At 41.4% G+C, this 72089-nt stretch overlaps 2 protein-coding genes across 2 annotated transcripts; both read left to right on the top strand.

Moving 5' to 3' along the window:
* Positions 1-30078: 30078 nt before the first annotated feature.
* LOC129640044 (uncharacterized) lies at positions 30079-33067 on the top strand. Its single transcript, XM_055565300.1, has 4 exons — positions 30079-30222; positions 30278-31046; positions 31796-31994; positions 32968-33067. The coding sequence occupies exons 1-3, from the start codon at positions 30079-30081 to the stop codon at positions 31951-31953; spliced, it is 1071 nt and encodes a 356-aa protein (XP_055421275.1). The 3' UTR covers positions 31954-31994; positions 32968-33067.
* A 6935-nt stretch (positions 33068-40002) lies between these two features.
* On the top strand, positions 40003-46064 carry LOC129640043 (uncharacterized). The gene is made up of 4 exons (XM_055565299.1): positions 40003-40060; positions 43070-43918; positions 44683-44875; positions 45861-46064. Exons 1-3 carry the CDS (start codon positions 40003-40005, stop codon positions 44832-44834), a joined length of 1059 nt encoding a protein of 352 aa, XP_055421274.1. The 3' UTR covers positions 44835-44875; positions 45861-46064.
* The last annotated feature ends 26025 nt before the right edge of the window (positions 46065-72089 follow it).

Raw genomic sequence — 72089 nt, 5'->3', positions numbered from 1 at the left:
CAGGCACTCTATCTATCAGATCTAGTCCCTTAAATCTATTTCTCACTTCCACTGTATAATCATAAGGAATTTGATTTAGGTCATATCTGAATGGTCTAGTGGTTTTCCCTACTTTCTTCAATTTAAGTCTGAACTTAGCAATAAGGAGTTCATGATCTGAGCCACAGTCAGCTCCCGGTCTTGTTTTTGCTGACTATATAGAGCTTCTCCATCTTTGGCTGCAAAGAATATAATCAATCTGATTTTGGTGTTGACCATCTGGTGATGTCCATGTGTAGAGTCTTCTCTTGTGTTGTTGGAAAAGGGTGTTCACTATGACCAGTGCGTTCTTTTGGCAAAACTCTATTAGCCTTTGCCCTGCTTCATTCCGTATTCCAAGGCCAAATTTGCCTGTTACTCCAGGTGTTTCTTGACTTCCTACTTTTGCATTCCAGTCCCCTATAATGAAAAGGACATCTTTTTTGGGTGTTAGTTCTAAAAGGTCTTGTAGGTCTTCATAGAACCATTCAACTTCAGCTTCTTCAGCATTACTGTTTGGGGCATAGACTAGGATTACCTTGTTATTGAATGGTTTGCCTTGGAAACAAACAGAGATCATTTTGTCGTTTTTGAGATTGCATCCAAGTACTGCATTTTGGAGTCTTTTGTTGACCATGATGGCTACTCCATTTCTTCTAAGCAATTCCTGCCCGCAGTAGTAGATATAATGGTCATCTAAGTTAAATTCACCCATTCCAGTCCATCTTAGTTCGCTGATTCCTAGAATGTTGACATTAACCCTTGCCATCTCCTGTTTGACTACTTCCAATTTGCCACGATTCATGCAATATTGCTCTCTACAGCATCGGACCTTGCTTCTATCACCAGTCACATCCACAACTGGGTATTGTTTTTGCTTTGACTCCATCCCCATCCCTTCATTCTTTCTGGAGTTATTTCTCCAGTGATCTCCAGTGGCATATTTGGTACCTACCGACCTGGGGTGTTCCTCTTTCCGTATCCTATCATTTTGCCTTTTCATACTGTTCATGGGGTTCTCCAGGCAAGAATACTTAAGTGGTTTGCCATTCCCTTCTCCAATGGATCACATTCTGTCAGCCCTCTCCACCATGACCCTCCCATCTTGGGTGGCCCCACACGGCATGGCTTAGTTTCATTGAGTCAAACAAGGCTGTGGTCCATGTGATTAGATTGACTAGTTTTCTGTGATTATGGTTTGTGTGTGTGCCCTATGATGGCTCTCGCAACACCCACCATCTTACTTGGATGTTTCTTACCTTGGACATGGGGTATCTCTTCACGGCTGGTCCAGCAAAGCACAGGTGCTGCTCCTTACCTTGAACGTGGGGTTGCTCCTCTCCGACGCTGCCCCTGACCTCGGACGTGGGGTAGCTCCTCTCGGCTGCTCCTTCCATGATTGGCATCAAGAAAAAAAAAGTATTTTCAAAATCAGTCACTGAGTAATCACTTTTTAACTTACATTTTTCACTTTTATGGACTGATGATGCTAAATGATACATTATTCAAACCTTAGTAGTTCTATATTTGTCTCCAGGTGCCATCTGTCTGTTCATTGGCTACACAGGGCTATTTAGAGAGAATTTGTTGGTTGTAGTACTCCAGATTCTAACATGTAATTAATTAAAGTGGTAGTCTGTTTTTTTCCACCAAATATTCTACACTGTTTCAAATTAACAACCTGGGTGGACTTAGGAAATTCTGTAGGATAGCATTTAACACATCCAATTAATACTGGCCAAAGGGTGAATTTACATTCCTTCTATTTTCCCATACAAGAAGATAACATGTTCCCCAGCAGACATACATCCTCAATCATACAGGCAGGAAAAGGAAACGCAGCCACTTCACCTAAAGCCCATTCAAACATTTAGTTTTCATTCAAATATTGACCTTAATTCTATCAACCATTGTATCCTCATATCCTCTCTTTATCTCTGAACCTCGTCAATGATACTTTATTCATCCCATTCCTTGTATGTGCTCAGTTGTGTCTGACTCTTTATGGCCTCATGGACTGTAGCCCACCTGATTCCTCTGTCCATGGAATTTCCTAGGCAAGAATACTGGAGAGGAGTGCCATTTCCTACTCCAGGGGATCTTCCCAGCCCAGTGAGTGAACCCGCATTTCTTGTATCTCTTGCATTGTCAGGCAGATACTTTACCACCAGCACCACCTGGGAAGCCCCCATGCCGTTCCTTAACAATTATTTAAAGATTTCTACTTTGATGGAGCAAGTCTCTTGTCTAGCCCCCTTTTCTTTCTCTATTCTCATGTGAAACACCAATTTTTATTAGCATCTGTGAGACCCATAGGGGGAAGCTGAGATAAATCTGATACAGCTTCTTGGATCATTGCTTGATTTTGTAACAACATGACATGTGGTAACAATGCAAAAGAGTCTCCCTAAATCAAAGCGTTTACCATGATCTGGGTAAGAGATGTATTAAGTGGTTGAACCTCCTGATCATTGTAAAGCCAATTCAGTATAGAATGTATATGCAGTATATCAACCACTTCACCCTAAGAACTCCATTGTGCTTTTAAAAGAGGGGGGAAAGCATTCCCTTTCTCAAGGTAAACAAGCTTTATAGTGGCTTTTATCCAGTCCACAGGCTAGCTATCCCCTCAGGAAGAAATTGCTGAGTGTTTGGATGGTGTAGAGCCATTTGTTCAATAGTAAGCAGTGGGCTCTGAATCAATCCAAACATACTCCTCCATTCTGCAACATTCAACACCAAGGAGACTATTCCTACATCAGTAACTGTCACAATCTGTTTTTCAGGAAGCTAATGATATTGATCCACAGAAGGAGAAAACTCTTAATACCTTACCTACTTGTCTCAGTAGTTTCTCTTATTTACTTCTCCCTGCTATCTGTAATATCTTCTTTGTGACTAGAGGTCAAAGACATGCTATCTGTTGTTTCAGTACAATTCTTCCCTTTGGTAGCAGCTCTAGGCTAGTAATTGTATCTCAGACTGGCTGGTCTCTGAGCTTAGTGTTAAGATCCACCACAACACTATACTTTCATTTTATCCATTACAGATGAAATTAACCAAAGAATTTTATATTTAGTTTGTTTCTCATAATTTTTATTCCCTTGTGTATATAGGGACTGACTGAAGCACAGCTGCTGTCTTGTACAATAGGTGACTCAGTATCCCTTCAAGCATCAAAGATTTGTCATCCATTCTTTCTTTTTCCAAGTAATGCAATTACCATGTTTCAGTGAGTTAAGATCATTCTAGAGAATTCTACTTCTAATTCCAACTCTTCTGGGCACCACCAAGACCACCCCCCAACTTCATGATTTGCTTGAAGGATTCAAAGAACTCATAAAAATCCTTCCACTCATGGTTATGGTTTTTTACAGTGAAAGAACACAGATTAAAATCAGCAAAGGAAAAGGCATATGGAAAAAAGTGTAGGAATAAGTAGGTGCAAGCTTCCAAGTGTCCCTTTCCAGAAGCGTCACATGTGGACACATCTAATTCTACCAGAAATTATGTGTGCCAATCACAGAATCTCACTTGATCCTTGGAGGCTTTTATTAGAGGTGTAATTCTAGTCCATCCTCCAGAGCAAAAACAGGCATTCACAGTGAATCACATTGTTGGGGCAAAGGTAATCGGTTAAATATATACAGCATGGCCCAAGGACTCAGACATATAAAAGCAAACATCATTTTGAATATACCAAGAACTCAGAAATTATTCCCAGGAACCAGTCAAGGGAAAGTCAGAACACAGGTCCTTCTTTGAAATATGCATGGTTGGACAACCAAGGTTTGCCGAGTTTGTGACCCTTTCCTGCCCACAATAAAATTAATATAAGTAACAAAAATTAATCTTTCCAAATTCATACCTAATAAATTAAAATTTTTCTAAGGGCCATCACAGAATAAAATGTCCAAATGAGTTTTTCATTCCAATGATTTTAACAAAAATAATGATTCATTTTCCACCATTTGGTGGAATGATTTCCATTTCCCTTGGGCTAAAAACAAAATCAGCAAACAAAATATAGTTGTCTAATAGAATGGGAAAGAAATGAGATCTCTTCAAGTAAATTGGAGAGATCAAGGATGGGCATGATAAAGGACAGAAACAGCAAGGACCTAACAGAAGCAGAAGAGATTAAGAAGAGGTGACAAGAATACACAGAAGAACTGTACAAAAAAGGTCTTAATCACCTGGATAACCACGATGGTGTGGTCACTCACCTAGAGCCAGATATCCTGGAGTGTGAAGTCAACTGGGTCTTAAGAAGCATTAATACAAACAAAGTTAGTGGAGGTGATGGAATTCCAGCTGAGCTATTTTAAATCCTAAAAGATGATGCTGTTAAATTACTGCACTCATATGTCAGCAAATTAGGAAAATTCAGCAGTGGCCACAGGACAGACAAAGTCAGTTTTCATTCCAATCCCAAAGAAGGGCAATTCCAAAGAATGTTCAAACTACTATACAATTGCCCTCATTTCCCATGTTAGTAAGGTTATGCTAAAACTCCTTCAAGCTAGGCTTCAGCAGTATGTGAACAAGAACTTTCGATGTACAAGCTGGGTTTAGAAAAGGCAGAGGAACCAGAGATCGAATTGCCAACGTCCATCAGATCATATAAAAAAGCAAAGGAATTCCAGAAAAAAACATCTACTTCTGCTTCATTGACTATGCAGAAATCTTTGACTGTGTGGATAACAATGAACTGTGGAAAATGCTTAAAGATAGGGGAATATCAGACCACCCTGCCTGTCTCCTGAGAAATCTGTATACAGGTCAAGCAGCAACAGTTAGAATTTTATGCTCAATAACTGACTGATTCAAAATTGGGAAAAGAGTATGACAAAGCAGGTTGTCATCCTGTTTAACTTCTATGCAGAGTAAATCATGCAAAACGCTGGGCTGGATGAATCACAAGCTGGAATCAAGATCGTGGGGACAAATATCAACAACCTCAGATGATACCACTCTGATACAAGAAAGAGAAGAGAAACTAAAGAGCCTCTTGATAAGGATGAACGAAGAGAGTGAAAAAGCTGGCTTAAAACTCAACATTCAAAAAACTAAGATCATGGCATCTGGTCCCATCACTTAAAGGCAAATAGAAAGGGAAGAAGTGGAAACAGTGACAGATTTTATTTTCTCAGGCTCCAAAATCACTGCAGATGGTGACTGCAGCCATGAAATTAAAAGACACTTGCTCCTTGGAAGAAAAGCTATGACAAACCTAGACAGGTTTGCATATTAAAAACCTGCATATTAAAAAGCAGAGATAGTACTTTGCTGACAAAGATCTGCCCAGTCAAAGCTATGTTTTTTTCCAGTAGTGGTATACAGATGTGAGATTTGGCCCATAAAGAAGGCTGAGAGTCAAAGAATTGATGCTTTCAAACTGTGGGTCTGGAGAAGACTCTTGAGAGTCCCTTGGACAGCATGGAGATCAAACCAGTTATGGAGTTCTCTCTAAATGAGAGCATGTTGGGGACTTCCATGGTGGTCCAGTGGTTAAGGCTCTGTGCTTCCAACACAGGAGGTGTGGGTTCAATCCCTGGTTGGGGAATTAAGATCCCACACACTGCACAGTGAGGCAAAAATAAATAAATAAATAAAAATTAATTAATTAATTAATTAAAGCATGTTCTTAACATGACTCCGAAGAACATTAAGATACATGGAAAATTTTATTTTTCTCACTTTTATCCCAAAGAGCCTATTGCAATTTCAAGCTGTTACCTTGGAGCTTCTTGTATGATGTAGGTTGTGGAAATTAAAAGGCATTCAAAATTTCTGAACCATAAAGAGAAAGGAAACTTCTTTTAAAATTACAACAAAAGTAGAGCCCATAATGGCCCTGTATAATGAAAGTATTGATGCTACTTTGACACCTTACCAATACTATATTAATATTAGAATTTCCTTCTTTAGCTATAAAAATTTCTTGATAATTGTGTGTATTCAATATAAAAAACAATTTAGAGAGCTTTTAATTCTTCACTAACATTTCTTTTTTTTCCTAATAAGTAACATCAATTTTGTAGGGGAATTTTTAATATATGTCAAAGTTAAAAATATAAAATTTCATAAATGCATAAAATTAACATCAGATTTCTTAAAAGAATGGAAAACTTCAGCCTTCTTTCTGATCTTCCAATTTTTAGTCTATGTCCATCAGTGGAATCCAATTCAAAGTATCAAACACTGGCTAGGCTTTCCCTACACAGCTTTCAGGCTATTTTAGGATACAGAATCAAGGAAAGTGAATGAATACCTGGTGACTCAGCTACTTCCAGCTCTTCTCATGAGGTACTAACAATTTATCCCAAGTGACAGAAGTCTGAGACATAGCTTATTCAATATATTATGTCACTTCCCTAACGTATACAAATACACAGACATACACATACACAGTCACAGTGATGGTAGACCCCCTCCATTGGGCTGCTATGGATATAGGTATATTTCTTTTCTGCCTGTGAGTATCCCCTCAAACTCTTTCTACATCCATTTGTTAAGCTTTCCCAGTTGATTAAACAAGAATATCAGTATAATAATCAACTTGACATTAACTTTCTATGGAAATTGAAGCATACTAATCCATCCCCAGAGTCAATAAAATAAAAGAATGAATAAATGAATAAAATATTAGTTGTTATAAAGCAATTATCACACAATAACAATTGGAGTGAAAAAATATTTTAATACACTGGGTTCAAGTGGACAAAAAAGATAATCATTCTAGCTTTCTCATCAGATAAACAAGATCTGTTTCAATCTCTGTTCAGGACTATCTTAGAATGTGAACTAACAGGTGCTTGTGCTTAAGTGGATCTAAAATTCCATGTGCCCAAATCCAGTGCAAGTACTCAATAGCTTCAGTTGACTTGGAAAACAAGATTAATGCATTCTTTTCATGGCACCTTAAATATATCATCAAAAGCATAGCCTTGCACCACAGTTAAGTGATACACACGTGACTCACAATTCTAAAAGTTAATGAATAGGTGGATGATTGAATGAAGGAGAGCAAAATATGTTAGGATGTGAACACTGCAATGACTTTAATAAGGAATCAGAGTCTAAGTAATATGGAAAAGTGAAATTTTCCTTCTATTAAGATTTCCATTCAACTCTTATAGACTACTTCTTCCAAAAAATAGCATAAAAAGTATCATTAGTGAATATATGATTTTAACATATTTATTGAGGTATAATTAATACAGCAAATATTAATTTGTTTTAAATGTATAATTCAATGACTTTTATCAAAGTTACATAGTTAGGCAACATCACCACAATCTATACATTCTATTCTGTTTTAGAACTTCTCTGATACTTCAGAAAATCCTCTGTTCCCATTTGAGGCAATTCCCACCCCCAACTCCTGACTGAAACCTAGGCAACCACCAATGTTTTCTGTCTCCATGGATTTGCTTTTGGGATATATCATATAAATTAAAACACACAATACACAACATTTTGTGACTAGTGTCTTTCACTAAAAATAACATTTCCAAAGTTCACCCATATTAAAGCATTCATTTATCAGTACTAGCTTCTTTTCATCACTGAATAATATTCTACTACACAAATAAATGACATTTTCTTTATCCATCCATCAGTTGATAGACACTGGGTTGTCCACTTTATTCCCAAGTACCTTATGTTATTGTACATATAATTTATCTGAATTTCATTATTCTATTGTTCATTGCGAATGTAAAGAAACAGTTAATTTTTATATATTGATCTTGTATCTTGCAATCTTGCTAAACTGATTTTTTTAACTTTATTTTATATGGGAGTAGAGTTAGGGTTGTGTTAGTTTCAGGTGTACCAGAAAGTGATTTGATTATACATCACATATATCTATTCATTTTCAAATTGTTTTCCCATTTAGGTTATTACAGAATACTGAGCAAAGTTCCCTGTGCTTTATAGTAGGTCCTTAATGGTTACCGATTTTAAATATTGCAATGTGTACATGTACACTGCAAGCTCACAATCTATCCCTTCCCCTACCCTTCCCCCTGCTAACCGTAAGTTCATTCTCTAAGTCTGTGAATCTGTTTCTGGTTTGTAAATAAACTCATTTATATCATTTTTTTTTTAAATTTCACATATAAGCTATATCATATATTTGTCTTTCTTTGTCTGACTTGACCAAATTCATTGATGAGCACTAGTAGCTTTCTGGTATCATCTTTAGGATTTTTCTACGTATAGTATATCATCTGCAAACAGTGACAGTTTTACTTCTTTCCTAATTTGGATTTCCTTTATTTCTTTTTCTTCTCTGATTGCCATATCTAAGACTTCCAAAATTATGTTGAGTAAAAGTAGTGATTGTGGACATATTTCTATTTTTCCTGATCTTAGAGGAAATGCTTTCAGCTTTTCACCACTGATTATGATGTTAGCTGTAGGTTTATCATATATGGCCTTTATTATGTTGAAGTAGGTTCCCTCTATGCCCAATTTCTGAAGAGTTTTTAATCATAAATGAGTGTTGGATTTTGTCAAAAACTTTTTCTACATCTATTGAGATGATCATAGGGTTTTTATCCTTCAATTTATTAATATGGTATATCACACTGATTGATTTGCAGATATTGAAAATCCTTTGCATCCTTGGGATAAATCCCACTTGATCATGGTGTGTGATCCTTTTAATGTATTGTTGGATTTGGTTTGCTAGTATTTTGCTGAGGATTTTTGCTTCTATGTTCCTCAAAGATATTTGCCTCTAATTTTCTTTCTTTGTGGTATCTTTCTCTAGTTTGGGTGATGGTGGCCTCATAAAATGAGTTTAAGAGTGTTCCTTCCTCTGAGATTTTTGGGAAGAGTTTCAGAAGAATAGGTATTCTTTTCTAAATATTTCATAGAATTCACCTGTTAAGCCATCTGGGCCTGGACTTTTGTTTGTTGGATTTTTTTTTATCACAGTTTAAATTTCAGTACTTATGATTGATATGTTCATATTTTCTATTTCTTCCTGGTTCAGTGTTGGGAAATTGTAACTTTCTAAGAATTTGTCCATTTCTTCTGAGTTGTACATTTTATTGGTATAGTGTTGCTTGTAGTAGTCTCTTATGATCCTTTTCATTTCTGTGGGGTTTGTTGCAACTTCTTTTTCATTTAAAACTTTATTGATCTGAGTTTTCACCCTCTTCTTCATGGTGAGTCTGGCTAAAGGTTTATCAATTTTGTGTATCTTTTCAAAGAACCAGCTTTTAGTTTCATTAATATTTTCTATTGTTCTTTCCATTTCTATTAAATTATTTCTATTCTGATCTTTATGATTTCCTTTCTTCTACTAACTTTTGGTTTTGTTTGTTCTTCCTCTAGTTGCTTTATGTGTATTGTTAGGTTGTTCATTTAAGATTTTATTCTTTTTTGAGGTAATATTGCAAAAACTTTCCTTGTATAACTGCTTTTGCCAAGCCCCACAGGTTTTGGATTATCATGCTTTCATTTTCATTGGTCTCTAGCTATTTTTTAAATTTCTTCTTTGATTTCTTCAGTGATCCATTGGTTGTTTAGCAGCATATTGTTTAGCCTCCACATGTTTGTGTTTTTTATAATTTTTTTCCTTATAGTTGATGTCTAATCTTAGCATTGTGGTCAGAAAAGATGATTGATATGAGTTCAATTTTCTTAAATTTACTGAGGCTCACTTTGTGGCCTAGCATGTGATCAATCCCAGAGAATGTTCCATGTGCACTTGAGAAGAATGCATATTATCCAGCTTTTGGATGAAATGTTCTATAGATACCAATTAAGTCTATCTGGTCTAGTGTGCCATTTAAGGCCTGTGTTTCCTTATTGATTTTCTGTCTGGATGATCTGTCCATTGATGAAAGTGGGGTGTTAAAATCCACCACTATTACCGCATTACTGTAGATTTCCCCTTTAAGGTTGTTAGCATTTGCCTTATATATTGAGGGGCTCCTATGTTGGGTGCATATGTATTAACAATTGTTATATCTTCGTGGACTGACTCCTTGATCATTATGTAGTGTCCTTTACCTCTTGTAGCAGTATTTATTTTAAAGTCTATTTTGTCTGATATGAGCATTGCTACTTTAGCTTTCTTTTGATTTCCATTTTCATGGTTTCCATCCCCTCAATTTCAGTCTGTAGTATTCTTTGATCTGAAGTGAGTCTCTTGTGGATAGCATATATACAGGTCTTGTAACCATTCAGCCAGTCTATGTTTTCTGGTTAGAGCAGTAATCATAGATATATATATTCTTATTGCTTTTGCTAATTATTTTAGATTTGTTTTTGTAAGTGTTTTTCTTCCTTTTCTCTTTTGTTCTCTTGTGATTTTATGACTAATGTTAGTGTTGTGCTTGGATTCCTTTTTCTTTTTGTGTATGTTTATTGTATATTTTCACCTTGTGGTTACCATGAAGTTTTTATCTAGCAGTCTATATATAAACAAGATTGTTTAAAATTTCTGGTCTTTTCATTTCAAATGCATTTCCAATAACCTGCCTTTGTGCTCTCCTCTTGTCTCAATTGTTGATTTTGATTTCATATTTGTGTGCACATGATTTCCTACTTTTACTGTATGTTTGCCTTTACCAGTGAGCTTTTCAATTCATAATTTTCCTGTTTCTAGTTGTGGCCTTTCTCTTCCACCTAGAGAAGCTCCTTTAGCATTTGTTGCAAAACTGGTCTGGTGGTGCTAAAATCTCTTAGCTTTTGCTTGTCTGTAAAGTTTTTCATTTCTCTGTCAAATCCGAATAAAAGTGTTGCTGGGTAGAGTATTCTTAGTTGTAGGTTCTTCTTTTTCATCACTTTAAATATATCCTGCCACTTCCTTCTGGCCTGCAGAATTTCTGCTAAGAAGAATCACAGCACGCCAGGCCTCCCTGTCCATCACCAACTCCTGGAGTACACTCAGACTCACGTCCATCGAGTCAGTGATGCCATCCAGCCATCTCATCCTCTGTTGTCCCCTTCTCCTCATGCCCTCAATCCCTCCCAGCATCAGAGTCTTTTCCAATGAGTCAACTCTTCGCATGAGGTGGCCAAAGTACTGGAGTTTCAGCTTCAGCATCATTCCTTCCAAAGAAATCCCAGGGCTGATCTCCTTCAGAATGGACTGGTTGGATCTCCTTGCAGTCCAAGGGACTCTCAAGAGTCTTCTCCAACACCACAGTTCAAAAGCATTAATTCTTCAGCACTCAGCCTTCTTCACAGTCCAACTCTCACATCCATACATGACCACAGGAAAAACCATAGTCTTGACTAGATGGACCTTTGTTGGCAAAGTAATGTCTCTGCTTTTCAATATGCTGTCTAGGTTGGTCATAACTTTCCTTTCAAGGAGTAAGCGTCTTTTAATTTCATGGCTGCAGTCACCATCTGCAGTGATTTTGGAGCACAAAAAAATAAAGTCTGACACTGTTTCCACTGTTTCCCCATCTATTTGCCATGAAGTGATGGGACCAGATGCCATGATCTTCGTTTTCTGAATGTTGAGCTTTAAGCCAACTTTTTCACTCTCCTCTTTCACTTTCATCAGGAGGATTTTTACTTCCTCTTCACTTTCTGCCATAAGGGTGGTGTCATCTGCATATCTGAGGTTATTGATATTTCTCCCGGCAATCTTGATTCCAGCCTGTGTTTCTTCCAGTCCAGCGTTTCTCATGATGTACTCTGCATATAAGTTAAATAAGCAGGGTGACAATATACAGCCTTGACAAACTCCTTTTCCTATTTGGAACCAGTCTGTTGTTCCATGTCCAGTTCTAACTGTTGCTTCCTGACCTGCATACAAATTTCTCAAGAGGCAGGTCAGGTGGTCTCGTATTCCCATCTCTTTCAGAATTTCCCACAGTTTATTGTGATAGACACAGTCAAAGGCTTTGGCATAATCAATAAAGCAGAAATAGATGCTTTTCTGGAACTCTCTTGCTTTTTCCATGATCCAGCGGATGTTGGCAATTTGATCTCTGGTTCCTCTGCCTTTTCTAAAACCAGCTTGAACATCAGGAAGTTCACGGTTCACATATTGCTGAAGCCTGGCTTAGAGAGATTTGAGCATTACTTTACTAGCATGTGAGATGAGTGCAATTGTGCGGTAGTTTGAGCATTCTTTGGCATTGCCTTTCTTTGGGATTGGAATGAAAACTGACGATTTCCAGCCGTGTGGCCACTGCTGAGTTTTCCAAATTTGCTGACATATTGATGGCAGCACTTTCACAGCATCATCTTTCAGGATTTGAAATAGCTCAACTGGAATTCCATCACCTCCACTAGCTTTGTTTGTAGTGATGCTTTCTAAGGCCCACTTGACTTCACATTCCAGGATGTCTGGCTGTAGGTCAGTGATCACACCATCGTGATTATCTGGGTCGTGAAGATCTTTTTTGTACAGTTCTTCTGTGTATTCTTGTCATCTGTTCTTAATATCTTCTGCTTCTGTTAGGTCCATACCATTTCTGTCCTTTATTGAGCCCATCTTTGCATGAAATGTTGCTTTGGTATCTCTGATTTTCTGGAAGAGATCCCTAGTCTTTCCCAATCTGTTGTTTTCCTCTATTTCTTTGCATTGATCGCTGAAGAAGGCTTTCTTATCTCTTCTTGCTATTCTTTGGAACTCTGCATTCAGATGTTTATATCTTTCCTTTTCTCCTTTGCTTTTCGCTTCTCTTCTTTTCACAGCTATTTGTAAGGCCTCCCCAGACAGCCATTTTGCTTTTTTGCATTTCTTTTCCATGGGGATGGTCTTGATCCCTGTCTCCTGTACAATGTCACGAACCTCATTCCATAGTTCATCAGGAACTCTATCTATCAGATCTAGGCCCTTAAATCTATTTCTCACTTCCACTGTATAAGGGATTTGATTTAGGTCATACCTGAATGATCTAGTGATTTTCCCTACTTTCTTCAATTTAAGTCTGAATTTGGCTATAAGGAGTTCATGGTCTGAGGCACAGTCAGCTCCTGGTCTTGTTTTTGCTGACTATATAGAGCTTCTCCATCTTTGGCTGCAAAGAATATAATCAATCTGATTTCGGTGTTGACCATCTGGTGATGTCCATGCGTAGAGTCTTCTCTTGTGTTGTTGGAAGAGGGTGTTTGCTATGACCAGTGCATTTTCTTGGCAAAACTCTATTAGTCTTTGCCCTGCTTCATTCCGTATTCCAAGGCCAAATTTACCTGTTACTCCAGGTGTTTCTTGACTTCCTACTTTAGCATTTCAGTCCCCTATAATGAAAAGGACATCTTTTTTGGGTGTTAGTTCTAAAAGGTCTTGTAGGTCTTTATAGAACCATTCAACTTCAGCTTCTTCAGCGTTACTGGTTGGGGCATAGACTTGGATTACTGTGATATTGAATGGTTTGCCTTGGAAACAAACAGAGATTATTCTGTCGTTTTTGAGATTGCATCCAAGTACTGCATTTCGGACTCTTTTGTTGACCTAGGAGTTCCCTTTTCCCTTGTTGATGTTCATATTTCTTCTTTCTCTTGAATATTTCTTCTTTTTCTTCTTTCTGTCTTTAATTTTTGTTAATTTTATTACTATGTATCTCAGTGTGTTCCTCCTTGGGTTTATCCTGCCTGGAACTCTGCAATTCTTGGACTGTTTCCAATGTTAGGGAATTTTTCAGCTCTTATCTCTTCAAATATTTTCTCAGATCTGTTCTCTTTCTCTTCTTCTTCTGGGACTCCTATAATGCAAATGCTGGTACATTTAATGTTGTCCCAGAGGTCTCTTAGATTGTCCTCATTTCTTTTCATTCTTTTTTCTTTATTCTGTTCCACAGCAGTGATTTCCACCATTCTGTCTTCCAAATCACTTATCTGGTCTTCTATCCCAGTAATTTCTGCTATTAATTCTTTCTAGTGTATTTTTCATTTCAATTATTGTATTTTTCATCTTTGTTTGTTTTTCTAGGCTTTTGTTAAACATTTCTTGTATCTTCTCAATCTCTGCCTCTATTCTTTTTCTGGGATCTTGGATCACCTTTACTATAATTACTCTGAATTCTTTTTCAAGTAGATCACCTATCCCCACTTCAGTTAATTGTTCTTCTGGGGTTTCATCTTGTTCTTCCACTGGGGACATATTCTTCTGCTGTCTCATTTTGTCTAACTTTGTGTGATTGTGATTCCCATTCCACAGGCTGCAGTGTTGTAGTTCTTCTTATTTCTGCTGTCTGTCTTCTCAGTGGATGAGCCTGTCTAAGAGGTTTGTGCAGGCTTCCTAGTGGGAGGAACTGGTACCTCTTCACTGGTGGGTGGAGCTGGATCTTGTCCTTCTGGTAAGAAGAGCCATGTCTGAAGGTGTTTATTATTGGGGAGCTGTTTATTCAAGAAGACTTTAAGCAGCCTGTGTGCTGATGGGTGGTATTGTGTTCTTACCCTGTATGACCTGAGGCATTCCATCACTGGAGTTTGCAGGCTTTTGGGTGGGGTCAGGTCTTGGTGAGAAATTGGTAGCTTCCTAGAGTGCTCACACCAATAATCATTCACCAGAGCCACTGCTGCCAGTGTCCCTGTTTCCACAATAAGTCAACCACCCCAGCCTCCACAGGAGACCCTCCAAAACGGGGCAAATAAGTCTGGCCCAGTTTCTTATGGGTTCATCACTTTTTCTCCTGAGTCCTAGTGTGTATTAGACCCTGTGTGAGCCCTCCAAGAGTAGAGTTTCTGTTTCTCCCAGTCCTGTGAAATTTCTGTGGCCCAAACCTCACTGACCTTCAAAGCCAGACTCTGGGGGCTCCTTCTCATATTGCCAGACCCCCAGGCTGGGAGGCCCAACTGGGGCTAAGAACTTTCACTCTTTTTTTTGGCTGTGCTGGGTATTTGTTGCTGCATGATCTTTTCTCTAGTTCTGGCAAATGTGGGCTACTCTCTAGTTGTGATGTGCTGGTGTGCAGGCTTCTCATTGCAATGGCTTCTCGTTGCAGATCACTGGCTCTAGGCAGTGCAGGCTTCAGCAATTGTGGTATGTGGGCTCAGTAGTTGTGGCTCCCAGGCTCTATAGCACAGGCTCAATAGTTGTGAGCTCAATAGTTGCTCCACAGCGTGTGGGATCTTCCTGGACCAGGGATCGAATCCATGTCCCCTGCATTGGCCAGAAGATTCTTTACTACTGAGCCACCAGAGAAGCCCAGAACTTTCACTCTTGTGGAAGAATTTATGTGGTATAATTATTTTCCATATTCCATATTTGTGGATTGCTACCCAGTGTGTATGGGATTTGATTTTATCATGATTGTGCCCCTTCTATCATCCCATTGTGGCTTCTTCTTTGTCTTTGCCTATAGATATCTTTTTTGATAAGTTCCAGCATTTTTTTTATTGGTGGTTGTTCAACAGTTAGTTGTGATCTTGTTGTTTCCATAAGAAGGGGTGAGTTCACGTCCTTCTACTATTACACCATCTTGCCTCCATCCAACATCACACTTAATAGTAAGAAACTAGAAACTTCTCCAGTAAGATTAGGTATAAGACAAGGATGTTGCCTTTTACACTCCTTTTCAATATTATACTGAAATAGTAGCTCATTTACTTTCCTGAATCAGATTATTAGCATAACTTTCTTTCCTTTTTTTCTCTCCAAGTCATGGGTTAGGGTCCTCAATGATGTCATATGCACAGACATTTCATAGTTACATCTCAGAGCAGAGAAAAGAGACTCAGCTATCCTTGTTATGGTCTATCAGGTATGACTTCAGCTATAGTTCTAGCCTCATTCAATGACACCCAGAGAGATGAATTATTATTATCATTTTTGTGTGTGGATTCTTTGGGGAATGTTACATATAAGATTATGACTTTAGCAAATATAAATCATTTTACTCTTTATTTTCCCATTTAAATTGTCAGTTTTTTTCTTTTCCTTGCTTAATTGCCTTAGCTAGACTCTCCAGTACAATGCTGAGTTAAGTTGCTAAGAGCAGATATAATTGTTCCTGAACTTAGTAGGAAAGCTTTCAGTCTGTCACATTTAAGTGAGATAATAACTGTGGGATTTTCATAGATGCTTTTACCAGAAAAGAAAATTCCCTTTTATCCCTAGCTTGTTGAGTGTGTTTATTATAAAAAGATGCTGGATTTTGTCAAATATTTGTTCTCCATCTGTTGAGATAATTGTGCAATTTCTATTCTTTATCAATGTAGTATATTACATTGGAGAAAAGCGATTGTCTTTTCTCCATTTTACTTTTCACTGAGAGGTTAGGCTGTTGTTGCAAAATAGAATATAAGTGTGGCTAAGGTTAAAAGGCAGCTAAGTGTCACCTGGGGAAGAAACCAGTACATGATTAAAGATCACTAAGAACAGACAGCATGCATATCATACTCAAGCAATATAATGCTTACTTACAGCAAGATGAGACAGTATACAGAAGATACATCAGTCCCTCATGGCCATTGGAGCCATTTTGCAGCCAACATGAGGAGTGTGACTGCATGCATCCCACTTTATGCCATAGTGGAAAGAAACCCTCCATTGTAGGGTCTGAAATACAGAAAGCTAGACCCTGACTGAGGGCCATTGACACAGTGCATAAGTGGAACAAAGAAGTATACATCAAACTCAAAACAAGGAAAAATATTTCTTCACAAGGTGATAAGCTAGTGCAGGCTGGGTGAGCCCATTATGTCCCAGTGAGGAAATATTCCATGCCCAAGGCCAATTATTATGGAGCAGATCAGGAGTCAACAGACTGTGCACAATTGCCTTTCCCAGCAAATGTATTGACTGATTTTCCTGTTTTAATTTATGCTTCCTTCCTGGGATAAGTTTGAAATTAGTTCTGGTACACAACCATTTGTGTATGTTGCTGGATTCATATTGTTAATCTTCTATCGGTAATTTCTGTGTGTATTTTTGTAGAAGATTTTTATTCTTGTTATACATTTTTTCTTTAGTGTCTGGGTAATATTAGCTTCAAAGTATGGGTTAGGAAATATTTCTTATCTAGTTTTTGGAAGTGTTTTTTTTTTAATTATTTATTTTAATTGGAGGCAAATTACTTTACAATATTGTAGTGGTTTTTCCCATACATTGACATGAATCAACCATGGGTGTACATGTGCTCCCCATCCTGAACCCCCTTGCCACCTCCCTCCCCATCCCATCCCTCAGGTCATCCCAGTGCACCAGCCCTGAGCACCCTGTCTCATGCATTGAACCTGGACTGGCGATCTATTTCACATATGATAATATACATGTTTCAATGCTATTGTCTCAAATCTTCCCACCCTTGCCTTTTCCCAAAGAGTCCAAAAGTCTGTTCTTTACATCTGTGTCTCTTTTGCTATCTTGTATATAGGGTCATTGTTACCATCTTTCTAAATTCCATATATATGTGTGTTAATATACTGTATTGGTGTTTTTCTTTCTGGCTTACTTCACTCTGTATAATAGGCTCCAGTGTCATCCACCTCATTGGAACTGATTCAAATGCAATCTTTTTAATAGCTGAGTAATACTCCATTGTGTATATGTACCACAGCTTTCTTATCCATTCATCTGCCAATGGACATCTAGGTTGCTTCCATGTCCTAGCTATTGTAAACAGTGCTGCAATGAACATTGGGGTACATGAGTCTCTTTCAACTCTGGTTTCCTCAGTGTATATGCCCAGCAGTGGGATTGCTGGATCATATGGCAGTTCTATTTCCAGGTTTTTAAGGAATCTCCACACTCTTCTCCATAGTGGCTGTACTAGTTTGCATTCCCACCAACAGTGTAAGAGGATTCCCTTTTCTCCACACGTTCTCCAGCATTTATTGTTTGTAGAATTTTTGATAGCAGCCATTCTGACTGGCATGAGATGATACCTCATTGTGGTTTTGATTTGCATTTCTCTGATAATGAGTGATGTTGAGCATCTTTTCATGTGTTTGTTAGCCATCTGATGTCTTCTTTGGAGAAATGTCTGTTTAGTTCTCTGGCCCATATTTTGATTGGGTTGTTTGTTTTTCTGGAATTGAGCTGCAGGAGCTGCTTGTATATTTTTGAGATCAATTCTTTGTCAGTTGCTTCATTTACTATTATTTTTTCCCATTCTGAAGGCTGTCTTTTCACCTTGCTTATAGTTTCCTTCATTGTGCAAAAGATTTTAGGTTTAATTAGGTCACATTTGTTTATTTTTCTTTTTATTTCCATTACTCTGGGATGTGGGTCATAGAGGATCCTGCTGTGATTTATGTCAGAGAGTGTTTGCCTATGTTTTCCTCTACGAGTTTTATAGTTTCTGGTCTTACATTTAGATCTTTAATACATTTTGAGTTTATTTTTGTGTATGGTGTTAGAAAGTGTTTTTTTTTTTTTTTTTGTTTGTTTTTTTTTTTTTTTGGTTGACCAGTTTTCCCAGCACCACTTGTTAAAGAGATTGTCTTTTCTACATTGTATATTCTTGCCTCCTTTGTCAAAGATAAGGTGTCCATAGGTGCATGGATTTATCTCTGGGCTTTCTATTTTGTTCCATTGAGCTTTGTGCCAGGACCACACTGTCTTGAATACTGTAGCTTTGTAATATAGTCTGAAGTCAGGTAGGTTGATTCCTCCAGTTCCACTCTTCTTTCTCAAGATTGCTTTGGCTATTTGAGATGTTTTGTATTTCCATACGAACTGAAATTATTTTTTCTAGTTCTGTGAAAAATACCGTTGGTAGCTTGATAGAGATTGCACTGAGTCTATAGACTGCTTTGGATAGTATACTCATTTTCACTATATTGATTCTTCCAATCCCTGAACATGGTATATTTCTCCATCTATTTGTGTCCTCTTTGATTGCCAAGAAAGGTCCATCTAGTCAAGGCTATGGTTTTTCCAGTAGTCATGTATGGATGTGAGAGTTGTACTGTAAAGAAAGCTGAGCACAGAAGAATTGATGCTTTTGAACTGTGGTGTTGGAGAAGACACTTGAGAGTTCCTTGGACCGCAAGGAGATCCAACCAGTCCATTCTAAAGAAGATCAGTCCTGAGTGTTCTTTAGAAAGATTGATGCTGAAGCTGAAGCTCCAATGCTTTGGCCACATCACAGGAAGAGTTGACTCATTGGAAAAGACTCTGATGCTGGGAGGGATTGGGGATAGGAGGAGAAGGGGACGACAGAGGATGAGATGGCTGGATGGCATCACTGACTCGATGGAGGTGAGTCTGAGTGAACTCCGGGAGTTGGTGATGGACAGGGAGGCCTGGCATGCTGCGATTCATGGGGTCGCAAAGAGTCGGACATGACTGAGCGACTGAACTGAACTGAACTGAAAATACCAACAAGCACATTGGATGGTTCCAAATAATGACATACTATTGACAATGATATTTTTCAAGCACGTTGTTGACATGGTATATTATTTTTAAAAATCATGCAAATATACTTTATCATTTTCTTATGTATTTTTAATATTAACTCTTTGTATATGTGTGTATATTCACATATGTGTTTATATGTACTTATATGCATACATTTGTATTTGTATACACAAATGCCTATATTTGTGTGTTTGTTTATGTATGTGTGTATAGTGATTGAGAGATCAGAGAATGGTATTTATTTACTTATCTATTTATTTTTGGCTGTGTTGGATCTTTGTTGGTAGGGGGGCTTTCTCTAGTTAGGGCAAGTCGGAGGGGCTACTCTCTAGTTGCAGTGGCGTGGGCTTCTCATTGCAGTGGCTTCCCTTGCTGCCAAGCACAGGCTCTAGGGCACATGGGATTCAGTAGTTGTGGTTCCTGGACTCAAGAGCACAGGCTAAGTAGTTGTGGCCCATCGTCTTAGTTGCTCTGAGGCATATGGGATCTTCCCAGATCAGGGATTTAGTCTGTGTTTCTTGCATTACAGGCAGATTCTTTACCACTGAGCCACCAGGGAAGTCCCAAAGAATCATATTTAATTTTTGGTTTAGATTGTAAGCAACAGTTATTACTTCAGGTGGTATGGTTATAATAGCTGCTTTAATATATTTTTCTGGTGATTCCAATACTTGCATCATCCTGAATTTCTCTCTCTTGTTTGAATTTTAGCTTGTAACTTTTAAACTTTTTCCTGGTTCTTCATACACCAATTAACTTTAAGTATATCCTAGACATTTTGGTATTATATTGTTAGACACAGTATCTGACTTAATACTAAGGAGTGTGTTTATTTTTTGTTTGTTTAGTTTTGTTTTAGGTTCAGACCACAAATTCTTATCCTAATTTTGTTGTTGCAGTCTCAGTTAAAATTTCAAAGTCTTTGCAGTGCTATTCATATCTAGCCCAAATATGGGCCACCCACTGAGGAAAGTGGGATCTAGACAGTAGTCTACTTGATTGATCAGTTCTAAAATTATTTGATATTGTTCTTAGCTTGAGATCCAAGTGTATGCAGTCTTTTCTTGAGCCAAGAGCTGTATACACAATTTTACATGGTTAGGTTGGGCTCTAAGCATGAGGGCAAACATTGTTAAGAAGAACAGCGTGCCCTGGCACATTTAAAAATGATTCCGTTTCCCCTCTTTCCCTCTCCTGCTCGAAGCATGAGAAGTTTTTAGTGACATATTTATTGTACTGTGAGAACCTGGCTAAGTTCCTAGAGGTAAAACAAAAGTGTGGAGAACTCCTATAACTGGGTCATCCTGGGGTTTTTAACTCACAGACTTGTCCACACCGCTGGTTCCTGCAGAGGTTTCTGACCTTGAATTTTTGCTTTGCTAAGTTAGGATTCTCCATATTCACTTGTCTCTCCAATGTTCAGGGAGCAGTTTGGCCTATGATCTCTCTTCTCTATGAATCTAAGATGAGTTGCTGACTTTTCAGTGTGTTCAACTTTTAACTTGCACTTAGGATGGCGTGGCAACGTCTAATCTCCTCGTATGTGGAACAGGAGTTGAAGCCTGCCATGGACTGATTTCTTAAAAACATGAAACCAATCTTGTAGTCTTGGGATAATCTCTGCTTCGTCATAATGTACTATCTTTTTATGTATCGCCATATTGATTTTTGTGACTGTATTCAAGAATGACATTTGAGTGTAATTTTGAGGTTTTAAAAACTGCCCTTTTCAGATGTCAGTAAACTTCATTAACAAGTTGGGTAGTAATCACCTCCCATGCCAGCTTCATTTTCTGAAAATTTGTAAAGAATGGATGCTATTTTTTTTCTTGAGCATGTGATAGAATTCACCTATGTGAATATATGGAAATAGAGGGGTATTTGGAGGTTTGTGAAGAGTTATTCAAATTTTTAATAAAAAGAAGCTTTTTATTTCAGCTTTTATCAATTCTAGGGTTAAGGTTGCATTTTTCTTAGGTTTCAAATTTTTTGATCTATCTAAATTGTCAAATTTATTGCTATTAAATGGATGATTATACTATATCAATAACATTTTATAACAATTTATTGAGAAATAATTAGTCTATCATAATGTATACCATTTAAAGTGTACAAATCAATGGTTTTTTATGCTATTTATAGAATTATGCAATCAACACTACTATCTAATTCCAGAACATTTCATTTCCTCCAGTAATTCCTTTATCCATTAGCAGACACTCTCAATTTTCCACCTTCTGAGCCATAGGAAAGCACTAGTTGTTTTTTTTTATATATTTGTCTATTCTGGACTTCTACTAGAAATGGAATCACACAATTCATGGTATATGATTATTGGAAGCAATAGATACAACTCTTCACAGTACAAGTAATCCTCAGTAAGATTTGTGCCAATTTCTCTACAGAAACCATAGAGGACAGGTGACATTGGAATGATATATTAAAAAGCAGACAATGAACAAATGAAAACTTCTTTCAACCAAGAATTCTATATGTGGGGGAAATGGAAGGTAGATAAATTCATTCCAAGGGAAACAAAAACTGAGGGAATACACAGCTAGTAAGCCTGCTGGACAGAGAATAATCAAGTAGTCCTTCAGGGTGAAGTGACACAACAGTGGGCACCTATTTGGAGGAATGTGAAGAAATAAACCACACAGGTCAAGGGAACTGCACAGATTATGCGCAGCATTACTGCAAATGCCAGTATTACTGCATTTGGGGTTTCTTTCTGACTCTTCTTTAAAAAAAAAAATTCATTTATTTATTAATGGCCTCACTGGGTCTTCGTTGCAGCAGGATCTTTGTTGCATCATGAGTGCTTCTCTCTAGTTGTGGCAAACGGGCTCCAGACCATGCAGACTCAGGAGGTGTGGCCCACAGGCTTAGTTGCTCCACCACATGTGGCATTGTAGTTCCTGGACCAGGGATTGAACCCTCATCTCCTGCATTGGAAGGCAGATTCTAAGCACTGGATCACCAGGGAAATCCCTGTAACTTCTCTTTTTGCTCTCCTCTTTGTATTTTGATTTAAAATAGAGATATATAAAGCAGTAACCATTAAGCTGTTAATGCAAACCATGTACAAGCATGATATTTGTCACAATAACTAAATAAGGCAATATAGCACAGCTGGGAAGAAGCAGAGTTTAGAATACTATGAAAACTATCTCACTACAATACACACTTGATTATTCTAAAATTAAGATACTAAGTATAATTCACAGCATAACCACCCAGGCTCCCCCCCAAAAAAAACACAAAAAAATGAAAAAAAAATTAAAGGCTCCAAACTTAAAAAAAAAAAAATTAAGTAAAGAAAAAGAGTGAAAGTCACTTTGTACACTAGAAAAATTCAATTAATCACAGAAAAAAGACAGTAATTGAGGAATGAAGGAACAAAAAAGGTATGGCATGTGGACAGTAAGAAAATGTCAGCAAAAATCTTTCCTTGGAAGCAATCACCACAATACCAATGTATAAAACTTTTCAATGAAAAGACAGATTGGCAAAGGGGATTAACAACAAATGTCATCCACTATATGTTATCTACAAGAGCCTTGTCTTGTATACAAAGACAGATAGTTTGAAAACAAAAGGATAGACAATGGTATTCCATGCAAATCATCCTAAAGTGATAGATGCAGTGGCTATACTGATATCAGATGAAATAGATTTTAACAAAAGTGTTTTTTTTTTAAACAGTATGCCAAAAACGGATTTCTGTGTTATTAAAAGGATCAGTAAGAGGAGATGTAATAGTTACATATCCATATAGTCCTAACAGACTCCCAGAATACATAAAACAATAAATGACAGAACTGAACGGAGTACATAGTTCTCAATAACTCCTGGAGACTTCAATACTCTATTTTCAATGAGGGATAGGCAGACAGACAGAAGACCAATAATGAAATTAAGGAAGGAACCGTTAGAACTAATTAACATCTGTAGGGCACACAGCCCAGAAAATCACATGTGTTAGGGAAGCTGCAGCAAAGGAGAAGGAAAGTTTGCTACCCTTGCTTGACACGGATACACGTGAGAAGCAACCAGGAAGCATTATTCACAGTTCTTCCATTGTGGGTGGCCTGGAGCTATGCTTTTCCACAACTGTTTAGAAAGCCAACCTGAACCTGCCCTGTGGGCTCCGTTCTGGATGATTGCCCCATGATCTACCTGCTACTGCATTCCATGATCCATCTGCAGTGACCAGCCTACACACACTACACTGGAATTCTTATCTCCAAAGGCTCTAGGCTGCCCCCCAGAAAGTGGGAATCGACCATGGAGCAGTTAAGAAACTATGTCATCAGCACTCCCTGTCACTATTGGCTGAACACTCCCTTGGCTTCCACTCTATGGATTAATTGATGATCCCTAGTCTCAGAGTGCATGCTGGGAGGGGCCAAGCACCAGGGGCTACGCTGTGCAACTCAGGCCAGGATACAGTCAATTACCCATAGTTCCCACCTCAGATGCTAGAACAATAAGTTAGGGTGGGAAGAGATGGCTGAGGTTGAGAGAGACAACAGAATAGGCACAAGCCAAAGCACAATCCAGGCAACTTTGGCAGTTTCAACCCAGGTTGCCTTCACCTTAAACAAAAAAAAACAACCACATTTAGTTAGCAAAGGAGAAGTGAGTTAAAGCTGTCCAGGGTTATGGTTGGAATCTCCCATCCACTGCACTAATAAAGGAGGGATCCCTACCCTAAGTAGTGTGAGATGGCCAAGCATGCAACACTGGACAGATGGACAGCCAGCTCTTTGTGAGTCTCATGGACTAACAGCTGGCCGGGGGTGGGGGGGGTGGCAGCAGGGAATGCCAAACAGGGCAATGAGGGCGTGGGACTTAAGAGGAGAGTTCACCTGCAGGGACCATGGGAAATAAATGTTGTAGTAACAAGAGGCTGGGGCACACCCACGTTCCCACAGGAGGAGATGATTGTCCTATTGGAATACTGCACTGGCTGGCAGGGAAGTAAAACTTGGTGGCTGGGGGAGTGGGTGCAGTACAGCTAGTCTGGTTGACAGGGGAGAATCAGCTGAGTGGGGTAGTCTTCCCACAAGGAAGGGGACACTGCAGGTGAAAGCAGAGTTGGGCCAGTGGAGTAATATGAGTCTCAAAGGCATTAAGGCAGCATTTAAAATTTGAGGTCTTAATATACAGATGGGAATCTTATATAATGAGGTCTACAGATGAAAAGCAATCCCTTTCAAAATGACAATGACCTTTTTTTGCAGGAAAAAAAGCTGGTCCTAAAATTCATGTGCAATTACAAGAGACCAGAAATAGCTAAGACGATCTTGAAAAAGAAAATTGGAATATTCTACTACCCTGTGTCAGAATGTACCATGGCAACAGTAATCAAGACTGTGTGGTACTGAGATAATGAAAGACATACAGATCAACAGAATAGAACAGGGAGTCTGGAAATAAACCCAGATATCTACCTTCAATTGATTTTCCCCTGGGATATCAGATCATTAAGTGGTGAGAAGTGGGAATCTTTTTCCCAAAATGGTATGAGGACAGCAGGATATACATATGCAATAGAATAAAGTTGGATTCTTACATTATGCCAAATACAGACATTAAATGGATAAAGAATTAGCTGTAAGAGCTAAAAGCATAAAACTTTTAGAACAAATACAAGGGTATATTAGATTGCTGGGCTTGCTATCACAAAATACCACAGACCGATGGCTTAAACAACACAAATTTACTTGCTGACAGCTTTGGAAACTAGAAGTCCAAGAATAAGGTGTGAGCAGATTTGGTTTCTTGTGAGGGCTCTCCTGGCTTGCAGATGGCGAGCTTCTCCCTGCATCCTTACATGATCGTTCCTCCAGTGTATACCCATCTCTGGTGTGTCTTCCTGTCACCAAGTATACGTTTGTCTAGGATACCAGTCAGACTCATTAGGGTCTAACCATATGACCTCTGCTGACCTTAAGGTCCTGCACCAAAAACAACCACATTTTGAGATAATGGGGCTTAGACATTAAACATGTGGAAATATGGGGGGTCCATAATTCAGTCCTCAGAAGGGGTAAATCTTCATAACCTTCATTTGGCAATGGATTCGTAAATATGATGATAAAAGCATCAGTAACAAAAGAAGAAACAGATACATTGAATTTCTTTTATTTATTTATTTATTTTTTACACATATATATTTATGTATTTTTTAATATATTTATTTTAATTGGAGGGTAATTACTTTACAATACATTGAATTTCATAAAAATCAAAAAACATTAACAAGACAGTGAAAGCACAACCTAGAAAATAGGATAAGAATCTTATGGTATGCATATATCTAATAAAGGTCTAGTATCCAGAACACATGAAAAACATTTACAACTCAACAAGTAGCCAAGGAATCTGAATGAGAAATGAGCATAGAATGTGAATACAAATTTTTCCAAACAAGATATACAAATGTGCCATAAGGATGTGAAAATAAGCTTAACATCATTAGTCATTAGGGAAATACAAGGAAAAGCCACCACATGATGTCACAAAAAAAAAGATGAGTAAGTAGATTTTTTTAAAGTGAAATTCATAAAACATACTTACAAGGACGTAGAGGCATTGGGATCCCTGTACATTACTGTTGGGAAATGCCAAAGAATGTTCAAACTACTACACAAATGCACTCATTTCACATGCTAGCAAGGTAATGGTCAAAATCCTTCAAGCTAGGTTTCAACAGTATGTGAACTGAGACTTCTAGATTTACAAGCTGGATTTACAAAGGGCAGAGGAATCAGAGATTAAGCTGCCAATATCCATTGGATCATAGAAAGAATTCCATAAAAACATCTACTTATGTTTCACTGACTATGCTAAAGCCTTTCCTTATGTGGATCACAAGAAACTATAGAAAAACTTAAAGAGACAGAAATACCAGACCATCTTACTTGCCTCCAGAAAAACCTATATGTAGATCAAGAAGCAACAGTTAGAACCGGACATGGAATAACTGACTGGTTCTAAACTGGGAAAGGAGTACATAAAGGCTGTATAATGTCACCCTGCTTATTTAACTTATATGTAGAATACATCATGGGAAATGCTGGACTGGATGAAGACAAGCTGGAATCAAGACTACCGAGAGAAATACCAATAACCTGAGATATGCAGATGACACCACACTTACAGCAGAATGCAAAGTGGAACTGAAGAGCCTCTTGATGAAAGTGAAACAGGAGAGTGAAAAAGTTGGCTTAGAACTCAACACTCAAAAAACTAAGATCATGGCATTTGGTCCCATCACTTAATGGCAAATAGATGGGGAAACAATGGAACAGTGAAAGATTTATTTTCTTGAGCTCCAAAATCACTGCAGATGGTGACTGCAAACATGAAATTAAAAGATGCTTGCTCCTTGGGAGAAAAGCTATGACAAACCTAGACAGTGAATTAAAAAGCTGAGACATTACTTTGATGACAAAAGTCCATATAGTCTAAGTTTTGCCAGTAGTCATGTATGGATGTGAGAGTTGGACCATAAAGGAGGCTGAGCGCCGAAGAATTGATGCATTTGAACTGTGGTGTTGGAGAACACTCTTAAGACTCCCGTGGAATGCAAGGAAATCAAACCAGTCAATGCTAAAGGAAATCAACCCTGAATGTTCACTGGAAGAACTGATGCTGAAACTGAAGCTCCAATACTTCGGCCACCTGATGCGAAAAGCCAGCTCACTGGAATAGACTCTGATGCTGGGAAAGATAGAAGGCAGGAGGAGAAGGGGACAACAGAGGACGACATGGTTGGATGGCATCACCAACTCTATGGACATGAGTTTGAGCAAACTCTGAGAGATGGTGAAGGAAAGGGAAGCTTGGCGTGCTGCAGTCCATGGGATTGCAAAAAGTCAGATACAACTGAGTGGCAGAATAACTGAACAACAGCAAGTAGCTGTAAAAAAGAGCCTGAAAGCTCCTGAAAAAGGGAAAAGCCTTATGGTTGTCTCATCAATTCCACTATTAGCTATATAAGCCAAAGAATTAGAAGTATTTGTTCAAACAAAAGGTAACAAAAAGTTCTATCCCCATGTTCATAGCAGCCCGAACCGAAATGGGAACCCAAATGGGAAACATCCCAAGGATCCACCAACTTGTCCTCAACTTGTTTCACATTCATAAACAAAAGTGACCCTCTGTACACGGGCATAGCATTCAGCCACAAAAAGGAATGAGAGAGGCCAGACACAAAAGGTCACATATTGTAAGATTTTATTTCACTCAGCTATCTAGAAAATATAAGTTCATAGAGGTAAACAGAAGATTATAGTTACCAGAGCCTGGTTGCAGTGAGGGGGAAATGGAAAAGGACTGATTACTGGCATGGGGTTTCCTTTGGAGTGATGATGTATTTAGGGATAACAGAGAGAATGGCTGAGAAGCATTGTGAACGTACTAAATGCCTGTGACATTCACCACAATAGTGCAATCATATTTTTAAACATAAAAAGCGCTTATTGGCTTAAGACTTCTGCAAATAGATTGGGAATTGACTTCAACAAATACTGGGCTGAATCCTCCTGCAATGTGGGAGACCTGGGTCTGATCCCTGGATCTGGAAGATCCACTGGAGAAGGGAATGGCTACCAACTCCAGTACTCTAGCCCAGAGAATTTCATGGACTGTGTAGTCCATGGGGTCGCAAACAGTCGGACATGACATGACTGAATGACTTTCACTTTCACTTTTCAGCAAATGCTGAAATGCATGCTTTAGGAAAACGCTTTGAACATAATACCGGGGAACAAAAGAGAGGAATACTTGAAGATATCACTAAGTTTTTAAAAGATGCCCCTATAGTGTTAAGGGAGCTACTGAAGAGAGCCAATAGATGTATTTGCCTCAAGAATTTTATGACTGTAGTGTTTCAGTGCTCCAGATCATAGCAGCCATTCTCCTAAAATATCCCCTAGTGGGCATACGCACTCAGACATATGGCTCATAAAGTTAAATTGAGTCTTTGTCACTTAGAAATGGGCTTGACAGCTTGGGACCCAATGGACTATCCCCATTGAAAATACTGAGTATGAGTTAGGTAAAACAAAACAAGGCCTGTATAAGGGGTGAAATCTATACTGCATAAGTTCTATATAGGGCAAGGTTGATTATCTTCACTGTGTCTCCTACTAAAGGCCATAACTCCCAAATACCATCACCTGGGAGATGGAGTGGGTAAACATTTAATATATGAATTTGGGAGGGGGTGTCACTGTTTAGTGTAGAGCAGGTGATTAGTCCAGTCATGAAAAGAAGTCTCTCTTCATTTCTCGGAGCCTTGAAGTGAATTGGGGAGCCCTGATGTATCCCTTTTCAGCTCCTATTTTTACTCCTTCCACTCTCCAGTCTCCATTCTCGAGGCATCCATGTCAATGTGTGTGTTCTTTTCTAAGTAACTTTAGCAACATTAAAACCTGCAAATTATCCTTCTGTCTCTCACAGGAGGTTGAAACAGTTGCTCATATATGATCTATACACTTTATCTTTTTTTTCTTTATATACACATATATTTATATATATATATAAAATAAATGTATAATAATATATATGTGTAATATATATATATATATATTATTGATGTATAGTTGCCTTGCAAAGTTCTAGGTGCACAGCAAGGTGATTCAGTTATACATATACACATATATTATTTTTCAGTTTATTTTCCATTATAGTTATTTCAAGAGACTGACAAAGGGACTACAGTTCCCAGTGCTATATAGAAAAACTTTGTTGGTTTTTGCACATCTTTTTTTAAAATTAGAAATCTAGCATTCTATTCATACTAAGTCAAACAAGTGGAATCAAAATGTCATAAATTTTTTAATTAGGCAAACATTAATAAGTTTTCTAAAATATATATTATACATACTAGTGAGTAACTATTATTCACTTAACATCATTGTACAATGAGTGGTCAACACAAAAGTAGTAGAATTCTATATCACCAAAGCTACCATTTAATAGAAAAACCTGACACATATCAGAATTATCTTAGAATTTTTTGAAAAATGCCAAGGTATTGCTTTTATTCTCCAAAGCTACAGCTATGTTGCTAATGAGCAGCCATGCTTAAAATCAACTGGACCATATGATGATCTTTTAGTTTTATGTAGTGTGTTTCATTTTTTTCTATTTCATATTCAGTGGTCCCGTTTAATTCAGTTTATGTTTTCCAATTTCTCCATCTCTTACCTTTGATGTTCCTTCTCAAGCCTTTATGAACTTTTTAAAGTAAGTGTATCTCTGATGACTTGAGCTGACACAAGGTAGCAACTGGGGACCACACCCAGTTTCCCATACCCCAGGGTGCCGCCTATAGGGACATTGCCATTTCGTTTTTGCAATGGTGCAATGTAAAGGACAGAGAAGGCAATGGCACCCCACTCCACTACTCTTGCCTAGAAAATCCCATGGAAGGATGAGCCTGGTACGCTGCAGTCCATGGGTCGCTAGGAGTCGGACACAACAGAGTGACTTCACTCACTTTTCACTTTCATGCATTGGAGGAGGAAATGATAACCCACTCCAGTACTCTTGCCTGGAGGAGTCCAGGGATGGGGAGCCTGGTGGGGTGCCGTCTATGGGGTCACACAGAGTCGGACATGACTGAAGGTACTTAGCAGCAGCAGCAGCAATGTGAAGGAAGGGACTCCTGAGGGCTCCAAGTATGACCTGGAGCAGGAAGGCTTCCGTGCAATCTGAAAGCCTTGATCACTCATTGGACGGTGGTCATGCCAATCCTTGCCTCCTGGCAAATGAGCTTAGAGCTGGCGCTGGAGGAAGTGGTCGTGGTTGACCCTTCCAGCTCCACCTACCGTCGCCAGCCCATCAGGGTCTTTCCCGCCTTGTCCGCGGCCAGCTCAGCTTCGGTCTTGGTGGGCCGGTCTGTGGGCCACTCCCTCACCATTCCTGTTGTGGGGCCCACACCAGCAAGTTGCAGACACCTGTTCCCTGTGCAGCCGACGTCTCTGCTGTCCCCACCCCCACCCTGCGGTCCCACTGCCAACAGCGTCTCCTCAGCGCAACACACTGCCCGGTGGCCGCCATCTTCCCCACAGACCTCACTGCAGGACAATCACTGTCTGGCACGTCTCTCCTGCCATGTCTGCCAGAGAGGAGAACGATTGGATCCCAGGTGGCCCGGATAGAGCTGGTGGCGGGGCGGGCCGCGACCCCAGTCTTCTTGGGGTCCAAGCATCAGCTTGGGAGGGGACGGAAGGAGTCGAGGAGGCCACGGCTCTTCTGGCTTCCTTGGAGGTCTCCAGAGCCCTTCCCGGGGAGCAGGGTTCGCCACAGGCCGCAGTGGAAGCGGAATGTGGTAGACAGCCGTTACAGGAGGAGGAGATGGAGGAAGCTGTAGAGATGCAGGAGGACAAGGAAGAGGGTGAGATTGATTTCGACTTGGAGGAGGAGGAGCACCTGTCTGGAGAGGGCGAGGAAGAGGAGGACGAGAAGGAGCAGGAGGGTGCGGCAGGTGTTACAGGCCTTGGGTTCTGCATGGAGACGTTTGGGCCCCTGTTCCGGAGTCACCTCGACTCCTTTCTACGCAATTTCCATAACAACAGACATGTCCTGTTCCGGCCTCCCACTGACCGCCTGATGGCCAGGGGCCTCTCCCAGCCACCCTCGGATCCTGGAAAAGGTCCGGTGCCTCCTCAGGAGCAGGAAGACGTGGGAGAGGGAGGCAGAGTCTTGCAGGGTGAGTACCCGGTGGAGGGCGCTCCACCCTGCGAGCTGCAGGATCCTGCGGAGGGGGTTGCTTCCTAGAAGACAGAGGCACCAGCAGTGAAGGCCGAGTTCTGGGCGAGCAAGCCCTGACTGCTGCCTCTGAGACTGGGAGGTTGAGGCCTGTGATCCCGGAGGGGCTGAGGCGGGCAAGTGGTGGCTGAGCCCTTGTGGGGCCATTGAGCTCAAAGGCAGGTAGGTCTCTAGCTGTCGTGCAGTGGGTCAGAACTCTCAAAAACCTCCGAGCACAATTGACACAAGTGGAAGCCCAGTTCTGTAGACCTTCATGGTCTCGAGAAAAAGCATGCTGCCTTCTACCAACCTAGAGGCAAACAAGTGGCATCCCTCCCTTTTGGTCAACGGCTTTAACAAATGTGAATATTCTCGGTAGGAGGATCTGAGAAAATGATGACATAGCACAGGGGCACTTTTCAGCGACTGAGGAATCTGTGAGCATCCCCATAGAATTTGTCTTTAAGTCAAAGGAGCATTTTTTTCCATTGAAGTTCCTACAAACCCATACAAAATGGTATCATTATCAAATGATTCGGATCCCTTCTCCAAAGGGGCCAGAAATAATCAGAGAGATCTGTGTGCCGATCGACTGGAAAGAGGGGGAAAATGTTTATGAAAATTGTCAAGCAGCAGACATGATGGGAGGCTAGAAATGTATCCAGGTATTATTTCTTGTTTCTTTTATTAAACCTATTTCTCTTCTCTCAGGCCTAGACTCTGCTGCTGATTTTCAGTTGGGATATTTTCCCTGCCAACTTTCGACCCCAATGTCTGCATCACTTTGCCCCAATGATGACGGTGAGGATCAGTATGAAAACACTGATGAAGAGGAAGAGGCTGGAAAGGAAAAACCTGAAGGACTCTGAATGGATGTGGTCTCAGCAAAAAGCAGCTCTGGATAATACAGGTATTATTGTATAGGCTTTCGTAGGACATAACCATTCCTGACACATACCTGTTAAAAACAGCTTTATATTTTTTAATTTTTCTTCTGTAAAGTAAATAAGAAAATTGTTGAAATTTAATTTTGGAAAAACAGTTTATTGTTAATAATGAATTCTAGATAATGTAGGAGGCAGTGTGTTCTGAAATGTATTTCATTTATAGCCACAAGTCCTTTGTCCTGTAGCTTTAAGTCTACTACAGATGGGAAATTTACCAGACCTGGAAATGGAGACCAGTGCTTGTTTAGAGAATGGTCACCAGAAGCAGCAGCTACAGTGACTAGGCCATGCATTAGCTGGGTCATCATCACCTGGCCACAGAATTGTAGTCTCTTGTACTGGCAATGACTTGGAGAAAACGATTCCTTACAAAGTAGTGAGATGTTAAGGGTTTCAAGAGAACTGCACTTCAGGATTGATTCACAAATATTAGTTCAATTTAGATTTTTTATTCAAAAGAAAAGGAAACTAGTCTCAGTAATATTATTGGCTGTCACTGAGTTGGTAATTAAATCTTTGTTTCGCTTTCCTCTATTCATTCATCTTTTAGTCTCTCTCACTCATTCTCTCACTCTTTCTTAGTTTTCATGCATGTGGATGTTTGATAAAGCCTTATCCTCATTTTACACATGTGGAAACTGAAGGTCTGGAAATATAAGGGATTGATGATTTGTGCAAGGGAACACCAGTTTTTAAGGTGGAATGACTTATTTAAATCACAGTGTGGCCTTTCAAGGAAACAGCAAGCATTTATAGTGGTGGGCAAGAGGGAGATAAGTTTTGCGTGAGCAATGATGTGCACCCTGATCACCAAGGGTCTGAGTTACAAGAAGAAAACATTGAGAAAACAGATGTAGATAGTGTTGACTCATATTTAGAAAGTCACTGCATGTTATTCAGGTACAATTGTTAACTGGCTCTTATTTCATCCTACAGTGGGAAGGCATAGAAAAAGCAGACAGCAAAAGAAAAGATGAATCTGTTCTTCATGGATATTCTTGTTTTCATTAGCCTGAAATACTAATTTTGTTGCAAAGTTTCAATGCCCCAAAGTGGTATTAACTACTGACATCTGACTTTACTCTTACATTTTACAGATAATTTGTTAGTATTGTTCACATTGGAAATAAAAGCTTGTTTGAAACTAATAAGCTGTAGTTTTTTTTTTTTTCCCATAAATACCACTGACTCAAATCTATCATTCTTCTATATATTTTGGCCCACCTTACTGTCACTGAAAGGGATTTCTTTCCGCTATTTGTCAAGCCTGTTTTAAATCCTTTTATTGCAGCCCCAAATAAATTAAAATATACGATTGTAAATAATTTGCGTGATGGTGCCCTAGCCTCTACTATATTTTATTGAAAGGAACTGATGGATGACGTAGCTTGCCTGGAACAGCAGCATCAGCATCAGCATCAGCTGGGAACTTGTTTGCAATGCACATTCTCAGACCCTGCTCCAGACCTACTGAGTTGGAAATTCTGAGGGTGGGCCGCTAGCCATCAGGGTTTTACAGTCCTCCAGGTGCTACTGAAGCACACTGAAGTTTCAGAACCACTGCTTTAGAGCAGGGGGGGAAAGGTTTACTACACCCACTGCAGGATCATCCTTAATTCACTGACTTGGTACTGTTGCAGGTAAACTAAACAGGGTGGTAAGATCTGGACTTAGGAAGACACTAGAATTCTCAGGGGCTTGAGACACAAAGAGGGGTGTGTGAGTGTCCTAAGGTTACCGTAACAAATTGCCACAAACCAGATGGCTTAAGACAACAGAAATACGTTATCTCAGTTCTGGAGGCCAGAAGTCTGAGGTCAAGGTATCAGCAAGGGTGGTCCCTTCCGGAGGCACTGAGGGAGAATCTGTTTCACGCCACTCTCCTACTTTCTGGTGGTTGCTGTCAGTCGTTGGCATCTCCATCGTCACATAGCGTTTTCCCCTGTCTGTTTCTTTGTCCTTTCTCTTCTCATAAGGATATCAGTCACACTGAATTAAGGACCCACCCTAATCCAGTATGACCTCATCTTAACTATTATACCTGCAAATATCCTAGTTCCAAAGAATGTCACATTTACAGGTTCAAGGGGTAAAACTTCAACATATCTTTTTAGGGGGACAAAATACAGCTTATAGCAAGGGGCAAAGGTTCAGGGGTCGAAGTGACAACTAGATAAAACCTACTTCTGAAAGGGGAAAGGCATTATGATACCATACATATGTGAAGTTTAAAAAGATGCAACAGTTCTTGTATCGATTATAGGTTCATATATTTGTAGTAAAAGGTATAACTAGGAGTGATGCATACATATGTAGCATGCAGAAAGGTGTGTATGAAAACAATAACCTTATTTAGGACAGTGGTTAAATCTTATTCAATAGAGGGAGATTTCAACTGGGGAGAGGTATAATGGGTTTAAATTTTATTTGTAATCTTTTGTTTTTAAGATGAGCGATGGTTGCATGCGTGTAGTAATCTCTGTACCTTGATCTAGGTCTGAAATATCTCCTCATCTAAAGAAAATTGAAAGGAGAAATGGGCCTAATATCTGGAACTTACTGAAGGAAAACTGTAAAGTGCTATTTGAGCAGAGTAGCGAGGATCAGAGGAGAGAACCAGGGGTTTGGGGTAGAAGGCCTTATTTCTGTATTTAGTTCAGGCCACTTGAATGCTCGCTAGTTAGCAGCAATACCTTTTCCTATTTTCTGTGCTAGTTCATCTCATATCCTTGAGTATATTAACATTATTTATTAATGTTTCTCCCCGACTCCCTAAAGTGTGAGCTTCGGAACTCTAGGCTTCTATGCGTCTCTTCTAAAGCATTGTGGTTTCTTCTTCATAGGTGCTTCATAAAGGTTTGTTAAAGTGAAGTTAGTGTAAGGTATCCACAACCCTTTTCCATGACTGTGGTTTTGTCATTTAAAAATGTATTATCACAGAGTATTACTTATGGCTAGAACAAAGAAAAAAGGCACAAGACCTTTTTTCATTGTTGCTTAATGAAATAACAGTCCAAGTAGAAATTTATCCATGTAGTGTCACTTGGACTGCAAGGAGATCCAACCAGTCCATTCTGTAGGAGATCAGCCCTGGGATTTCTTTGGAAGGAATGATGCTAAAGCTGAAACTGCAGTACTTTGGCCACCTCATGCGAAGAGTCGACTCATTGGAAAAGACTCATGCTGGAAGGGATTGGGGGCAAGAGGAGAAGGGGACGAAAGAGGATGAGATGGCTGGATTGCATCACTGACCCAATGGACGTGAGTCTGAGTGAACTCCGGGAGTTGGTGGTGGACAGGGAGGGCTGGCGTGCTGCGATTCATGGGGTCGCAAAGAGTCGGACATGACTGAGCGACTGATCTGGTCTGATCTGATCTGAGGGTCACTTGAAAGGCTTCAGATTGGTTGTTTGGCTCATGCCATGCTAGGAGTGTGTGTGTGTGTGTGTGTGTGTGTGTGTGTGTTTGTGTGTATTTCTGTATTAATATAGTTAATGTAATGTAATTCAATCGTGTCCAACTCTTTGCAACCTTGTGGAATGTAGGCCTCCAGGCTCCTCTGTCCATAGGAGTGTCTCACTGGCCCAGTGAGAATACTGGAATGAGTTGGCATTTCCTCTTGAAGGGGGTCTTCCCGAGCCAGGGATTGAACCTGCATCTCACGGGTCTCCTGCATTGCAGGCAATTGCTTAACACTGAGCCACCCATGTATAGCCATAGTTAATACGAAAGGCCCTTATGTGGGCTTAAGAATTTTTGGAGGTTCACTGGAAACAAAAAACACCTCCTTTTGAGATAAGCCTTTTTTGGTGCATACTCTTGAGTCCATGTCCCTGCCTCTCATTATGGTCCAGGTACCTAGGGCCCTGAATTTACTCCCCAAGTGGCCCCATGTCCCCAGCCCCAAGAGGCATGTGTGTGCCTCTTCACTGAGTCTGTGCTTCTGAGGGTTGAGTGGCACAGTCAGTGCTATACTCTTAGGACTGAGAGAAATCTAAGAGGTGGTGGCTTTGTATACAGGCCACAGGACAAGTAGGCCACATTATCCACATAGATGTACGTGACGCCTCTCATGGTGAGGGAGGAACCTCAGCCTTGCTTCACTGAAGGTTGCTGAAGCTCTAACATGTCAGGCTTCTCTGGGTCTCTGAGAGATGGTCCCTAAATCAGGTCAGGGACAAACCCTTTCCTGTTACTCTGGGTGTTTGTGGGTTTCCCTATTTTCACATGTATTGAATATATTCTCACTGAGTCCTTCAGCCTTGAAAATTTGGGGCTTCTTTAGGATAAGACCTGTCTTGTACCTATCTGCCTCAGCCAGGAAAGGTTAGGGTGTTTTGATCTTTTCTTTGGTTATGGCTCCATCTTCTGAAAGGATGTGATCCAAAACTCTCCTTTATTCCACTACCTGGGAGATTACCATTGGGAGAAAAAGAAGGGGGTATGGTGGGTGCCAGAGATGGAAATGATTTTCTGTTACCACTTAGGGATAGTTTAATGATACTACAGTTAGTGATGAAGAATCACTGTACTCTAAGCTCCCTATTTTCAGATGCTTGTAACTGCAAGGAATACAAAGGAGTACACATTCAAAACTCTTAACATGGCAGGGCTCTTGGAAAATGATGTTTTGTGAAATGTGGTATTATTAAGTCCTCTGTGATATGAATCACATAGTATTATAGCATAGGTTTTGAGGCATGAAATTTACATTTCTTAGAAGTCTAAGCAATGGTTTATGTGCGCTTAGATGAGGAATTGATCTCATCACCAAATCCATGAAGAAAATCAGTTTAAAACTATTCCAAGAGGCACCTAAAACTTAGCTCTTTTTCTCTCCCTCTCATTCAATTTGTTATGTACTCCAGTGCCTTTATTTCCATTTCCCACCATATTTTAGTCCCCATCAGTTCCTTATCAATTATGAACTATTTCGTATATACAGAAGATAATACAGCATATATGTAAGGTATATCATAATAATATAAAAACCTGTTTACCCATCACACAGCTTGAAAATTAGGACATAGCCAATGCTTTTGAATCCTACCTGTGCCCTCCATGATTCACTTTCTCATTCCTTCCCAGAGGTAACAACTATCTTGAACTTTATTAATAATTCACTTATTTATACATTCACTGCATGGACATGTTCCTTCAAATTACATTATTTCTTGTCCATTTTGGAGTGTATGCAAATATAATTATCCTAGATGTATTACTTGTGTTTCTCCCCTCCCCCATCACCCTGTGTTGGTGAGATTTATGTATATTGATGTGTACAACTTATAAGTCAGTTTTCATTGCTGTACAGTTATCCATCATATGAAAATCCCACAATGTGTCTATTTCCTGTTTGTGCACATATGGGTTGTTTTCATTTTTATCTTTTTGCAAATCATTGTGCAGTGGACTTTCTCATTCATATTCCCTGATGCCCATCCATGAGAGTTTCTCTCGATTCTCAGTTGAGGGCAATTTTATACACAATGCCCCCCAACCAAGGAACATTTGATAATGTCTGGAAACATTTTTGGTCGTCATAACCGAGGATGTGCTGCTGGCACCTAGTGGGTAGAGGCCAGAGACACTGCTAAGTACCCTACAATGGACAGGACAGTCCACAACGCAGAATTGTCTCTTCCAAAATGTCAACAGTTGAGAAGCCCTGATCTCCAGTACATTCATAGACATGAAAGTCCTGGATCACAGTGTGCGCCCAAGTACTGTTGCAGGGCAAAGCCAGTTCTGACCCCATGCTGGAGCTGTTCCTTTGACTTGTTTTTCATTGCTTTTGTTCTAGTCATACACAATGGCTGCCTCAGAGAACCCTGCCCCTCTGCCTAACTGTTAAACTAAACTGCTTTTATTCAAGACCCTATCCACATGTGGATGACTGAAAGGAAGAAGTTCAACATCTGCTTCCCGAGGCCTGCCATTCGAAGAGATATTGACAACATTTATGGGCTTTTCACTTTGTTTCCTCACCTCCTCCCACCTGATCTATAAAGGAATCTTGTATCCAGACCCTGATAAGATGGTTATTTTGAGACATTAGTCAGCCATCTGATAGGTCAGATGGCTTTCCAGATAAAATCGCATTCCTTGCCTCAACACCTTATCTCTGATTCGTTAGCCCATCGTGCAGGGAGCAGAGCAAGCTTGGGCTCAGGAACAGTTCAACTGTACCTGTTGTTGATTAGTCGTTAAGTCATGTCCGACTCTTTTGTGACCCCCATATACTGTAGCCTGCAAGGCTCCCCTGATCATGGAATTTCCCAGGCAAGAATACTGGAGTGGGTTGCCATTTCCTTCTCCAGGGGATCTTCCTGGCCCAGGGATCAAACTTGCATGTCCTGCATTGGCAGGTGGATTCTTTACTGCTGAGCCAGCAGGGAAGCCCCTCAACTTTACTAGGTAATCTCAAGTATCTTTCAAAATGATTGTACCGGTTTATATTCCCAATAGCAGGAAATGAGAATTCTACTTGCTCCACATTCTTGCCTACTTAGAGCATAATTACTGTCATTATCTTTTTTAAGTCGTAAGATTTTTGTTTTGTTTTTAATATTTATTTGACTGCGTTGGGTCTTGGTTGTGGCAGGTGGGATCTTTGTTCCAGTGCGCGTTGTGGCACGTGGGCTCAGTAGTTGCAGCTCTCTAGTTGTGAGACGTGGGCTTAGCTGCTCAGCAGCATGTGGGATCTTAATTCCCTGTGTGCATGTCTGATTAGTCATTCAGTTGTGTCTGACTCTTTGAGACCCATTGGACTGTAGTCCTCCAGGCTCCTAAATCCCCAAATATTGGGATTCTCCAGGCAATAATACTGGAGTGGGTTGCCATGCTCTCCTCCAGGAGATCTTCCTGACCCAGGGCTCGAAGCTGCATCTCCTGTGTCTCCTGCACTGAAGGAGGATTCTTTTTACCCACTCACTAGCTGTTGGGAAAGCCCCTTAGTTCCCTGACCAGTGACCAAACCTGCTTTTCCTGCATTGCCAGGCAGGTTCTTAACCATCAACAACCAGGGAAGTCCCAACAATATATACTATATGAGGCCATTGTTAAGGGCCGCCCTGGTGGCTTAGATGGTAAAGAATCTGCTTGCAGTGCAGGAGACCTGGGTTCAATCTCTGTGTCAGTCTGTCCTCTGGAGAAGGGAATGGCTAACCACTCCCGCATTCTTGGGGCTTCCTTGGTGGCTCCGATGGTAAAGAATCTGCCTGCGATGCAGGAGATCTGGCTTTGATCCCTGGGTCAGGGAGAACCACTGGAGAAGGGAATAGCAACTTCACTCCAGGATTCTTGCCTGGAGAATTTACAAAATTAAAAACTGGCCTGCATAAATAGATGATACGAGTATACAAAACAGCTGGGGGTATGAAGAAAAAGAATGAGAGACTTGTGGGAGGTGGTCATTTTTATTTAACTCAGGTATTTACAAGTTAAAGAACTCTTTTCCTGAATAATACCACATAACTGGCATAATCAGGAGGGTGGGAAGCGAGGAAGCCACTGGACTACTCTGTTTCTGCTGAGACCATCACAGATTTTGGCTGCGAGACCACACTGACTCCTTCTCCATCTATACAGTCAAAGTAGATGTCTCATGCCTTGCCTTTTGATACCCACAAAGCGAGGAACTGTACCCCGGGACCTCTATGGTCACTGATGCAAAAGAAGTGAAATTTTATGAGCCCACACTCACTAACAGAAAACAGAAACCACAGGAGAATCACGGAATACACCTCATTCTCCTTCCAAGTCTCACGGGTGTTTCTTATCTACTTGGAAGAAGCTTATAGTCATGGAATCTAGGCCATCCAGGCAAGACGTCAGGAAAGGGAGACTTGGTTTCCAACTTCTATCAAGACTTACCTGGTGTAATTGGGATTGGGATGGAGTCAGGTGAGCTAATCTATGACATTTGCCCCAGGATGTAAAACTGAAGGTGGAGATGCCAGTTTGGAGGCCATGGTAGTAGTCCACCTGAGAGATGATGGTGTCTTGGATCAGGGTGACAAAAGCAAAGGTAGTTAGGAAGTGGTTGGATTTACATTTTACTCAGAAAACAGGACTTGCCTGTACATTATGGCAGGGTTGAGGGAAAGATAAAAAAGTCTGAGGATTAATATATCCTTTCACTCCTGTCCTAGACATCCAGTTTTCTTTGCAAACCCTCAAGCCTGGTCTAGGAGCCCCTCTGATGTATATCACCATATCATGTGTTTGGGAATTCCTTGTTTCATCATCTGTATTTCTACTACACAGTCATATCCCCAGGGGTCGATGTATGTGACCCTCTGTACATGGGCATAGCATTCAGCCGCAAAAAGGAATGAGAGAGGCCAGACACAAAAGGTCACATATTGTAGGATTTTATTTCTCTCAGCTATCTAGAAAATGTAAGTTCATAGAGGTAAACAGAAGATTAGTAGTTATCAGAGCCTGGTTGCAGTGAGGGGGAAATGGAAAAGGACTGATTACTGGCATGGGGTTTCCTTTAGGAGTGATGATTTATTTAGGGACAACAGAGAGAATGGCTGAGAAGCATTGTGAACGTACTAAATGCCTGTGACATTCACCACAATAGTGCAATCATATTTTTAAACATTAAAAAGCACTTATTGGCTTAAGACTTCTGCAAATAGATTGGGAATTGACTTCAACAAATGCTGGGCTTCCTTTGGGGCTCAGCTGGTAAAGAATCCTCCTGCAATGTGGGAGACCTGGGTCTGATCCCTGGATTTGGAAGATCCACTGGAGAAGGGAATGGCTACCCACTCCAGTACTCTAGCCCGGAGAATTCCATGGACTGTGTAGTCCATGGGGTCGCAGACAGTCGGACATGACGTGACTGAGGGACTTTCACTTTCACTTTTCAGCAAATGCTGAAATGCATGCTTTAGGAAAATGCTTTGAACATAATTCCGGGGAACAAAATAGAGGAATACTTGAAGATATCACTAAATTTTTAAAAGATGCCCCTATAGGGTTAAGGGAGCTACTGAAGAGAGCCAATAGATGTATTTGCCTCAAGAATGTTATGATTGTGGTGTTTCAGTGCTCCAGATGATAGCAGCCACGCTCCTAAAATATCCCCTAGTGGGCATAGGCACTCAGACATATGGCTCATAAAGTTAAATTGAGTCTTTGTCACTTAGAAATGGGCTTGACAGCTTGGGACCCAATGGACTATCCCCATTGAAAATATTGAGTATGAGCTAGGTAAAAGAAAACAAGGCCGGTATAAGGGGTGAAATCTATAATGCATAAGCTCTATATAGGGCAAGGTTGATTATCTTCACTGTGTCTCCTACTAAAGGCCATAACTCCCAAATACCATCACCTGGGAGATGGAGTGGGTAAACATTTAATATATGAATTTGGGAGGGGGTGTCACTGTTTAGTGTAGAGCAGGTGATTAGCCCAGTCATGAAAAGAAGTCTCTCTTCACTTCTCGGAGCCTTGAAGTGAATTGGGGAGCCCCGATGAATCCCTTTTCAGCTCCTATTTTTACTCCTTCCACTCTCCAGTCTCCATTCTCGAGGCATCCATGTCAACTTGTATGTTCTTTTCTAAGTAACTTTAGCAACATTAAAACCTGCAAAGTCTCTTTCTGTCTCTCAAAGGAGGTTGCAACAGTTGTTCATATGTGATCTATGCACTTTATCTTTTTTTCTTTATATTTACATATATATAAAGAAAATAAATAAATAAATAAATATATGTGTGTATATATATACGTACTATTGATGTATAGTTGACTTACAAAGTTCCAGGTGCACAGCAAGGTGATTAAATTATACATATACACATATATTATTTTTCAGTTTGTTTTCCATTATAGGTATTTCAGGAGATTGACAAAGGGACTACAGTTCCCAGTGCTATATAGTAAAACTTTGTTGGTTGTTGCACACCTTTTTTTTTAAATTAGAAATCTAGCATTCTATTCATACTAAGTCAAACAAGTGGAAGCAAAATGTCATAAATTTTTTAGTTAGGCAAACATTAATAAGTTTTCTAAAATATATATTATACGTACTAGTGAGTAGCTATTATTCACTTAATACCATTGTTCCATGAGTGGTCAACACAAAAGTAGGAGAGTTCTATACCACCAAAGATACCATTTAATAGAAAAACCTGACACATATCAGAATTACCTTAGAATTTTTTGAAAAATGTCAAGGTATTGCTTTTATTCTCCAAAGCTACAGCTATGTTGCTAATGAGCAGCCATGCTTAAAATCAACTGGACCATATGATGACCTTTTAGTTTTACGTAGTGTGTTTCATTTTTTCTATTTCATATCCAGTGCTCCCGTTTAATTCAGTTTATGTTTTCCAATTTCTCCAGCTCTTACCTTTGATGTTCTTTCTCAAGTCTTTATGAACTTTTTAAAATAAGTGTATCTGTGATGACCTGAGCTGACACAAGGTGGCAACTGGGGACCACACCCAGCTTCCCATACCCCAGGGTGCCGCCTGTAGGGACATTGCCATTTCGTTTTTGCAATGGTGCAATGTAAAGGACAGAGAAGGCAATGGCACCCCACTCCACTACTCTTGCCTGGAAAATCCCATGGACGGATGAGCCTGGTACCCTGCAGTCCATGGGTTGCTAGGAGTCGGACACGACGGAGCGACTTCACTCACTTTTCACTTTCATGCATTGGAGGAGGAAATGGCAACCCACTCCAGTGCTCTTGCCTGGAGGATCCCAGGGATGGGGGAGCCTGGTGGGCTGCCGTCTATGGGGTCGCACAGAGTCGGACCCGACTGAAGCGACTTAGCAGCAACAGCAGCAGCAATGTAAAGGAAGGGACTCCTGAGGGCTCCAAGTATGACCTGGTGCTGGAAGGCTTCCATGCAATCTGAAAGCCTTGATCACTCATTGGACGGTGGTCATGCCAATCCTTGCCTCCTGGCAAATGAGCTTAGAGCTGGCGCTGGAGGAAGTGGTCGTGGTTGACCCTTCCAGCTCCACCTACCGTCGCCAGCCCATCAGGGTCTTTCCCGCCTTGTCCACCACCAGCTCAGCTTCGGTCTTGGTGGGCCGGTCTGCGGGCCACCCCCTCACCATTCCTGTTGTGGGGCCCACACCAGCAACTCGCAGACTCCTGTTCCCTGTGCAGCCGACGTCTCTGCTGTCCCCACCCCCACCCCGCGGTCCCACTGCCAACAGCGTCTCCTCAGCGCAACACACTGCCCGGCGGCCGCCATCTTCCCCACAGACCTCACTGCAGGACGATCACTGTCTGGCACGTCTCTCCTGCCATGTCTGCCATAGAGGAGCACGATTGGATCCCAGGTGGCCCGGATAGAGCTGGTGGCGGGGCGGGCCGTGACCCCAGTCTCCTTGGGGTCCAAGCATCTGCTTGGGAGGGGACGACAGGAGTCGAGGAGGCCACGGCTCTTCTGGCTTCCTTGGAGGTCTCCAGAGCCCTTCCCGGGGAGCAGGGTTGGCCACAGGCCACTGTGGAAGAGGAATGTGGTAGAGGGCCGTTAGAGGAGGAGGAGATGGCGGAAGACGTAGAGATGCAGGAGGACGAGGAAGAGGGTGAGATTGACTTCGATTTGGAGGACGTGGAGGAGGAGGAGCACCTGTCTGGAGAGGGCGAGGAAGAGGAGGACGACAGTGAGCAGGAGGGTGCGGCAGGGGTAATAGGCCTTGGGTTCTGCGTGGAGACGTTTGGGCCCCTGTTCTCGAGTCATGTCGACTCCTTGCTACACAATTTCCATGGCAACAAACGTGTCCTGTTCCGGCCTCCCACTGACCGCCTGATGGCCAGGGGCCGCTCCCAGCCACCCTCGGAGCCTGGAGAAGGTCCGGTGCCTCCTCAGGAGCAGGAAGACGTGGGAGAGGGAGGCAGAGTCTTGCAGGGTGAGTAGCCGGTGGAGGGCGCTCCACCCTGGGAGCTGCGGGATCCTGCGGAGGGGGTTGCTTCCTAGAAGACAGAGGAACCAGCAGTGGAGGCCGAGTTCTGGGCGAGGAAGCCCTGACTGCTGCCTCTGAGACTGGGAGGTTGAGGCCTGGGATCCCGGAGGGGCTGAGGCGGGCAAGTGGTGGCTGAGCCTTCAGGCCCTTGTGGGGCCATTGAGCTCAAAGGCAGGTAGGTCTCTAGCAGTCACGCAGTGGGTCAGAACTCTCACAAACCTCCGGGCACAGTTGACACAAGTGGAAGCCCAGTTCTGTAGACCTTCATGGTCTCGAGAAAAAGCATGCTGCCTTCTTCCAACCTAGAGGCAAACAAGTGGCATTCCTCCCTTTTGGTCAACGGCTTTAAAAAATGTGAATATTCCCGGTAGGAGGATCTGAGAAAATGATGACATAGCACAGGGGCACTTTTCAGCGGTTGAGAAATCTGTGAGCATCCCCATAGAATTTGTCTTTAAGTCAAAGGAACATTTTTTTTCCATTGAAGTTCCTACAAACCCATACAGAATGGTATCAGTATCAAATGATTCGGATCCCTTCTCCAAAGGGGCCAGAAATAATCAGAGAGATCTGTGTGTTTATCTACTGGAAAGAGGGGGAAAATGTTTGTGAAAATTGTCAAGCAGCAGACATGATGGGGGGCTAGAAATGTATCCAGGTATTATTTCTTGTTTCTTTTATTAAACCTATTTCTCTTCTCTCTGGCCTAGACTCTGCTGCTGATTTTCAGTTGGGATATTTTCCCTGCCATCTTTGGACCCCAATGTCTGCATCATTCTGCCCCAATGATGAGGGTGAGGATCAGTATGAAAACACTGATGAAGACGAAGAGGTTGGAAATGAAAAACCTGAAGGACTCTAAATGGATGTGGTCTAAGCAAAGAGCAGCTCTGGATAATACAGGTATTGCTGTATAGGCTTTCATATGACATAACCATTCCTGACACATACCCGTTACTAACAGCTTTATATTTTTAATTTTTCTTCTGTAAATAAGAAAATTGTTGATATTTAATTTTGGAAAAACAGTTTATTGTTAATAATATTTTCTAGATAATGTAGGAGGCAGTATGTTCTGAAATATATTTCATTTATATCCACAAGTCCTTTGTCCTGTAGCTTTAAGTCTACTACAGATGGGAAATTTACCAGACCTGGAAATGGAGACCAGTGCTTGTTTAGAGAATGGTCACCAGAAGCAGCAGCTACAGTGACTAGGCCATGCATTAGCTGGGTCATCATCACCTGGCCACAGAATTGTAGTCTCTTGTACTGGCAATGACTTTGAGAAAGCGATTCCTTACAAAGTAGTGAGATGTTAAGGGTTTCAAGAGAACTGAACTTCAGGATTAATTCACAAATATTAGTTCAAGTTAGATTTTTTTATTCAAAAGAAAAGAAAACTAGTCTCAGTAATATTATTGGTTGTCACTGAGTTGGTAATTAAATCTTTGTTTCGCTTTCCTCTATTCATTCATCTTTTAGTCTCTCTCACTCACTCTCTCAGTCTTTCTTAGTTTTCATGCATGTGGATGTTTGATAAAGCCTCATCCTCATTTTACACATGTGGAAACTGAAGGTCTGGAAATAGGAGGGATTGATGATTTGTGCAAGGGAACACTAGTTTTCAAGGTGGAATGACTTATTTAAATCACAGGGTGGCCTGTCAAGGAAACAGCAAGCATTTATAGTGGTGGGCAAGAGGGAGATAAGTTTTGCGTGAGCAATGATGTGCACCCTGATCACCAAGGGTCTGGGTTACAAGAAGAAAACATTTTTGTTTTCTCCTTGTTGAGAAAATAGATGTACATAGTATTGACTCATGTTTAGAAAGTCACTGCATGTTATTGAGGTACAATTGTTAACTGGCTCTTACTTCATCCTACAGTGGGAAGGCAGAGGAAGAAGCAGACAGCAAAGAAAAGATGAATCTGTTCTTCATGGATATTCTTGTTTTCATTAGCCTGAAATACTAATTTTGTTTCAAAGTTTCAACGCCCCAAAATGATATTAACTATTGACATCTGACTTTACTCTTGCCTTTTACAGAAAATTGATAGTATTGTTCACATTGAAAATAAAGCTTGTTTGAAATTAATTCTCCCTTAGCCCAGTCAAGTTGACACGAAAATTAACCATCATAATTCCTGTGGAGAATACTCACCCTGTACATTGCCCATGAGATGACATACTTACAGGATGATGACCTTCCCCGTATAACAAAGACAATTTGAACAAGTCCTAGGTGTCAGGGTGCTCTAACAAACACATTTGTTAACAAATGTATTTTCTTAATTAAGAATGAAATGGATAACATGTTTATAAAGTAGTCTTTCAAGGTAAGTTAGAGAAAAAGGTATTCTAAAGGCCAGTGACTAGAGGCCCATCCCTTTGTCTCAATTTATTCTGCTCCTGCCCAAGGTCAAGATTGATTATCTCTAACTTGGATCATTAACAGCCTCATTCTCTCTGATTTTCTGCACTTTCACTATGATGTGTCTAGGAGTGAATTTTTGTTTTTTATCTTGCCTAAAACTCACTGAGGTTTTAGAATCTGTGCTTTTCACTTGCTCTGAAAAATCCTTGGCCATCATTTTCTTCCCCATTTCTCTCTCCTGTCTTTCTGGGATTTGAATTAAACATATACTGTGTATCTCTTATCCTACTTTTTTTCATATTAATTTATTTCTCCAGGCAGAATTCTGGATGATTTCTTCTACTCTATCTTCCAATTCAGTAATTGTCTTAGGTTTATTTTTCTTGATTACATTTATCACGATCTAATGGTTATGCCAAGTTTTATTTATTTATTTATTTTTTGCTGAGCTTCATGGCTTGTGGGATCTTCCTTTCTCGACCAGGGATTAAAACCAAGCCACTGCAAAGCACAGTGAACGCATGAGTCCTAATGGCTGGAGACCAAGAGAATTCAGTCTCTGCTGCTTTTTATGATTTTCTGTTCCCTGAAGATATTTTAAAACATACTTTTTAATTTTTTGAAATATGGGCCATAGTGATTATACTCTACTCTTCATTCTGGCTGTCACTTACAACATATGTTTTTTTCCTTCTGTGCCTACATAAGGTACAGGGCTTGAAGTTCCTTGGATCACTACAGTGATGTATATCCAGGCTGCAATTTATTCCAGTGCTTGTTACTTGTGGTTCACTATTACCTGAAAGGGGTAGTCACTTATTTTCAGCTTAAAGTGGTGGCAGAGCTCATCAGACCTACTCATTGGAGCTGTGGGATTTGACTTTCATTTTCTTTTCCCATGAGGCCACCAAAACCACAGATCAGTTCCATAATTCTTTCTTCTAGATTCAGCTAATGCCCTCAGGAAAAACTGGCTCTGAGTGCTGGGCTTTCCTATTTGGGTTCTTGTCTTCTTGAAGAGTTTAGTCTCATAGTTTCTTAGTGCTTAACAAAGATACTTGCTTTATACATTTCATCCAGTAATTTTTAGTTGTCCTCATTGGGGTGGTTAGTCCAAATTACTAAGCCTGCCATTACTGTAAGCAGAGGTGTTCACCACCCTCCTAACTTCTCTCCTTGTCACCAATCTCTCTTTCTTCCAGTTTCTCCTCTAGAAAGTAACTGAAAGTTTCTTCCTGATGGTGTTATTTTCCTGCACAAATCCTCCAAAAGCTTGCTGCTAAATGTAAATTAGAAATCAAATTCCTCAGTTTGGACAAGCAGATCGAAAATGCTCTTTCTGAGAAAGTACTGTATAGCGCAGGGAACTCTGCTCAATACACTGTGGTGACCGAAATGGAAAGGAATTCTAAAATAGAGGGGTAACTGATTCACTTTGTTATACAGCAGAAGCGGCTATAACATTGTAAAGCAACTACACTCCAATAAAAATTAACTTAAAAATAAAAGAAGAGATGTGGATGGAAAGCGGAGTATGTGGAGTAGATTATGGAGAGAAAACATGAAGAAACGTTCTCTGCCAGTTACTGAGAAGTCTGAAATTTTTAAAGTAAGAAAATGATGTGATTTTATTTGGATTTAGACATGGCACTTTACTGGCAGTATGGAAATTGTGTAAGTGTCATAAATAGAATGTCTGCATCCCCCCAAAATCTGTATGTTGACATCTTAATTCCCAAGGCAATGGTATTAGACGGTGGAGTGTATGGGAGGGGCCTAGGTCATAAGGGTGGAGTCCTCACGAATGTGATTAGCGCCTTATTTAAGAGGGTCCAGAGAGATACTCTGCCCCTTCTGCCAAGTGAGGACATAGTGAAAAGTTGGCATTTAAGATCCAGGAAGTGGACTTCAGGAGACACCAAATCTACTGGTGCCTTGATCTTGGATAAACCGGCTTCTAGGACTGTGAAAAATAAATGTTTGCTGTTTATAAAATAAAGCATTCTTTCTTAGCTTCATTTATTCACTGAGTAGGTATTTTCTGTGCACTGAATGTGTGGCCCTCACTAGGCCAGATGCTTCCTGTTCTTTTGCTTCTTACTTCATTTACCTCTTGTCTTACCTCCCAATGCACCTTATACTTTAGCAAAACTGAAATACTCATTGTCATGTGACAGAGCTGGGTCAGATAACAGATAGGCTAACTCCTAGGTCAGTGATATTTCCTCTACCTCAAAATACGATATTCATGTCTAAGTCATAATACATATTCATGTTTAAGTCCATTCAATCTAGATATCTGTGTACATTCTAATAAATGACCAAGACAAAAACTCAAAAAGCACAAAGTGACTTTCTCATATTCCTTACTGTCTTTTGGAATCTTGCTCATATATATCTGGGATGTAAGCTCTGGAAAGAAATTCATTTTTGCCATCAAGCTTTTGGTAATTTCCATAGTCACAAGGGGGTCTTCCTTGGTGGCCCGGTGGTAAAGAACCCACCTGCCAATGGAGGAGACACGGGTTCGATCCCTGGGCTGGAAAGATCCCCTGAAGAAGGAAATGGCAGCCCACTCCAGTATTTTGCCTGGGAAATCTTAGGGACAGAGAAGACTACAGTGGGGTCCCGAGAGTCAGACACAACTTAGTAAGTAAACTAAAACAGTAAAACTGTGAGGCTTTTCTGTCTACATGTTGGGGCCAGGATGCTGGAGCATTAGAGTGGCCTGCTCTCCAGGGGCTAACTGCCTTGAAGATCTGATACACTGACTTTTGCCTCCTTCCCCTTCTATGATGCCAGCCAAGAAGCCTCACGTCAACTTTGCACCCCTTAGCTATGGGAGGGGGGCACTCCAGGTGCCCAATTTCTGTCCTGATGACCCTCCAGAGCCCTATCATAAAACTCATTGACTGAACCTCTTCTACCCTTTCCAGAAGAGAGGCACTTGGGTTGCCTGGAAGCCCAAGGATCTCAGAACGATCCCCAGTCAACTATCTTCTGATCCCTCGAAGTTGTCTAGAGCTTTCAGAATTCAACATGGACAGTCCATTTACTCCTTTCACAATGAAAAGCAAACTCTTGGGCATGTGCTGTTTGAAGAGAAAAGCAGATTTTGCATTTTTGCAGAGGGAAGGTGCAGGGTGGGGTGCCCCACTGCTGCGAACACGCAGCCCAGTTCTCCAGCCTTCCAGGGTGCTAGAGCTGACCCAGGAATGACCGCAGTGACCAGAATGAGCAGAGGGCTAGGTGGTGCCCAAGCCGTAATAGCAGGCAGAATCGCATGTCTTTTTGAATGGCTCCTGGCATCTGTGGAATTTGCTAACCTGGCGATGCCATCGGGGTGGGCAGAGCCAGGTGCGTGCCAGGCTTCCTGAAGGCTCCCTGGCAGGCAAAAGTGCTTCAAAGGCTATGCACTCCAAAGCAAAGGGATTCGTCCTTGGCGTGCTTCGTGGAGTGGAGTTCCTGGGCTGCTGATCTTGCCGCTCTCAGGCTCAGGGTCACTGATCATCCCCACCTTCCCTAAGGTAAGATGGGCTCACCCTAAAGGCTGGCTCTTAGAGGAAAAACAAGCTCTCCTCCCCCACACCCACCCACCCCCTCCACTCCCTCCACCTCGTAGATTACGGGTTCACCCTGTCGTCTGTCTTCCTCCAGGTCCACAGCTGTCTGCAGTGTTCTCCAACTAGGAACTATGGCGTCCAGAGGTGCTGCGAGTCGTCGTATTCCTACTGCTCCACAGGATCCTGCTCTTGAAGGGCAACAACTGCAATACCACCTGGAAACTCCAGTTTGACGTCCAGCCCAGCCTCCTCTGATGTTCCTGACGTCATTCTCGACTTTTTTAATTGGTAAGCGGAAGTCGCCAAGCTGCCAGGAACTGGGAGGGCGGTGGATGAATGGACAAACTTTTAGAAGGAGACGGCTGGGGGAGATGGCCTGGGCTTTTAAACCCTTGCCCATGCACCCTGCCTACTGGCCAGTTCCTAGAGGAATTGGTGATGAAGGTGGGGACGTGCAGTTTAGATGGAGCCCCCTTGCTCTAGTGCCTGTGTTACTGTGGTAGCTAACAGTGCCCCGGTCATGGGGGTTGGGGAACTGCCATCCCAGGGTCGGCCCATCCATGTGCAGGGACTGAGCTCTCCTCAGTCATGTGTACTGGCCTCTGTGTTTATGTGTGTGTGCGTTTGTGTGTGTAAGCAGGGAGCGGCCAGTTGTGAGATGATGGCTAAAAATAATATTTTGCACTGAGTTGACATGTGGTATATTTGAGAGAGCCTTGAATGGCCTACTCTCAAGTTTCTGTCCCTGCTCTGCTCCACCAGATAGGGTCCTGTAGCAACAAACCTCCATGTTGAATGCACCAGATGCATTCCCGCTTAATATCGCTGTATAGTGTTTCCTTGTCAGGTTTCTTGTTGACTCAAAGAAGCCAATCACATCCTTGCTCAGGAACCAGGGGCTACCTCACCCTCCAAATACTGCAAATCCCTCTTCCCACAGACCCTTTTGCTTCACTCTGTTCCAGAAGGCAACTCCCATATGTCCTACATGGGCCTGCGGTGTCCACCTTTCCTGGGCTTCCCGAGAAGTGAGTCACTGTGTCTCTAAACTATCCCTGTAACCACCCAGAAGGTCTGGACCACTCATGATTAGACGAGATAAAAATCCAAAGCTGTAAATTTGCACTGCTAGGAGTGTGAAATATTCTGAGGGGATTTGTACAGAGAGAAAAGACAAAAAAAAAAAAAATCCATGCAACTGAAGTGGCAGCACATAGCAGAAGATGGTTTCAGTCTGTACCCCTCTGGCTTGGGAGCCCAGCAATCTTCTGCTGTGCCACTCTGTTACCTTTGTCCCTGATGTAGTAAAAGTCCTGATCATCCTAGATACAGGGAAAAATGACCATAGCACTTTTGTGACACAGTGCTGAAATGAATTCAAACCCAACTCAAGCCAGAGACTTTAAAATTTATTAAGCAACCATTGTCATAGAGGAGACCCCTAGCGCTAATGAAACTGATTTGAGGCTCTCTGAAGGAAAAAAACGCATAATTGTGAGCAGAGTAGAGAGGACACCTCCCCCATCACACACAGAAAGTTTATCCAGTGACAAACAAGCAAAAAGGATCAGAGAGAAACACATCAGAAAACTTGAATACAGAGGGAGGAATGAATTTAAATTGATGCAAAGGCCCACAGTTTAATCTGGTTGGAAATCTAGAATTTGCTAAAAGAATTTGTACCCCGGTAAGACCTTTGTCCTTGGCAGACAACTGTCTTCTCACTGTGTCCTCACATGGCCTTTTCTTTGTTCAGTGTGGGGGGAGAGAGAGAGCTCTGTGGTATCTCTTCCTCTTCTTATAAGGATGCCCCCCTATTGGGTTAGAGCTCCATGCTTATGACATCCATGTCAGCAAACACAGTCAAATAGGGGTTAATGCTTCAGCATAGACATTTTGAGAGAATAGGATTCGGTCCATAGCATCTTGATATATATTTTGTGTGCCTGTGAGGCCAGTGATTCCCAGAGTTCTTTACCTCAACTGGGACAACTTTTAGGCAGTGGCCCAAGAGTTTATAAAAAATGTACAGATGGGCCCATTTGCCAGCCAGGGCATCCAGTACTAAAAGGAGGATGGGCCAATTGTGCTGACCCATTGGTCCTGTCCTTTATCATGGGTATTGTCACTATCCATCAGTATGACTGCTTTCCATCCCTCCAGGGGATGATGGTGACAATACCATATGTAGTGTACAAACATTCAATATTTCCCACACAATGGATTCCAAGGGGCTCCCCAGGTAGCCAAGAGGTCTGGAAGAGGGATGGCTTCTTCTACCACTATCTCATCTGCCCTCTTGCAAGAAAGATATGCCAGAAACTGTCTTGTACAGGGAGGCTCAGTAACCATGCTGAGGTTTTGGGGTGCTGGTTCCTTGATCCAAGGCATGCTGGGCAACTGCGTACAGGGTGTCACTGGCTCAGGGACTCTGAGAACCTCTATTTTGACGATTGCTCATTATGTGGCTGATACTTGCCACTCTAATGGTTTGTAGTACAAAGCCAAGAAGGGCAGTTTCTTGCATCAGTAGCCTGTGGGCAACTTATAGCAATCATGGGTAGTCCAGAGATGCCAGGGGGCATGAACAAAGGTTACTAAAGCCTCAACAATGAAGAGGCTTCATTGGAGACACTACTGGGAGTGTCCATTGTTTTAGCCTTGGACAGGCTCTGGAGTCTTTTGTTGGAAGAAGCTTTTATCATTTTGTTAATATAAATTCTTTTAGTAAATTCTGGGTTTCTAGTTGGATTAAACTGTAACTGTAGACAGAAGCAGCCATACAACAAGTTTATATATTGATTCACAAGGAGCATAGGAACCTAACCCTGTATACCCGCTGGGAGCAATGGTTTAGTGGTCACTAATTCATTACTTGTAGTGACTTTATAGGATATAAAGTGAACACACACTCACACGTTGCAGGAACTGATGTTTCTTGATCAGCATGTGAAAATATGTTAGGATCACAGTTATGCTCAGGGCCTGTTCCTATTCCCATGCCCTCGGGAAGGAAAGCTACCTGCTAAAAGCCTCAGGTATCTTGGTTGACACATCAGAAAGCTTTGGAAAGGCCAGATACCTGTAGGGCTCAGGCTGGGTACTTGAGTATACTCATCCAAGACACCTCCAGGCTGGAAGCACATGATTAATGAGAGAAATGCCAGTTCCCAGAATGAATGTCTTTGAGAAGACAGCCTTAAAGCCTAAGAATCTGAAATGAATTTTTTGGGTAAAGCCAGAAGGTTCTCTCTTTGTGTCAAGCCACATTCCCAGTTCTAAAAACAGGTATACAAGAGAAAGTTTAACATGGTTGTGACAACAAAAATGTCCTTCCCAGCTCAGATAATGTGACTTTGTGCAGGAGAATGTAGACTTGTTAGCTCAGCTCAGGAGGGCACTGAGGGTGGAAGATTACTTTTCCTGGAGCAGTCAGCTGCCCCTGGATGGATCCCCACCAACATGGAGAGCTGTGTCCATGCTGACTCCAAGATGGGGCTCTTTAGGGGGTTGAAGTAATTCTTTTTTTCTGTCGGCTGCCCTCTGCCTGCTTCCTCTCCTCTCCACTTGCCCAAATGCCTGCACTCTATCCCAGCCTCTCATCCTGCCTGGTGACATTGACCCAGTCTTTGTGCCCCATCCTCTGGAGAAAAGCTGGAGAGGAGAAGAGGAAGAGGCCGCCTCAGTGCATGCTTCTGGCTCACTCACCATATGAAGAGAAGGGAGCAGGGGAAAGAATGTGCATACCTAGGACTACATGCGTCTGTGTGTGCCCGAGAAGGCACGGCCCTCAGGTGACAGCTGGGGTACTCCCTGCTGTTTGTTCTCTGGGAAACTATGTGATGTTTACTGATAACCAGTGACTTCTCTGTTTCAGCAAAAGCCTTGCAAATGAAGCTGGTTTAGATTTTTGACAGGGTGCTGACAGGATATCGTGTCCATCTTAGTCCACATAAAAGAGGAAACCTGCTACTAGGCACTTGAGGGTTGTTTTTTTTTTTTTGAAGTATAGTTGATTTTCAATGTTGTGTTAATTTCAGGTGCACAACAGAGTGACTCAGTTTTACATATACAGACATTCTTTTTTACATTATTTTTCATTGTGGTTTATCACAGGATATTGAATATAATTCCCTGTGCTATACCGTAGGACCTTGTTGTTTATCCATTCTATGTATAATAGTTTCCATCTGCTAGACCCAAACTCCCAATCCATTCCTCCCCTACAACCTCCCCCTACCCCAGGCTGCTGCTGCTGCTGCTAAGTCGTGTCCAACTCTGTGCGACCCCAGAGACGGCAGCCCACCAGGCTTCCCCGTCCCTGGGATTCTCCAGGCAAGAACACTGGAGTGGGTTGCCGTTTCCTTCTCCAATGCATGAAAGTGAAAAGTGAAAGTGAAGTCGCTCAGTCGTGTCCGACTCTAGCGACCCCATGGACTGCAGCCCACCAGGCTCCTCCGTCCATGGGATTTTCCAGGCAAAAGTACTGGAGTGGGGTGCCATTGCCTTCTCCGCACCCCAGGCTAGGCAACCACAAGTCTGTTCTCTGTGTCTGCTAGTCTGTTTCTGTTTCATAGATAAGTTCATTTGTAGACAGTTGAGGGTATTTTTAATGACCTTTTAATTGTCATTTTAAAAGAATACATTTGAATCAGTTCTAATGAGGTGGATGAAACTGGAGCCTATTATACAGAGTGAAGTAAGCCAGAAAGAAAAGCACCAATACAGTATACTAAAGCATATATATGGAATTTAGAAAGATGGTAACGATAACCCTGTATGCAAGACAGCACAAGAGACACAGATGTATAGAACAGTCTTTCGGACTCTGTGGGAGAGGGAGAGGGTGGGATGATTTGGGGGAATGTCATGGAAACATGTATAATATCATATAAGAAACGAATCACCAGTCCGGGTTCGATACAGGATCCTTGGGGCTGGTGCACTGGGATGACCTGGAGGGATGGTACGGGGAGGGAGGTGGGAGGGGGGTTCAGGATGGGGAACACGTGTACGCCCGTGGCGGGTTCATGTTGATGTGTGGCAGAACCAACACAATATTGTAAAGTAATTAGCCTCCAATTAAAATAAATGAAATTTTAAAAAATATGTGTTTAACTTATTAGTTTATGTTGGGTCTTAGTTGTGGCACATGGGATCTTCATTGCCTACATGCAGCATCTCTTAAGTCAGGGCATGTGGGATATTTATTTTTAGTTTGCGGGTTGTTTAGTTGCAGCCTATGGGATCTTTTAGCTTTGGTGTGTGGGATTTTGTGGTGGCATGGGGGATCTTTTAGTTGTAGTGTGTGGGATCTTTGTAGTTGCATGTAAATCTCTAGTTACAGCATATGTGATCTTTTAGTTGTTGCATGTAGGATCTTGTAGTTGCAGAATGAGGAATATGTTTAGTTGCAGCTTGTGAGATCTTTTACTTGTGCTGTGGGGATATTTGTTGTGATATGTGGGATCTTTGTTGTGTCAGGTAGGAACTTTTAGTTGTGACATGCGGGATCTTTTAGTTGCAGTAAGCAAGATCTTTAGTTGTGGCATGGGGCATCTTTAGGTGCTACATACAGAATCTTTTAGTTTTGGTTTGCAGGATCTTAGTTCCACCATGCAGAATCTATTAGTTGTGGTATGTGGGATATTTTAGTCACAGCATGTGGCATCTATCAGTTGGGAAATGCAAGATCCTTCTAGTTGCAACATACATGATCTGCATTGCAGCATATAGGATTTTGTTGTAGCACATGAGATCTTTACCTGCGGTATGTGGGATCTTTGTTGCGGCATACAGGGTCTTTTTAATGGTGGCAGGCAGACTCTTCATTGTAGCGTGTGGGATATTTATAGTTGTGGTATATGGGACCTTTGTTGCAGCATGGGGGATCTTTAGTTGTGGCATATGGGATCTTTTCATTTTGGTATGTGGGATCTTTGTTGTGGCCCATGGGATCTTTGTTGTGGCATGTGGGATCTTACAGTTGCGGTGTTGGGATATTTGTTGCAGTATATGGGATCTTAGCTGCGGCATGTGAAATATTTTAGTTCAGGCATGTGGGATCATTTAGTTGGAACATGCAAGATATTTTTAGTTGGAGAATGTGAGATCTTTGTTGCAACATGTCCGATTTTGTTGTGGCATGTGGGATCTTGAGTTATAGCACGTGGGATCTTTGTTGCAGCATGCAGGGTCTTTTAGTTGTGGCTTGCTGGATCTTTTTAGTTGTGGCATGCAGGATCTTTTAGTCTTCATATGTGGGATCTTTGTTCTGGCATGAAGGATCTTTTTTGTGGCATGTGAGATCTTTAAGTTGTGGTATGCAGGATCTTTTAGTTTGGCATGTGGGATCTTTGTTGGGGCATGTGGGATCTTTGTTGCTACACGTTGACTCTATTAGTTCTAGCATGTTGGATCTTTTACTTGTGGCATGTAAGACCCTTTTAGTTAGGTCATGCTTGTTCTTCATTGCCGCCTGTGGGATTTTGTTGCAGCATGTGAGATCTTTCTGTTGTGGTATGTGGGATCTTTACAGTTCTATTATATGGCATCTTTGTTGTAGTATGTGGGATCTTTAGTTGTGTTATGGGATATCTTTAAATGTGGCATACAGTATCTTTTAAAAAGTTTTGGTATGTGAGATCTTTGTTGCAGCATGCGAGATCTTTTAGTTTTGGTATTAGGATCTTAGTTTTGGCATGTGGGTTATTTTAATGTGGTATGTGAGATCTTTAGTTGCATTTTAGTTGGGGCATGCAAGATATTTTTAGTTATAGAATGTGGGATCTTCATTGCAGCATGTGGGAATATGTTGCAGCATATGGATCTTTAGTTGTTTTAGTTGATATCTTTGTTGTGGCATGTGGAGTCTTTTTAATTGCGACAGGCAGTGTCATCATTGTGCTATGTGCAATCTTTTTTATTTGTGACTTATCAGATCTTTGTTGTGGAATCTGGGATCTTTGTTGTAGCATGTTGGATCTTTTAGCTGGTGGCATGTAGGATCTGTAATTTGTGGCATGTAGGTGACACGACTGAGCGACTGAACTGAACTGAGGCTATTTTTAGTTGTGTGATGTTTGTTGCATCATGTGGCATCTTTCTTGCAGCATGTAGGACCTTTGCTGGATCTTTTAGTTGTAGTATTGGGATCTTTCTTACAGCATATGGGATCTTAGTTGTAGGATGTGGGACCATTTAGTTGTGGTATCTTTAAGTTGAAGCATGTGGTAACTTTCTTGTGGCACGTGGGAACTTTTAGTGTGGCGTTCAGCATCTTTTAGTTGGAGCATGTGAGATATTTTAGTTGCTGAATGTGGGATCTTTGTTGCAGCATATGGGATTTTCTTGTGGCATGTGGGATCTTTAACTGTACCATGTGGGATTGTTGTTGCAGCATGTGGGGTAGTTTTAATTGTGGCAGGCAGGCTCTTCGGTTTGTCATGTGGGATCTTTTTTGTTGTGATATGTGGGATCTTTGCTGCAACATGGGATCTTTTAGTTGCAGCATGCAGGATCTTTTAGTCGTAGCATGTGTGATTTTTCTTGTGGCATGTGGAGTCTTTGTAGTAGCATGTGGCATCTTTAGTGGTGGCATGCGTGATCTTTTTAATTGCTCTGTGTAGGAACTTTGTTTCGGCATGTGGGATATCTTTCTGTTTTTGGCATGTGGGATCATTTTGTTGGGGCATGTGAAATCTTTTTAGTTGCAGCATGGGAGTCTTTTTAGTTGTGGCATGCAGGATGTGTGTTGCAGCATGAGGTATCTTTATCTGTGGTGTGTGGGATCCTTGTTGTGGCATGTAGGATCTTTAGTTGTAGCATGTGAGATCTTTGTTGCAGCTTTCAGGGTTTTCAAATTGTGGCAGGCAGGATCTTCGTTGTGCCGTGTGGGATCTTTGTAGTTGTGATATGTGGACACTTTGTTGTGGTATGTGGGATCTTTGTTGGCGACATGCAGAATCTTTTTAATTGTGGCATAGGATCTTTGTTGTGGCATGAAGGATCTTTTTATTTGTGGCATATGAGATCTTTTGGTTGTGCCATGCAAGATCTTTAGTTCAAGCGTGGGGAATCTTTTTATTTGTGGCATGGAAGATCTTCATTGTGGCATGCATGATCTTTTAGTTCCAGCCTGCCAGATCTTTATAGTTTTGACATGCAGGATCTTCAGATGTGGCATGCGGGATCTTTCGTTGCAGCGTCAGGATCTTTTAGTCATGGTATGTGGGATCTTGGTAGTGCGTGTGGATCTTTAGTTGGGGCATATGGGATATTTTTTAGGTGCGGCATGCAGGATCTTTAGTTGCAGCATATGGGATCTTTCATTGGGGTAAGTAGGAACTTTGTTGCAGTATATGGGATCTTTGTTGTGGCATGCAGGATCTTTTAGTTGCAGCAAGTGAGATATTTTTGGTTGTGGAATGTGGGATCTTTTTAACTGGGGCATGCAGGATATTTGTTGCAGCTGAGGGATCTTTTTAATTGTGGCGTGTGAGATCGTTGTGGCATGTGGATCTTTTAGTTGTGGCAGGCAGGGTCTTTAGTTGCATTATGGGGAATCATTTTATTTGTGGCCCGCAGGATATTTTAGTTTCAGAATGTGAGATCTTTTTAGTTGTGGCATGCAGGATCTTTATGCAGCATGCAAGAACTTTAGTTGTAGCATGTGGGATCTTTTGGTTGTGGTATTGGGATATTTGAGCAGTATGTGGGATCTTAGTTACAGCATGTGGGATCTTTGTTGTGGCTTGTGGGATCTTCACTGTGTCATATGAGATCTTTATAATTGTGGTATATGGGATCTTTGTTGCTGCATGTGGAATCGTCACTGCAGCATGTGGAATCTTTAGTTGTGGCATGCTGGATATTTTTAATTGTCACAGGCAGAATCTTTATTGTGGCATGGACTCTTTTAAATTGTGGTATGTGGGATCTTTTATGCAGCATGAAAGATTTTTTTTTTTTTTTGCAGCATGTGGGATCTTAGTTGCAGCATGCAGATCTTATAAATTGTCACATGTAGGATCTTTGTTGCAGCATGCAAGATCTTTTTATTTCTGGCATGAGGAATCTTTTAGTTGCAGCATGTGGGATCATTTTAGTTGTGATACATGTGATTTTTATTGTGGTGTGTGGGATATGTGTTGCAGCATAGGTGATCATTTGTTGCAGCAAACAAGATTTTTTTACTTGCAGCATCTCAGATCTGTTTAGTTGTGGCATAGGGGATCTTTGTTGTTTCACATGGGATCTTTTATCTGGGGCTTGTGACATCTTTTTAGTTGTGGTATGTGGGATCTTTTCAATTGTGCCATGCAGGATCCCTGTGGTGGCATGTAGGATCTTTTCTTTCTAGCATTTGGGATCTTTGTTGTGGCATGTGGGATCTTTTAGTTGTGGCATGCAGGATCTTCAGTTGGGGTATGTGGAATCTTTTTATTTGTGGCATGCAGAACTTTCATTGTGGCATGTGGGATCTTTTACCTACAGCATGCAAGGTCTTTTTAGTTGCAACACGCAGGATCTTCAGTTGTGGCATGTGGCATCTTTAGTTGTGGCATGCAGGATCTTTAGTTGTGGCACGTGGGATCTTTATTTGCAGCATGTGGGACCTTTAGTTGTGGCATACTATTTAATTGTGGCATGTGGGATTTAGTTCCCTGACCGGGGATCAAACCTGGTCCCCCTGCGTTGGGAGTGCAGTCTTAGCCAGGGCAGCACCAGGGAAGTCATGACACTTAAGAATTTTGTGTTAGGTATACATGTGTTCCCCATCCTGAACCCTCCTCCCTCCTCCCTCTCCATACCATACCTGTGGCAGATTCATTTCGATATATGGCAAAACCAATACAATATTGTAAAGTTAAAAAATAAAATAAAATTTAAAAAGAAAGGATTTTGTGTTAGGTTGAAAAGAGCTGAAATGCAGCAAACCAGCTGCACCTTACCAGTGCACTTACCAGTGGCACTCCCCCCAGGCTGTACATATTTGTATTTGGAGTACACCAACGCGCAGTCCATAACACTTTTAATTTGCCTTTTTGAGATGTATGGATACTTCCACCACGTTCTCATGCAGATCCCTTCTAGCACATAGGGCGTCCTCTCTGGGAAGATAAAGTAGAACACGTCTCCCGTCTTTTGGGCTGCATCTCAGAGCCAGGGCACGCAGCCTGATGAGGAGAATGTGGACTGCATTTCAGCTCCCATTTGCTCTTATCGCTGGGAGTCTCTCGACCAGGCTCTGTGCTGGCCCTTTGGGGTCTTCTGGATCCCACCAAAAGGGATGGCTGTCTGAGTGGCACTAAATGGTCTAGAATGAGAAGTATGACCTTGGGGTCGGTGGGGTCCCTGGCTCCCTGGCCCTGCTAGATTTTCTTAACTGACATACATAGCTTCCATTCTCTAATGGCATGTTTGAGGGGGGTGGGGTCTGAATGGTTGGAATAAAGGGCTGTGTTTATAGCAACTCCTCTAAGCACTTTGCTGGGGCTTGATCATGGTAACCCTAAATGCTAGTGTCTGGGATTTGACCTAACACAGAGCCCCATTTACTTCTCAGTTGTTATTCAGACAATTATTCCCAATAGCACTTTGCTTTCTAAAGCGTTCGACTTGGGATAACTGATTTCTCTCTTTGCAGGTCAGCTTCTGGGCAGTTAGCCTGCAGTGAAGCCAGCAGGTTGAATCATGAGAGTCACACGTGTTTCTATAGGAGCGGTGGGATGTTATTTACAGAGAATAATGCGCCCTAGCTGTACAGCTGGTTATAGACAGTTTTGAGCCAATAGAGAAGAAAAGCTTATTTGTGCACAGTGCCTTACATTTCACCATGTGGACATGCAGTCCTGAAAAAAACCCAGGGGGAAGAAACACACTCAAACCCATGCTCACACATTCAGTCACACTTTCCCATGAAATCTATAACACACATAAGAATTCTCATACATTCACTTACTCAGATACATGCTGACACATTCACTCTTGAACATACTCACTCATAGTCTTACATTTTTGCATCAACATGTTGACACATGTGGACATGCTCACGTTTTTTTACACATGAACACGCTGGTACATTCACACACAAAGAGACTCTTACACTCAGGTTCACTCACACATGAACATGCTCACATGCATGGGTGCTAAGTCACTTCAGTTGTGTCTGACTCTGTACGACGCTACTGACTGTAGCCTGCCCGGCCCCTCTGTCCATGGGATTCTCCAGGCAAGAATACTGGAGTGGATTGCTGTGCCCTCCTCCAGGGGATCTTCACAATCCAGGGTTCGAACCCGCATCTCTTACCTCTCCTGCATTGGCAGGCAGGTTCTTCACCACTAGCACCACCTGGAAAGCCTGAACGTGCTCACACACGGACATATTTGCATATTCATTGAAACACATGTGCTCCTACTTATGCACACTCAAATCACTCACACGTCAAATTCACACATTCATACAAAGAAATATGCTCACACACCCTTATGGCAGAAAGTGAAGAGGAACTAAAAAGCCTCTTGATGAAAGTGAAACAGGAGAGTGAAAAAATTGGCTTAAAGCTCAACATTCAGAAAACGAAGATCATGGCATCTGGTCCCATCACTTCATGGGAAATAGATGGGGAAACAGTAGCTGACTATCTTTTTGGGCTCCAAAATCACTGCAGATGGTGACTGCAGCCATGAAATTAAAAGATGCTTACTCCTTGGAAGAAACGTTATGACCAACCTAGATAGCATATTGAAAAGCAGAGACATTACTTTGCCAACAAAGGTCCGTCTACTCAAGCCTACGGTTTTTCCAGTGGTCATGTATGGATGTGAGATTTGGACCATAAAGAAAGCTGAACGCCGAAGAATTGATGCTTTTGAACTGTGGTGTTGGAGAAGACTCTTGAGAGTCCCTTGGACTGCAAGGAGATCCAACCAGTCCATTCTGAAGGAGGTCAGCCCTGGGTGTTCTTTGGAAGGAATGATGCTAAAGCTGAAACTCCAGTACTTTGGCCACCTCATGCGAAGAGTTGACTCATTGGAAACGACCCTGATGCTGGGAGGTATTGGGGGCAGGAGAAAAAGGGGACGACAGAGGATGAGATGGCTGGATGGCATCACCAACTCGATGGACGTGAATTTGAGTGAACTCCGAGAGATGGTGATGGACAGGGAGGCCTGGCATGCTGCAATTCATGGGGTCGCAAAGAGTCGGACACGACTGAGCGACTGAACTGAACTGATACATGCATATTAAATGGGTCACCCAAAGAACATGCTCACACACCGATAGACACAATAGCATACATTTGTACTCACACACACATATCCCAGGGACGGGGGAGCCTGGTGGGCTGCCGTCTATGGGGTCGCACAGAGTCGGACACGACTGAAGCGACTTAGCAGCAGCAGCATATTCATACATCATTCACACACATCAACATACTGAGAGAGACAATTCCTAGGTGGGTTGATAAGAAGTCCGGGGTCCCCGTGGAGGAGAAAAGGGTCTAGCTAGGGCTCTCAAGGAACAGATAGGGGTCTGGAATTCTCAAGGAGGAGAAAAGGACAAACTTTTTTTTTTTTTTTTCTTTAAGTTTTTTTCTTTTAAGCTGATGATTACACAACAAACAACTTGGCTTAAACTGTGCTAAGGATTATTTAACAACAATGTATCCTGCTTGAGGATAGTTGCTCCTTCTTAAAAACCTTCGGAACTGAACTGAACTGAACAACCTTCTGACTAGTCCTGTTATCTTAAAATGTGTATTATGGGAGTTCACCTGGCAAGATCTTTCTATCGTTAGTTCTAATCCTGTCATCTTACAATGTAAATTGTGGGAGTGGGTCTAGTAAGATCTTTACAACCTTGGAACATTATTTTGATTTTTTTGTAATAACAAATTAAAAAAGTATATAGCTCCCTTGTTAAGACTAGCCAGGGGGACACTCTCCATCCCCCTTCTGATGTCTATGTCAGCAGCTTTCTCTGTCCCTTTTTATTCTTTAATAAAACTCGGCTATATAAAAGCTCTTGAGTGATCAAGCCTGGTCCCTGGTTCTGAAGCTAAATCTTCTTCAGAGATCACGAATTGGACATGATTCACCGTAAGCTATCAGTACTGATATTCTCTCACACACTGACACAGATAAAATTCATGTTTGTTCACACTTGCACATGAATGTATACCTACAGACTCACAACCACTCCCAAACACGCTCATGAATTCAATCACACATAGGAGCATATCATCACCTTCATTCACGCAAATGAGCACACTCACATTAGTGTGTTTCTATGCACAAACGTGCTCATATATCTGCTCAAATCTAGATACACTCAAATCTAATCCCAGAACACTCATCAGATCAAATCAGACCAGATCAGTCGCTCAGTCGTGTCCGACTCTTTGCGACGCCATGAATCGCAGCACGCCAGGCCTCCCTGTCCATCACCAACTCCCGGAGTTCACTCAGACTCATGTCCATCGAGTCAGTGATGCCATCCAGCCATCTCATCCTCTGTCGTCCCCTTCTCCTCTTGCCCCCAATCCCTCCCAGCATCAGAGTCTTTTCCAATGAGTCAACTCTTCGCATGAGGTGGCCAAAGTACTGGAGTTTCAGCTTAAGCATCATTCCTTCCAAAGAAATCCCAGGGCTGATCTCCTTCAGAATGGACTGGTTGGATCTCCTTGCAGTCCAAGGGACTCTCAAGAGTCTTCTCCAAGACCACAGTTCAAAAGCATCAATTCTTCAGCACTCAGCCTTCTTCACAGTCCAACTCTCACATCCATACATGACCACAGGAAAAACCATAGCTTTGACTAGCTGGACCTTTGTTGGCAAAGTAATGTCTCTGCTTTTCAATATGCTGTCTAGGTTGGTCATAACTTTCCTTCCAAGGAGTAAGTGTCTTTTAATTTTATGGCTGCAGTCACCATTTGCAGTGATTTTGGAGCCCAGAAAAATAAAGTCTGACACTGTTTCCACTGTTTCCCCATCTATTTCCCATGAAGTGATGGGACTGGATGCCATGATCTTGGTTTTTCTGAATGTTGAGCTTTAAGCCAGCTTTTTCACTCTCCACTTTCACTTTCACCGAGAGGCTTTTCAGTTCCTCTCCACTTTCTGCCATAAGGGTGGCGTCATCTGCATATCTGAGGTTATTGATATTTCTCCCGGCAATCTTGATTCCAGCCTGTGTTTCTTCCAGTCCAGCGTTTCTCATGAGGTACTCTGCATATAAGTTAAATAAACAGGGTGACAGTATACAGCCTTGACGAACTCCTTTTCCTATTTGGAACCAGTCTGTTGTTCCATGTCCAGTTCTAACTGTTGCTTCCTGACCTGCATACAAATTTCTCAAGAGGCAGATCAGGTGATCTGGTATTCCCATCTCTTTCAGAATTTTCCACAGTTTATTGTGATCCACACAGTCAAAGGCTTTGGCATAGTCAATAAAGCAGAAATACATGCTTTTCTGGAACTCTTCTTGCTTTTTTCATGATCCAGCAGATGTTGGCAATTTGATCTCTGGTTCCTCTGCCTTTTCTAAAACCAGCTTGAACATCAGGAAGTTCACGGTTCACATATTGCTGAAGCCTGGCTTGGAGAATTTTGAGCATTACTTTACTAGCGTGTGAGATGAGTGCAATTGTGCGGTAGTTTGAGCATTCTTTGGCATTGCCTTTCTTTGGGATTGAAAACTGACCTTTTCCAGTCCTGTGGAGAACACTCATACAGTCACGCAAACTAAGATGTTGAGATTTTCACCGACATGAATTATACACACAGAAAACTGCTCCTACATTCACTCCCATGTACCTATTCATATATTAATCCACATATGGATGCCATCACATAGTCACATATATGAGCATACACATATAAACACACATTTCAATAAAATGACACATACTTACTTACATGTTCATTCACATATACCCAAATTGACACATTCACAAAATGAGCTTATTCATATATTAACATGCTCAAACACACAAAACCCTCACAAATTTTTTTACACAAAGAAAATTTCACATAAATGCACATGCTCATATTCGATAAAACTCAAAAACCTGCTCAAACACTCCATTAACACTTGAAGACATAAACACGTGCAAATAAACAGATTGACATATTCACTCACATGATTAATTCATGTACACAGACTTGCCCACATACAATCACAACTTTGCTTCAGATTTACATCATGCTCACATACATGAACTTGCTTACACATTCAGTTCCACTCAGGAAAAATAATTATACATTAACACCTTCACACACACCAACTTGATCATGCAATAGTCTACACACATGAACATGCTCCCATACATGCGTGAGCTCACGCACTCAGATATGAACACGCGAATTCATTCATACACAAACAGACTTTCACTGTTGCACATTAACATGCTCAAAACACAAAGGTGTTCACACTTGTATTTACATATGTTCATGCTCACACTCACGGGCATACTCAGATGTTCACGCATACATGAACATACTTAAATGTGAACATTCCCAGACACACAAAGCATGTTTACATGTTATCTCCCTAACAAGTCTACACTCTCACTTAAATTCCCACAAAAATACACATATCTAATGGACTTGTATACTGAGACAGTTGCACACTTACATCCACTCCTTCCGACCTCTCACACACATTCATACATGCACATGCTCTCACATTTATTTAACAGACAACATGCTAACACACGAATCACTCATGTATGATCAATTTCACACACAGGAACAAGTTCACTTATTCACACAGCCTGCATGCTCATACACACACACATGTGTATTAACACAGACACTGCAAAATCACTCATGCTGAGACCTGGACATGATAACGCATTCACATTTAGACAGGATCATATTCATATTCATGCACACAATCTCTCACACACAGATACTCATATATTCACTCACAGTTGCACATAGACACACTCACATTATCACTTCCACACAAGTGAACACACATTTAGTCACACATAGACAGAATCACATTCACTCACAGAAAAGAACACACACATTACCATGCCCTAACACAAGCATGTTTACATATTCATTAACACACACACGTTGCTGTATCCACTTATACTTGTAGATTAATAATATGCACGTATATATGTATCGATATACATATACATGCTCATGCATTTAATGACAGACTTTTTTCACAGTCACGCAAGCGCAAATGTACAAAAACACAAATGCAAAGCATACATTCACTCACATTCATGAAAGTACATGATATGCTTACATATTCATTCGAACACAGGAATATGATCACATGTATATACTCAGTCATTTACACCCAGACAGGAACATGTTCACATAATCACACAGTGAACCTGATCACAAACTCACAAGTACACTCATTAAAACAGTTGTGTACATGCATATGATCAGCATTCACACATACATCCATGCATGGATTCAGAAATAGATGTACACATTAACAAGCTCACACAGATCATCATGGTTCCACATTCACTCAGAGGTAAACATGCTACCATCATGCACATGCTTACAAATTCACTCAAAAACGTGAACACACAGAAACACACAAAAGCACATTAATACACTGACATATGAACAGGCTCAATTCACTCCTACACACAGACAAGCTCACATACGTCCACAAAGTACACATTCACTCAAATGAACATGCTCAAAGATTTACTGCCATCCATAGATACGCTGACACATGGACAAATTCATTCAAATACAAATATGCTTAAACTAAAATAGTTATGCACTCACTCACACACCTCAATATGCTTCACATACACCGTGTCAGTCATAAATTTACATACATGAACATACTCCTCCTTAAGTTGTTCACAAACGTGCACATTCAATCACACATGCAAATGTGGGTACAATCTCCTTCACACACATAGGTGCACATGCACACACACACACACACACACACTCGATGCCGCCCCCACATCAGGACCCAGTATTCTCAAAGCAGGCCTCTTTTGGCAGGCTGTTGCCCTCTTACCACATGAACTGTGGTGTGGGCTCCCAAATATTAACAACACTGGATGGCTGTTTTGGATACAGATGCTCACATCTCCCTAATCCTAGTAAGCACTCATATTTTAAAACAAGGGTCCCCTACCTCTAGGATCTAATGCCTGATGATCTGAGATTAAGCTGATGTAATAATAATAGAAATAAAGGGCACAACAAATGTAATATACTTAAAACATCCCCCACCACCCTGGTGCATGGGAAAATTGCCTACCCCAAACCAGTCCCTGGTGCCAAAAATGTTTGTGACTGTTGCTTCAAAGGGATTCCCCAGGAGATGACTGGCTTGGGAGGATAATTAATTGAAAGGATGATTGTCTACTGAGGCTTTAAAATTGACTTAATTTTGCTAAAAGATGCTTCTGCCCTGGTTGTTCTCTCTGAAATTATCTCTTTTCCTGTTATTGGAATCAGCAGATAACCTCACGAAACAATCCTAAGGCTTCTATTCTACTGGTAGGCCCTGGCCAGTGGAAATTACTGAACTTCCCTCTACCCATGTGGGAGGTATTACTAAAAGTAAAGCACTGAAGGATTATGACCTGTCTTAGCCTTGTTAGTGAAAGGATACGGATCCCCACTTTGTGGTTTCCTGCTATGGCCTGTCCTCAAGCCACGACTAATGGGTAGAGGCTATCTATGGACTAGAGAGAATTAAAGGAGGCTGCTCCCTGTACCAGAGCCCCTCTACTAGGTATTGACATTATGAATCTCATACCGGAATGAATGACACTCAAGTAATATTGGTAAATGGTCCGCAGTCCTAGACTGGTCTAACATGTTCTCTTTGTTAAATGTGTCATAGGATAATTGAGCACAATTTGCCTTCCCCTTTGAGGATCAACAGTACACTTTTCCCAGTTGCCTGTAGGGTACATGAATACCTCTGGGATTTCACAAGGAATTTGCCGTGTGGATCTAGATTCCTGCTCTGCACCAGGCACCTCCCACAGAAACTCAGCTCTGGCATTGTACTGATGTCATCCTTGTCCCTGGACCTGGCTATGACTCGGTGTCACACACTGTCACCACTGTGAGTAAACACTTCACTGAGGGGATGGGCAATTGCCCTCCATAAGCTACAGGGAACCTCCTAGTCTGTTCAATGTCTGGTCTATAATTGAAACTCAGAAGGGTAAACTTCGGGTTTACCTGAAATTATGAGACCTGGACATGATATTTCTGAATCTGAATTCAGATCTATTTCTGAATCCATGCATGGATGTATGTGTGAATGCTGATCATATGCATGTACACAACTGTTTTAATGAGTGTACTTGTGAGTTTGTGATCAGGTTCACTGTGTGATTATGTGAACATGTTCATGTCTGGGTGTAAACGACTGAGTATATACATGTGATCATATTCCTGTGTTCAAATGAATATGTAAGCATATTATGTACTTTCATGAATGTGAGTGAATGTATGCTTTGCATTTGTGTTTTTGTACATTTGTGCTTGCGTGACTGTGAAAAAAGTCTGTCATTAAATGCATGAGCATGTATATGTATATCGATACATATATACGTGCATATTATTAATCTACAAGTATAAGTGGATATAGCAACGTGTGTGTTAATGAATATGTAAACATGCTTGTGTTAGGGCATGGTAATGTATGTGTTCTTTTCTGTGAGTGAATGTGATTCTGTCTATGTGTGATTAAATGTATATTCACTTGTGTGGAAGTGATAATGTGAGTGTGTCTATGTGCAACTGTGAGTGAATATATGAGTATCTGTGTGTGAGAGATTGTGTGCATGAATATGAATATGATCCTGTCTAAATGTGAATGTGTTATGTCCAGGTCTCAGGTCTCATACAAATGGTAATGTATCTACTGGATTGAGCTAAACCTGGACTTACTAGAGTGTTGCAACTCCATGAGAAAATAGCCACATTCCCTGCCACTAAGCTAATTTGCCATAACCTCCTGGTCTTCTTTTTTTAATGTTTAATTAATCACATCTGTATAATGCTTAACAAGGGTAAGACAGGTCATAATCCTTCAGTGCTTTACTTTTAGTCATTTGGTAGAAGAAAAGCTTCTCATGCCCCAATCTCCCATGTTGGTAAAGGAGATCCAACATTTGGTAGTAACATAGAATTCCAGTGCCAACCTCCAGTATTTGCTGGTCCCTGTGTATGGAGTCACCCTCAGGACATCCACTTATCTGTGGGGACCTGAGCAACAACAGACACTAGATAGACTAAAGAAGTCTACCGTTTCAGCTCTCCCACTAGTGCTCTGAGAACAGGACTTACATTTAGAAGTTTCGGCCACCCAAAAATTCATTTCTAGGATCCACTGGCCCACATGTCCATGGGTTTTTGGCATAAGCAACTTGCAGACTCAGTCCAAAAGTATTGGCCAATGGAGAGGCAACTTCCAGAGGTATACTGAACCCTCAATGAAACTCAAAGCTCTACTGGAGCAGAGCCAGTTATGCTATGGGTTGAGATTCCTATTATGCCCTGGGTGAGAGCAGAAGCTTCTCCCATACAAGCTGAGGTCTGTATTCAAATGGTAATATATCTACTGGATTGAGCTTAACCTGGACTTACTAGAGTGTTGCAACTCCATGAGAAAATAGCCACATTCCCTGCCACTAAGCTAATTTGCCATAACCTCCTGGTCTTCTTTTTTTAATGTTTAATTAATCACATCTGTATAATGTTGAACATTTGATACATTAAATTTTATTTTTATTCTATTTTTTTTTTATTGAACTCTGGTGATATACAATGTTGCATTAGTTTCAGGTATACAGCAAAGTGATTTAGTTATATATATGTATATACTCAGGTATATATATGGTAGCTCCTCTCCGCCACCGCCCCTGACCTTGGACGTGGGGTAGCTCCTGTCCGCGGCTCCCGCGCCATCGCTCCCACACCGTCACTGCCGTGGCTAATTACCAACATCTGCTGGATCATAGAAAAAGCAAGAGAGTTTCAGAAAAACATCTATTTCTGCTTTATCGACTATGCCAAAGCCTTTGACTGTGTGGATCACAATAAACTGGAAACTTCTGAAGGAGATGGGGATACCAGACCACCTGACCTGCCTCTTGAGAAACCTGTATGCAGGTCAGGAAGCAACAGAACTGGGCATGGAACAACAGGTTGGTTCCAAATAGGAAAAGGAGTACATCAAGACTGTATACTGTCACCCTGCTTATTTAACTTATATGCAGAGGACATCATGAGAAATGCTGGGCTGGAGGAAACACAAGCTGGAATCAAGATTGCTGGGAGAAATATCAATAACCTCAGATATGCAGATGACACCACCATTATGGCAGAAAGTGAAGAAGAACTAAAGAGCCTCTTGATGCAGTTGAAAGAGGAGACTGAAAAAGTTGGCTTAAAGCTCAACATTCAGAAAACTAAGATCATGGCATCCAGTCCCATCACTTCACGGCAAATAGATGGGGAAATAGTGGAAATAGTGGCTGGCTTTTTTTTTCTGGGCTCCAAAATCACTGCAGATGGTGAATGTAGCCATGAATTAAAAGACACTTACTCCTTGGAAGGAAAGTTATGAGCAACCTAGACAGCATATTAAAAAGCAGAGACATTACTTTGTTCACAAAGGTCCATCTAGTCAAGGCTATGGTTTTTCCAGTAGTCATGCATGGTTGGTAGAGTTGGACTATAAAGAAAGCTGAGCGCCGAAGAATTGATGCTTTTGAACTGTGGTGTTGGAGATGACACTTGAGAGTCCCTTGGACTGCAAGGAGATCCAACCAGTCCATCCTAAAGCAGGTTGATCCTGGGTGTTCATTGCAAGGACTGATGTTGAAGATGAAACTCCAACACTTTGGCCACCTGATGTGAAGAGCTGACTCATTTGAAAAGACCCTGATGCTGGGAGAGATTGAGGGCAGGAGGAGAAGAGGATGAGATGGTTGGATGGCATCACCGACTCAAAGGACATGGGTTTGGGTAGACTCCGGCAGTTGGTGATGGACAGGGAGGCCTGGTGTGCTGCGGTTCATGGGGTCACAAAGAGTCGGACATGACTGAGTGACTGAACTGAACTGAACTGAACTGAACTCAGGTGTATGTATGTTTATATATATATATATATTCCTTTTCAGATTCTTTTTCCTTATTGATTATTACAAAATATTGAGTATAGTTTACTGTGTTAAATGTTAGGTCTTTGTTGGTTATATATTTAATGTATAGTAGTATGTATATTGGAGAAGGCAATGGCACCCCACTCCAGTACTCTTGTCTGGAAAGTCCCATAGACGGAGGAGCCTGGTAGGCTGCAGTCCATGGGGTCGCTGGGAGTCGGACACGACTGAGCGACTTCACTTTGACTTTTCACTTTCATGCATTGGAGGAGGAAATGGCAACCCACTCCAGTATTCTTGCCTAGAGAATCCCGGGGATGGGGGAGCCTGGTGGGCTGCACTCTATGGGGTCGCACAGAGTCGAACACGACTGAAGCGACTTAGCAGCAGCAGCAGGAGCAGCAGCAGTATGTATATGGCAACCCACTCCAGTGTTCTTGCCTGGAGAATCCCAAGCATGGCAGAGCTTGGTGGGCTGCCGTCTATGGGGTCGCACAGAGTCGGACACGACTGAAGCGACTTAGCAGCAGCAGTGTGTATATGTTAATTCCAAACTACTATTTATTTTAGAATTTACTGTTTTATATTTCACTTTTGATTCTTTTTTAAATTTATTTTTAGTTGAAGGATAATTGCTTTACCATGTTATATTTATTGCTGCTGTACAACAACATGAATCAGCATATATTCCCTTCCTCCTACCCCCTCATCCCAGCCCTCTAGGTTGTCACAGAGCACCAGGCTGAGGTGCATGAGCCTAGAACCTGTTATACAGAGTGAAGTAAGTCAGAAAGAAAACAAATTCGTATATTAGCACATATATATGGAATCTAGAAAAATGGTACTGATGAACCTCTGTGAAGGGCAGGAATAAAGACACAGACATAGAGAACGGACTTTTGGACACAGAAATGGAAGGGGAGGGTGAGATGAATTGGAAGAGTAAGATTGACGTGTGTGTGTGTGTGTGTGTGTGTGTGTGTGTGTGTAAAATAGATTCGCTAGTGGGAAGCTGCTGTATAGCACAGGGAGCTCAGCTCGGT

The sequence above is a fragment of the Bubalus kerabau genome, chromosome X (genome assembly GCF_029407905.1).
Source record: "Bubalus kerabau isolate K-KA32 ecotype Philippines breed swamp buffalo chromosome X, PCC_UOA_SB_1v2, whole genome shotgun sequence".
Classification (NCBI taxonomy): domain Eukaryota; kingdom Metazoa; phylum Chordata; class Mammalia; order Artiodactyla; family Bovidae; genus Bubalus; species Bubalus kerabau.
Note: the sequence above shows the minus strand (reverse complement) of the source record. Positions and strands in the feature narration are given on the sequence as shown.

What these genes read in the sequence shown, in the direction of transcription:
- LOC129640044 (XM_055565300.1), top strand. Translation starts at nt 30,079, where the DNA reads ATGCCAATCCTTGCCTCCTGGCAAATGAGCTTAGAGCTGGCGCTGGAG. An exon ending in CCAGCTCAGCTTCGGTCTTG is followed by an intron (nt 30,223 to 30,277) that starts GTGGGCCGGTCT and finishes GGCCCACACCAG; the next exon opens with CAAGTTGCAGACACCTGTTC. An exon ending in GGGAGGCAGAGTCTTGCAGG is followed by an intron (nt 31,047 to 31,795) that starts GTGAGTACCCGG and finishes CTCTTCTCTCAG; the next exon opens with GCCTAGACTCTGCTGCTGAT.
- LOC129640043 (XM_055565299.1), top strand. Translation starts at nt 40,003, where the DNA reads ATGGTAGTAGTCCACCTGAGAGATGATGGTGTCTTGGATCAGGGTGAC. An exon ending in TCAGGGTGACAAAAGCAAAG is followed by an intron (nt 40,061 to 43,069) that starts GTAGTTAGGAAG and finishes GTCCACCACCAG; the next exon opens with CTCAGCTTCGGTCTTGGTGG. An exon ending in GGGAGGCAGAGTCTTGCAGG is followed by an intron (nt 43,919 to 44,682) that starts GTGAGTAGCCGG and finishes TCTCTGGCCTAG; the next exon opens with ACTCTGCTGCTGATTTTCAG.